This window comes from Vicia villosa, linkage group LG4 (assembly GCF_029867415.1).
Source record: "Vicia villosa cultivar HV-30 ecotype Madison, WI linkage group LG4, Vvil1.0, whole genome shotgun sequence".
Classification (NCBI taxonomy): domain Eukaryota; kingdom Viridiplantae; phylum Streptophyta; class Magnoliopsida; order Fabales; family Fabaceae; genus Vicia; species Vicia villosa.
Genome location: NC_081183.1, coordinates 193,031,531 through 193,103,619, shown reverse-complemented (window position 1 = coordinate 193,103,619; position 72,089 = coordinate 193,031,531). Strand labels below are relative to the sequence as shown.

General features: G+C 33.9%; 7 protein-coding genes across 8 annotated transcripts; 2 read left to right on the top strand and 5 right to left on the bottom strand.

The window, feature by feature from the left end:
- Nucleotides 1-2,975: 2,975 nt before the first annotated feature.
- LOC131596546 (inactive protein kinase SELMODRAFT_444075-like) lies at nt 2,976-8,673 on the top strand. Its single transcript, XM_058869224.1, has 8 exons — nt 2,976-3,233; nt 3,353-3,486; nt 5,368-5,462; nt 5,821-6,887; nt 7,061-7,221; nt 7,326-7,402; nt 7,495-7,816; nt 7,910-8,673. The coding sequence occupies exons 1-8, from the start codon at nt 2,987-2,989 to the stop codon at nt 8,057-8,059; spliced, it is 2,253 nt and encodes a 750-aa protein (XP_058725207.1). The 5' UTR covers nt 2,976-2,986; the 3' UTR covers nt 8,060-8,673.
- Nucleotides 8,674-17,783: 9,110 nt separating this feature from the next.
- LOC131596545 (protein JINGUBANG-like) lies at nt 17,784-19,855 on the bottom strand. The gene is made up of 2 exons (XM_058869223.1): nt 19,626-19,855; nt 17,784-19,217 (listed from the first exon to the last, which is right to left on the bottom strand). The coding sequence occupies exons 1-2, from the start codon at nt 19,853-19,855 to the stop codon at nt 18,005-18,007; spliced, it is 1,443 nt and encodes a 480-aa protein (XP_058725206.1). The 3' UTR covers nt 17,784-18,004.
- An 11,322-nt stretch (nt 19,856-31,177) lies between these two features.
- LOC131596539 (cysteine-rich receptor-like protein kinase 44) lies at nt 31,178-35,747 on the bottom strand. Of its 2 annotated transcripts, XM_058869214.1 has the most exons (7): nt 34,799-35,745; nt 34,594-34,716; nt 32,765-32,904; nt 32,456-32,666; nt 32,097-32,334; nt 31,838-31,988; nt 31,179-31,696 (listed from the first exon to the last, which is right to left on the bottom strand). In XM_058869214.1, exons 1-7 carry the CDS (start codon nt 35,634-35,636, stop codon nt 31,403-31,405), a joined length of 1,995 nt encoding a protein of 664 aa, XP_058725197.1. In that variant the 5' UTR covers nt 35,637-35,745; the 3' UTR covers nt 31,179-31,402. The 2 variants fall into 2 exon arrangements, with proteins under 2 accessions (XP_058725198.1, XP_058725197.1); XM_058869215.1 differs by lacking the exons at nt 32,456-32,666; nt 32,765-32,904 and having other exon boundaries at nt 31,178-31,696; nt 34,799-35,747.
- A 323-nt stretch (nt 35,748-36,070) lies between these two features.
- On the bottom strand, nt 36,071-36,691 carry LOC131598612 (uncharacterized). Its single transcript, XM_058871194.1, has one exon. It carries the CDS (start codon nt 36,689-36,691, stop codon nt 36,071-36,073), a length of 621 nt encoding a protein of 206 aa, XP_058727177.1.
- A 6,430-nt stretch (nt 36,692-43,121) lies between these two features.
- LOC131598611 (uncharacterized) lies at nt 43,122-43,475 on the top strand. Its single transcript, XM_058871193.1, has one exon. The coding sequence runs from the start codon at nt 43,122-43,124 to the stop codon at nt 43,473-43,475; it is 354 nt and encodes a 117-aa protein (XP_058727176.1).
- Nucleotides 43,476-48,755: 5,280 nt separating this feature from the next.
- LOC131596543 (cysteine-rich receptor-like protein kinase 29) lies at nt 48,756-50,205 on the bottom strand. Its single transcript, XM_058869221.1, has 2 exons — nt 49,281-50,205; nt 48,756-49,195 (listed from the first exon to the last, which is right to left on the bottom strand). The coding sequence occupies exons 1-2, from the start codon at nt 50,104-50,106 to the stop codon at nt 49,107-49,109; spliced, it is 915 nt and encodes a 304-aa protein (XP_058725204.1). The 5' UTR covers nt 50,107-50,205; the 3' UTR covers nt 48,756-49,106.
- Nucleotides 50,206-57,134: 6,929 nt separating this feature from the next.
- Nucleotides 57,135-70,601, bottom strand: LOC131596542 (cysteine-rich receptor-like protein kinase 29). Its single transcript, XM_058869220.1, has 7 exons — nt 69,526-70,601; nt 69,333-69,443; nt 59,753-59,892; nt 59,444-59,654; nt 59,085-59,322; nt 58,796-58,946; nt 57,135-58,654 (listed from the first exon to the last, which is right to left on the bottom strand). Exons 1-7 carry the CDS (start codon nt 70,346-70,348, stop codon nt 58,388-58,390), a joined length of 1,941 nt encoding a protein of 646 aa, XP_058725203.1. The 5' UTR covers nt 70,349-70,601; the 3' UTR covers nt 57,135-58,387.
- Between the last annotated feature and the right edge of the window lie 1,488 nt (nt 70,602-72,089).

Sequence of the window (72,089 nt, the reverse complement as noted above, 5' to 3'; positions counted from 1 at the left end):
GCCTAGATTATTGAATCATTCTGAATGCAGTCGTTGCTTCCGAGCATGAGAGTGATGACTTAAGAGTAGCTCGTGATCTTGAAAGAAGTGTGCACGGTTGGTGCCCGTTACTGGAGATGGGAAAGTTTTGTGGTGCCTGGGGAGAGAAGTGTCTGAGGGGTCCAAACATTGCTTTGCGTGTCCGACACACTGTCATACCCCCAAATTTGTCCATCCCATTTCACTTTCAAACTCATACAATGACTCAAGGCTCAAATAGTTAACTCAAGGCACTCTCTCCTAACTAAAGACCTCCTGAACCAGGGTTTTGCATTCTCTTAAGAAAATTGGTGAATAAAGGTCTCCAATGGATTTCATATGGATTATTGGGTTTCAAATTATCTCCATACCAAAATTCAAGCTTCAATTCCAAAGATTGCTCATTCAATTGCTCAAATAGTCAACAGTCGACTAGTTTGACCTAAAAGTCAACTATGGTCAAATCACAATCAAAACTCCTGATTTTTTGTCAACATCCTTATTTTGAAGTATAATTCATCATTTGATCAAAGGTTGATCATGATTTATCAAGAAAAGCTTCAAAATCAACAATATTCAAAGTTGCTAAATTAGGGTTTTTGGTCTAAAAAGTCAACTGTACTTTGACTGGCCATAACTTTCACATAGAATATCAAAAATTTCCCAATGAAATCCTATTCTGAAGGAAATTGGATTCTCTACAACTTTGTCTCTCACATGCCAAGGCCAGAAATGCTTCATTTGAGAGATATGGTACAAAAAATTATAGGTCCTTTTCAAAAGTCAACGAAAAGCAGTTTTTTGTCAAAGGCCATATCATCAAGATAAAATCTTCAAATAGAAAAAAGATTCCAAAGTGGCTTATGGAAGACATCTTGAAGTTTCCAAAAAGTCCTATAAGTCTTCCATATCTTAAAAATCTTCAACGCTTGTCAACTTTTGCACTTCTTTATCAATAACTGCCCTCTTATCTTTGCCTACCTTGAGTTTCCTTTGAGATATTGGTTTCACAGTGGGATCAATGTCGAACCGATGGCATACCACACTTATATCTGTGCCTGGAAAATCCAAGGGCGCCCAGGCGAACAAATTGATGTTCCTCCTCATGAGGGAGATAAACTCTTCCTCTTCATATTCAAATAAAGAGGTGCTTAGCTTGGTGAATTGCTGGTCAAAGGGCCTAATCTAGACTTCTTTCAAGTATTATGTTAGAGTGAACCTTTTATTTTCAGTCCCCATTCTAGGGTCCCACTTTGCTACATCTAAGTCACGTGCTTCTAGATAGGGGCAGTACCCTGGGAAACAAGCTCCCTTATCATTTCTAGATCGTTTTGATAGAGTTCTTGGACGGTCTTCTGGTCCCCTCGAATTGATCTTACTCATCCATTAGATATACCAATAGAAAATGCGAGAACCACTACTTACTACAAGATGAAAAAGTTTTGTTACACACATGCAAAAGTAAAAACTTCATTGAAAAATCACGTTCTTAAGTGTTATAGCTCGTTCAAGGTTTGTTGCACAAGAAAATGATTTTTTCTAGAAAAATTGGTATATTTCTTTTTGTCACGCAAGAGCCAGCTAAAAGAAATAGTATTAATAGAGTCGCAGGAAAACTAGAAACCAAACTAATTACTTTATTTAATAAACATGTGATAAGGACATACTTGATTGAGAAAATCTTACTCGCCATTAAAACAAAATGACCGAGAGATGAGAAAGGATTTTTAATATTTATTCAACAAGACAATTTAAGAACAAACATTGATTGCCACGATGAAGAATTTTGTTGAGTAACTTCACAAACTGGATTTGACTTGTGAATAATGTGTAAACCAACAAATTCACCAAATTTAAATATTTATATCTTTGATATTTCTATGCTATTCAGTTCTTACAACATATTTTTTACCATTGAAATCAAATCATATTTTTTTAACTTTGCATTCGTGTACGATCGAAATCATGAAGACTAAAGGTTCCCAAAAATATGAAATTCCACATTAAAAAATAAAAAATGTTGGAGCATGAAGGACAACTACCTACAAAATTGAAGTGTGGTCCTACATCAATGCAAGATATTCTTAGATATTTAAGTTAATTTCTTAAATTATTTTTAATTTTATTCATAATTTCTTGAACATTATTGGAATTATTTTATATGATATTAATTCCTTTTATTTTCCAATCTCTAATACAATGTAAAACATCAAACTTTTTTTCAATCTCTATTAAATAAGTATAATTATTCTACAATTATTTTTCGATCTTTAATGCTCGACTTTGAATCTTCTCCTTTTATTTTTTTCTCTATTTCTCTCTTTTTTTTTTCTCTATCTCTCTTAATCTCTCACTCTTTTTAAAGTAAAAAAATAACTTTTTAATAAAGAGAAATAAAAAAGAAGAAGAATAGAAAGAAAAATGAAAGAAGAAAATGCAAATCTATTAAATATATTTTACATAAATTTATATTTATAAATTAGTTCAACTGTTATATAGTTATTAAACACTACTAACTTATTCGTCTACTATAAATAAATTTATAATGAATAAATTATAATTAGTTATAAATTCATCTACTATAAATAAGTTTATTTGAGAGTTCAAATATGCTAATCCAATTTGTTAAAATAAAATTTAATCCAAAGTAGCTAGTCTAATCTAAAGATAAAAATCAATAATTGAGCAACAAATCACACTTTTCAACCAATACTTGTTAAAGAATCTGTTTCCTCTAATATCCAAATTACAAATTCAGGTTTCAATTTCTTACACCTAGTGAGACAAATAAAGCAATTAGACAGTACCCGCAGTCCCGCACCATATAATTAACTACCAACAACTAACAACACTACTAACTTAACCATGGTTAACTTATCTAACCATGATTCCAAAACTGCCAGTTGGAAACATAGAGCGTTAAATCAAAAAGAAATAATTTAACGATCAACCTCACAAAACTAAATGCATGCGAAATCAATATTCACACACACGATCCAAACCCAAACCTGAAAACTCAATGCTAAGAGGCGAAATCGTCGGTTCCAAAAGCGCGAGGCACACCGCCACCACCGCCACCGTATCTAACAAAGTTCTCGTGGCGGTTAAAGCGGACAAGGTGATCTCCAACACCGCGTTAGCATGGGCACTCACTCACATCGTTCATTCCAGTGACTCTATCACACTTCTCGCCGTTTATTCTACCGAAAAAACCGGTAAATCGAAAACGATAATTGGATTCGGTTTTAATCATTCATCGAATTTTCTAAACTGTTTTCATTTTGATTACAACTGATTAGGATTTAGCTGATTACGCTTGATTTGGATTTTTTAGGTAGAAGATTCTGGAATTTCTCGAGACTTGCCGGAGATTGTTCGAATGGACGCGCGGGAAAGTCGCCGGAGCAGATTTCTGATATCTCTGAGTCTTGTGCTCAGATGGTTTTTCAGTTGCACAATCACATTGAGGTAATTTTGAAATTTACCGCGTTTTTTTACTGTTTACCGCGATAAATAATTACGGTTATATATGAAACCGTTATCGTACCTGAAGAAATTCTCTGTGAGTTCCGTTTAGGATTTGTGCTGTCGTTTTCGAAACTGGTTTCTTTGAGGAATTAGATTTTGTACTGTTACAATATGCACAGTTTGATATCAAATCAACGGTTGATAATATTTTAATATGTAAAATTGAGGTTAAATTTTAATCTGTTCAGCAAGGTAAAAACCGGTCGCGTAAAAGTTCTGGCAAATTCGGTCGGTACAGGTGTTACAACACTGATTGCGGTCGTTATTGTGTGATCACAATTTTTTCTTTCACATAAAACCAGGAAATAGTGATTTTAGTATTGATATGTACCTATCAGTATTGTATTGTCGTGGTCGTTTTCCTAATTGCTGACGGTTTTTTAAAGTCAATTTCAAATAAATAGATAAGATTTGTTACAACATAAAATCTTGAACTCAAATGGTTTAAATTTGAATACTGATTTTGTTTTTTAAAATAAAAAATTTCAAACAAAAAATTGGGATAAAAAAAATGTGACTATCTCCTGATGATTGAGTGCGCCAAAATTTTAGTGTAGGCCATGTATTATTAATCAAATTCAACTCAATAATTTGATTAGCAACTTTTGGTCTTTTTAATATTATGCAATTTCATTGATCCAAAAAATATACTAGTATATATATTCTAGCGTGACTGAGTTTAGGAAGTTTCTGATCTGTACTGCCTTAACTCTAGTTTATTCGATTCCCATGTGCTTCATGATTCTAGTCTTTCTTTTTGCAAAATTATTATTAATTTTTGTCTTGATTATGATGCATCAATAACTACACATGCACGAAGCTTCTACACTAAAATAAGTTACAAGGAGTGAGTGTCTTTGTATGTATTCTGTAATTGATTTTTTGAACAATTTTAGGTACTAGTCCCCACCTTGTAACAAAATAAAATAAAATAAAATAAAATAAGACTAACTTATTTTTTCATTCCCTAGTACTCTCTTCTCTTATCTATTTTAGCCATTTCTCTTTAAGTTTCTATTTTTTATTATATAACTTTCACATCACTCTCAATTTCTTTCTCTACCTTATATTGTGAGAGTGAGGCAATAGTAGATAAATCTGTTACAATGATTAAGCGCATTCTATTGGAGCAAGTTGGATTTTTTGTCCTTGTGCTGCCTCCTGTTCTACGTAAAGACATACCAGTATTCCCCCCACCGGGCCTTATATTTGTACATTTACAAACCATTTCACAAGTCATGTCAATACAGCGAACAATGCTGTGTTTGTAAGTTGGAACTAGTGGAAGAAAACTTGCTTCAACAGTACGCAATTGAATCTAATGGCAAAAGAACAAATATTAATATTATACGGGGATGGATTAGTCTTCTTTGTAATGTCTTACCTTAAGAATACTTTGGCCGTATCAAGATGACCTCTTGATTTATGATGCACTTTTTTTTAAAAGATCTTTCATATGACTTATCTAGATTGAATTATATAGTTAAATATGTTTGAAGTTATTTCTAAAATCTTATGATTATGAATGAGAATGCCAATGACCAGCAGTAAGCAGACAAATCATATATTTATCTCATAAAGTGAAACAAGTTAAGAAAATCTCAATGGCTTTCAACTATTAAATATTTATGTGTCCTATCTTTTCATGTAATAAGTCATAAATTCTTCTCAACTTAACCAATTAATCGTCCAAATTCCCTACCAATTCCTCCATTCAAATTCTTAACCATTTTCTCCATTCAAATTCTTACACTATCCTATTTTGGTATGGCATTGTATATTTGTTGAAATTGGCTTATGTTATAGTTTTTATAACTGCAGGTTAGGGTGAAGATTAAGGTTGTCACGGGATCTCCCAGTGGTGCTGTGGCGGCTGAAGCTAGATGGAGTGGTTCCCATTGGGTCATACTGGACAAGTAATTAAACATCAAAAAGTATTTCTTTTTTCTGAGCTACATTAGTTTGTGTCAAAAGTTAAATGCAAATATGTTATTTTGCAGCACGTTTGCATTATGAATTTTATTAGAGGATTCAACAACATATTAGCTATACTTAAGCGACTAATATTAGCTTGTTTGAATAACTGCTGTTCGTTAAGGGTAATCATTTAATTGATATAGCCATATAGGCAATTATTTGTTAGTTAATAGGGTTTGTTTGAATAATTGCATAACATAACTTTCAATCAGAATTAATGTGTACAACGTTTTGGTGCTGCTGCATGCCCTATCAGTGAAATATTTGTTAGTGAACTCCTTAACTTTACTGAAACAGGAAACTAAAGCAAGAGGTAAAACATTGCATGGATGAACTTAACTGTAGCATTGTGGTGATGAATGGATCACAGCCTAAAGTCCTCAGACTTAATTTAGGAGGACCCTCCGATGAACTCCAAACACCATTTTTCTCTACTTCCTCTTCACCAGGTATAGAAATCAAAAAGCTAAATGGACGCAGATTGAAGCATTCCACCCCAGTGGGTAGCCCTGAAGTAGCAGGCTCATCTGTTATAACCAATACTGGATTAGATTCAGTGTCAAGCTCAGACTCAATGACTTCTCCGTTTCTGGTCTATAAAGAAAACCCACTGTATAATGGCCAGGGACCTCGCAAAAGAACAAACAAACCAATCAACAAGCCAAAAGATTTCAACTTCCAGCCACCATCATACTTTAATTTGGAAAGGGATAGCCCACCCCCTTCAAGGAAACTCCTAACATCATCTGTGGCTAGTGATAACAACACTGAAATTTGGATCTCTCAGAACCACATTAATAACGATAAGCTTCAAAGAGCTGAAAACAGAATGATTCAAAGAACTAAATCTCCAAATTCTAAAACTTTACTTGAGACTTTTTTACACTCTGATCAAGAGAAGAGAACAGATGAACTTGAGTTTAACAAAACTCAAAGTGTAAGTTATGACACCAGCTCAAGCATCAGAGATAGCCCTATTCCTTTGGGTAGAAATTCCTCTATACCTCCTCCCTTGTGCTCACTGTGTCAGAATATAGCACCTGTATTTGGAAACCCTCCTAGACGGTTTTCTTACAGAGAGATAGAAGAAGCTACAGACATGTTCTCAGATTTAAATTTTTTGGCTGAAGGTGGATTTGGTGTGGTTCACAAAGGAATACTGAAAGATGGCCAGGTTGTCGCAGTCAAACAAATTAAATTTAGTGGCTCTCAAGCAGATCTTGATTTCAGCAGGGAAGTTCGGGTTTTGAGTTGTGCCCAACACAGGAATGTTGTATTACTGATAGGATTTTGCACAGAAATCAATGCGAGGATATTAGTCTATGAGTACATATGTAATGGATCCTTAGACCTCTGCTTACATGGTATGATATTTACTAACTTTCTACATTTGTTTCCGGTTTCTTTTTTATATATAACAATTGTTAGGACTTTTATATCTCTCTATTAATAGTAATACTTTGATGTTTGTATTTGAATGTTCTTTGCAAAAATCCTGATCACATCGAGACTCTATCATCTGTTGTATATTTAACAGGCAACAAGAGTATACCTTTGGACTGGAACTCGCGCTTAAAGATCGCAATCGGAGTTGCACGAGGCTTGCGCTATCTCCATGAAGATTGTAGAGTTGGTTGCATTGTGCACAGAGACATTCGCCCTAAAAATATTCTCTTAACGCATGACTTTGAACCCCTGGTAACTTACTGAGCCTCAGCCAAAAGCTTACTTCAAATTTATGATGTATAACCGATCAAATAAAAAGAATAAGCGTTAAATTGAATGATGTACCATTCATTTAGGTGGCTGATTTTGGGCTTGCTAGATGGCAATCAGAATGGAACATAAATACAGAAGATCGTGTTATGGGAACTTCAGGGTAATTTTTTATGCAGGTTAATGAGTCAAAATACAATATACAAATAAATTGTTTGATTCTAATCAAGCTTGCCTTGCATGAACCTTACCTAGGTACATTGCTCCGGAGTATCTTGATGCTGGAATTCTTACATGTAAAGTAGATGTATATGCATTTGGAATTGTTTTATTAGAGTTAATAACTGGTCAAAGAATTCGTGAGTTGGAACAATTCAACGAACACCCGTATCTTTCTGAATTGTTTCACCCCCTACACATGTTGGACCCCAATCATATCTTACAAAATGTTGGATCTCTCAACCCATGGTTGGATTCTGACGGGTCACTAGAATTTAATCTTCAATTTCAAGCCATGGCACGAGCTGTGTCACTTTGTCTACGTCTGGATCCTGATTCCAGACCCGCAATATCAAAGGTGTGAATTATTTAGTTTCTTTTATGTATCTTAGTTTGTTTTACTAATTTATTTTATGATTAAATACAACATATTTTTGTAACATGATTGTAGATCCTCAGAGTACTTGAAGGGGGCAATGCAGTTAGTTCTTTGGGTTTAGACATCAATTCAGTTGGTAGCATAAGTGGTCATTTAAGTGGTTTGAGTTCTCATACTCCTCCTAAAGGTAAAATAAGCCATTCTCGTAAGTTATCACATTGATATCTACAATGGTTTTTGAACTAGAGGATTCTGTTTTTGTTAATATGGTTCTGTTTGGATTCTGTTTTTGTTAATATGGTTCTGTTTGTCAGCTCCGTGGTAAATGCATGTCTCTAATAAACATATAGAAACATTCACACAAAACAAACACCGTATTTCGTGTTGAAAAGTCAATATCTCAAACTGCTCAAAGAAATAAAGGTTTGTAAGTGATACAATGGGAGGTTGAGACATCATTGCAAAAAATTTAAGAACTCATTTAAAGCTGTGTTACCATTTGCCATTATCATGTGATTTTTTACAAAGACTGATTATACTTAAATAGTTCATCCATATTTTTCTTCGAATGGTTAGATTTTAAGTAACCTTTAAACAATCCATTTTTATGATATTTTATTTTCATCACGCCTGTCTGGATTCAGTACTAAGTGGCCACACTATACTCCAACAAATTGTTCGTTTATAAGTTCCATCTGATACGTTATTTAAGGTATCTGTTAAAGAAATTATGGATTGCAATTTTCAACCTGAGATTGCTACATTAGAAAAAAATGTTAAATATTTCTTCAAGATTATGGAACTCATTGTGTAATTCATTAGAGATTTTGTTATATAAAAATTAACCTAGATAAGCTGAATTTTTACATTAAACAAATCAAATCACAAATTCAGCTTTGACAAAAATGAATAGAGTTTAGTCACCTTAATTTCTTCATTTTCATACTATTAATTTTTGCATAGCATAAAAGAAAAAAGAAAAAAGAAACCATGTTCTTAGACCGAGAATGACTAGTTTTCACGGAGGATGAAACTTTTTCTTGTTGTTTTGAGTTGAGGTGCACACTAGGTCGTTCTCTTTAAAATGTCACGCAGTGTTGGTCAAAATTGTGGAAGAAAGACGATCAACTACGACGCCTCTAAGGTAAAACAACTTAGTTTTATATTTTAGAATTACTACTTTAACAGTATATAATCAATCTTGAAATAAACCATCTGATAGTGCACATACCAGTTAAATATAGTATAAATATATGATATAGAGACTAGTCGTAATTTCAAAAACGAGGAGAAATTCAAATAATTCTCCAAAGAGAATTCAATATTGATTGTTTGATCACATAAAATAATTTTTCAAACAAGGAGAAATTCAAATAATTCTCCAAAAAGAGAGTAAAAAAATACTTGATAATTTCTCAAACAAGGAGAAATTCAAATAATTTTTTAAAAAGAATTCAATAAAATACTCGAAAAATTTAACGAGTAAAAAGAAAGAGGGAAAAGTTGGTACTTCGACAATTCAAAAATGCAGAGTAAAGAGAGTGAGAAAATTCAAAAACGCAGAGTAAAGAGAGGGAGAAAAGGAAAAACTCAAGAAGTTTTTTTGGCTTGTTTTGAAATAAACATTTGCAATCTTTATATAATGAATATATAAAATGTATTTAATTTGAGACTTAGAGTTTTCTCAATTAACACACAAACCACATAATTTTCTAATAATATGGGATTTAAGAAAAACAATTCAAATTCATCTCCATATTAGAATATTAACATGTTCCAGTAATCCCCTACTTGAACTTAAAATAGTGTTTCAGAAGTAACGTCAAACATTTTTATGATTGTGCATAATTAGAGGTGTCTACAACTTGAACTTTTGTGTAGCAAGTAGGATTTCAATTCAACAAGAATGACACAATTATCTTGAACTCACAATCTTTTTTTAAGTTGTATTTTAAAAGTTTGTGCTTTAATGGTCATGAACATCTATCTCAATTAGAGGGATGTATTGATAGAGGCCTTTTGGGCCTAGAGTTTCTTGGGAAGGGTCCACTTAGTCAATAGTGAATCGTTGAATCTATATTTTCTAGGGAAACATGGATCAACTACTAAGACTCACTTCTCTCTACCCAAGAAACGTCTTATCTCCTCTTTTCCAATGATTGTGCCAGAGGAAAGTGCTAGGGCGAGGCGGTATCTCTCTAAAGGCGACATAAGGGTTGTCTCCCTTCCTGGGGGTGTAACATCTCCCACCATTGCAAAGTCTTTTACAAATATACCTCTACAGAAACAAAAACTCAATTCGCATTTCTCATGAAACTACTCACATGTACTTCCTTTGTTTGCCCACTCATGACACGATAAGTTCTTTTCACACTTGCTTTAGTATATTTCTGATTGGTAATACTTAAGATCATCAAGTCAAATAGAAATCACTAAATCTCTCTTATATAATTAGTAATGTTGACGGAAGCTGCAATCGACCGCCTACCCGCTCTGGCTTTGATGGGACCATCTGTAATATATTAGAGGTTTCGTAACATGGCTTCCCTGATTTTATTCAAGGCTCTTTAGATATTCTCAAGGTCGAACTATCATCTACCATGGTCTCTCATTACCGAAAGATATGAGTTTTATATACGCAATATGGTATACTGACTTATCCCATGGTATTAGCCTAATTGAGTCCACCACTCATAAGTTTCATAAATTTGTCTAGTAATGTAGGACATCAAATATATTTAACTTGAACACAAACATCTCAGATTTACGCATATTCGTTATGAAGGAAACCAAGACGCAGATTACATAACCAAGTTTTGAGTTACTTAGAATTATGAAAATATATGTTACATGTCACTCCCTCTCTCAGTTGAGTTAAATTCTTATAGTCGATGTAGCATGAACTTTCTTTTTATAATTATTAATATCTTTCTATCTTCATTCTCGTAACAAAAAATAAAACTAAAAAATAATAGTAAACAAATAAATATGTTATGACATGCATTATAATTGTCACAAGAAATAAAATATTTATTTTCACATTTAGAGTTTCTTTGAATAATTTAACACTAATAGAGTGGCGTGATAGAATTGAATAAAATGAAACGCAATGAAAAGAACATAACATAAACTTCATTATATTATTTTGATATTTTACGAGTGAAACTAATATTTCATTTTATTGTTTGGAGTCTGAAAAAATTATTATAATTTATTCCATTTTTACATTTTCCTTCAAAAATATTAGTATAACTAATGAAAGTAAAAATTTGGAGGACAAAATATTAATTATGTTACTAACTTATTTTATTCCATTAAATACACTCAACTTGCATCTCTCGTGAATATACTCACATGTAGTGCCTTTGTTTGCCTACTCATGACATGACAAGCTCTTTTCATACTTGAATTAGTAAATTTTTGATTGGTAATATTGAAGATCACCTGGAACTCACTAAATCTCTCTTATATAATTAGTAATGTTGACGGAAGCTGCAATGGAACCACCTACCCGCTCTGGCTTTGGTGGGACCATATGTAATTCACTAGAGGTTTGGTAACATGATTTTTTTATTTTATTCAAGCTCTTTAGATATCCTCAAGGTCGAACTATTATCTACCATGGTCTCTCATTATTGAAAGATATGAGTTTTATATACGCAATCTGATATACAGACTTGTCAAATGGTATTAGCCTGATCGAGTTCCCCACTCATAAATTTCATAAATTTGTAAAGTATTCTAGGACATCAAACATATTTTATTTGAAGACAAACATCTCATAGTTACCCATACTTAATTTTAAGGCAACTGATATTTAATTTTCTAATTAAATTTGGAGTTACTTCAAATTATGACAATATGTTACATGTCACTTTCTATCTCAGGTTGAGCTAGATTCTTATAGTCAAGGTAGCATGAACTTTCTTTTTATAATTATAATTTCTTTTTTTATTTTTATTCTCGTAACAAAAAATAAAACTTAAAAATAATAGTAAATAAATATCATATGACCTGCATTATGGTTGTCACAAGAAAGAGAATATTTATTTTCACTTTTAGAATCTCTTTGGATAATTTAACACTAATAGAGTGGTAGGACATAGTTGAATAGAATCAAACAGAATGAAAATGAACATAACATAAATTTTATTCTATTGTTTTGATATTTTACGACAGAGCGAAACTAATATTTTATTTCACTATTAGAAATAAAAAAAAATGATAATCTTTATTCCATTCTTACTCTTTAAATTTGGAGAAAAAAAATCATAATTTTGTTATGAATTTATTTGACTCCATTAAATACACTATAATTTAAATGAAATAAAAAGAATGAACTAATATAATGGAATTAGATCAAACATATTCCATCGTGATAGAGTTTGAGAAGCTCAGCATTCTCATTGATTAGATGAAGAAGAAGATAAACTTAATTCAGTTACAAACTGTTACAACTGTTATTGAATGCATAAAACCGAAATCTATCTTAGCTTATCCATATATATTCTATCCTATTCAACAATGGGCCAAGGCTGAAATAATGTACAAAGCCCATATTACAAAAAGTGAATCAGCCCAATATATTCTATATACACTAATACTCCCCCTCAAGATCAAGGAGGTGACATTGACACAACCTTGAGCTTGTTTCGAATGTCTGTAAATGCTGCACTTGGTAATGGCTTTGTCATGATGTCTGCAAGCTGCGCAGAAGCTGGAACGTGCTGAACTTTAAGTTTGTTGGCAGCTACCTTCTCCCTCACAAAGTGTATATCGAGTTCTATATGTTTTGTTCTAGCATGCAGCACTGGATTATGACTGAGTAGAACAGCACTTAGGTTGTCACAAAGAAGAGAAGGGGAGAAACATTTGACTTGTAATTCTGCAAGGAGTGATTGTAGCCATAGTAGTTCAGAAGTTGTATGTGCCAATGCTCTGTATTCAGCTTCTGCACTAGATCTAGCTACTAGAGATTGTTTCTTGGAGCTCCATGAGATCAGATTAGGGCCTACAAAGATACATGAACCAGAAGTAGATCTTCTATCATCAATATCATTGGCCCAGTCAGAGTCACTGTAGGCTCTAATAGAGAAGGCTTGATTTTGTTTGGCTGGAGACAACATAAGTCCAAGGGTGGCAGTGCCACTGATATATCTGAGGATACGTTTCACCATGCTCCAATGAGTATCCAATGGATTGGCCATGAATTGGCAAGCCTTATTCACACAGAATGTTATATCTGGTCTAGTTAGGGTAATGTATTGCAAAGCACCTACGATGGACCTGTAGAGTAAGGGATCTTCCATAACATCAGTCCCAAATTTGCTGGGTTTGCAGTGACTAAACATAGGAGCTGCCACACCCTTGGCTTCTTCCATGTTGACTTTGCTAAGGAGGTCTCTGATATACTTGGTCTGAGTGAGGATGAGTGAGCCATTAGATTGGTATTTCACTTCAAGACCTAAAAAATACTCAGGTTTCCCCAGCTGTTTCAGAGCAAACTCATGGTGTAGCTTAGATATCACTTTGTGAATCAGAATAGAGGAAGAGCCAGTGATAAGTATATCATCAACATAGACTAATGCATAAAGAGTTGTACCTTGGTGGCTGTAAATGAATAAGGAGTGATCACATTTGCTTGCTATAAATCCAAACTGAAATAGTGTCTTGTGGAGCTTCTCATACCATGACCTTGGGGCCTGCTTCAAACCATAAAGAGCCCTGTTGAGTTTGCAAACAAGTGTTTTGTTTTCAGTCACAAAACCTGGTGGTTGAGTCATGTACACCTCTTCCTTAAGAGATCCATTCAAAAAAGCATTGTTGATGTCAACTTGTTCTATTTCCCACCTGTAAGTTAGTGCAAGAGTGAAAAGTATCTTGATGGTGGCAGGTTTGATCACAGGTGCAAATGTTTCATGATAATCAAAGCCAAATTGTTGATTGAAGCCTTTGGCTACTAATCTGGCTTTGTATTTGTTGATAGATCCATCAGAGTTTTCCTTCACCCTAAATACCCACTTACAACCTATTGCCTTTCTATGAGCTGGAAGAGAAGTTAAAGTCCAAGTGCCTTTGGCAATAAGAGCATTATATTCCTGTTTCATAGCTTCATACCATTGAGGATGAGCTAATGCCTGCTTGACAGAAGTAGGCTCAGTGTGAGCTAAAAACACCTTGGGCTTTAGACTGCCTGTTTTGCCTCTGGTGACCATTGCATGCCTATTGGTGGCTGAAACTGATGGTGGTATATGTTCAGAAATGGTATTGGGTACAGGGGTGTTTGAAGGTGCAGTGTTTCCCAGCTGATCTTGAGACTCAAGTGAACCAGAGTGAAGACTAGGCTCATTAGTATGCATTGTAGTAGTGGGAATGAGGGTAGTGTCCAACAGGGGATTGGAAGTACTGTCAGGCAATGACTGTAGGGTGTTAGTAGGGGTGCCAGCCTGTGTGAAAGGGACATGACCTGAATTTGGACTCTCTTGGAGGGAGGACACAGATTGTGGTACAGAAGTAGTTTGAGCACTGTGTGTACTAGCAGAAAGTACATTAGTGGAATTACCTGCTGGGTAAAGCAACAATCTAGAGGAAAACACAGGATTGACAGTACTATTAGGGACACTTTGGGATGAGCTATCTATGATAGATGAAAAAGGGAATTGAGTCTCGTTAAAGATAACATCTTTTGAGATGTATATTTTTCCCTCACTGCTAAGGCACTTATGACCTTTGTGTTGAGGAGAAATTCCCAAATATATGCATTCAGAACTTCTGAGTTGCAATTTGTGTTTGTTGAAAGGTCTAAGGTGAGGAAAGCAGGAACAACCAAATGTCTTGAGCATGCTATAATTTGGTAAAGTCTTAAAAAGTGCATGAAAAGGAGAAGTAAAGTCTGGTGCATTAGAGGTTGGTACTCTATTCAAAAGATAAACTGCATGTGTAAAGCTATGATCCCAAAATTCCATGGGCATTTTAGCATGAGCTAGGAGTGTTAGGCCCATTTCTACTATACTTCTATGCTTTCTCTCTACTGTACCGTTCTGATGTGAAGTGTGTGGGCATGTTAACCTATGAACAATGCCTAGTTCATTTAAATATTTTGTAAATGGTCTAAACTCACCCCCAAAATCAGACTGGACAGCTTTCACTCTAACATGAAATTGTGTTTGCACATATGTAAGAAACTGTTTAAAAACACCCAATGTTTCAGACTTTTGTTTTACAAAGTAAATCCAAGTGTATTTTGTAAAGGTGTCAACTATGGCTATGTAATATGAATAGCCTTGACTGGATAGATTTGGTGAGGGACCCCATAGATCAATGTGAACAAGATCAAAAGCATTTGTGTAAACAGTGTTAGACAATGGGGCATGTAATCTATGAGACTTACCAATGCTGCAAGAGCTACAAAATGTAGTACATTCTTTATTAGGTAATGAAATGTTACAAAGTTTTAGAATAGACTTAAGAGCTACAGAGTTAATATGCCCTAGTCTATTATGCCAAAGGGAAAGTTGATTAAAGCAATTACTTGAAAAAGCTGAAACTGGACCTTTTGTAGACATGCCACCATTGCTGGTAACGAGAGAATCCACAGGCTGGGAGGAGAAACGATATAAGCCACTAGTATCCAGGAAACCTTCTAAAAGTATCTCCTTAGATACCTGAGATTTTACAAAACAATGATCAGCATGAAATTCAAAAAATACATTGTTGTCTTTGGCAAACTTTGAAACTGACAAGAGATTTCTAGTTATACTAGGAACATAAAGTAAGTGTCTCAAGGTTAAATTGGTGTGAGGGTGCAAAGGAGATGATATAGCAGCTACTCCTACAGACCTAATTTTGAGACCTTGACCATTACCTACCAAGACTTGGTTAGACCCTTTGTAATCATGTACACTAGACAAGCAATGTATAAAAGGTGTTAAGTGGTGGGAAGCACCTGAGTCAGCAAACCAAGCTTGAGATTCCAAGTTGGTTGGTACTTCAAGATCTTCTTGATGAGCTAAAAATGCAGAGGCCTGGACTTTGTTGGCTTCTTGTTCCCTCTTCTCTCCTTTGGAGCTATCACTTGCTATAGTTGATGCTTGATTCTTTTGTGGAGTTGGTTCATAGTTCTCATCATATATGTGCCAACATTCCATAACTGCATGACCATACTTACCACATAATTGGCAAGTTGGTCTGTTTCCAGTGGAGTAGCTTGATCTGGCTCTACCACGACCACGCCCCCTAAAATTTCCTCTTCCTCTCTGGTATGCAGTACCACCTCTGGTGGGTTTGTGGCTGAAGTTTTCTTCAGTATGGGCTATGTTAGCCGTTGCATTGGTCACTGCTAGCTCTTGACGATACTTGTCAAGTTGTGCCTCTTGCACATAGAGCAACGCTTCAATCTCGTATAATGTTGGTGGCTCAATTTTCCCATACACCATCATGATGAAGGGATTGTATTCTTCAGGTAGACCTTGAAGAATGGCATCAATTTGATCACGCTCAGAGATAGGTTCTCCTACAGCTAGTAAGGCATCTGAAATGGCTCGAATCCGGAGAACAAATTCAGAGATAGAGCGACTAGCCTTCTTTGTAACCTTCAGCTCAGCCCTGAGTTGGTGAACTCTTGCCTTCATAACCGCAGTGAAGTACTTGTGGATCTGCTCCCAAATTTGATAAGAGTGTTTGCACGATAGCACGCGAGGAAGCACTGACTCTGAAATTGTTGAAAGTAGCCATGTGAATAGGGCTTGATCTTGGACAATCCAAGATTCATATTCTTCAGATCTGACATTAGCGCGACAATCATCTTCATTCTTGAACATCGGAGGGATTTGAGGATTGACGACAAAGCGATGGAGCTTGTGTGCGATTATGATCCCTTCCACTTGCTGATTCCAGAGCAGAAAATTCTTTTTTTGAAGCTTGATTGAGAGCTTAGGTCCAAACACTGTGTGGTTGGACGCGGTTGCGAACGGCGAGGACTTTGCTGTTGTACGCGGTGAGTGTTGATCGGTGTTTGTTGGTGATGCATCCATGGTGTGGAGAAAATTCTTCTTGTAACAGTTAGGTTGAAACGATTAAGAGGAGACGATGAGCTTCAAGATGAAGCTCAAGAACGTGAAAGATACAGGTTTATGTTGATAGCGGAAGGTTGGAAGGATCAACGGCGATTGATACCATGATAGAGTTTGAGAAGCTCAGCATTCTCATTGATTAGATGAAGAAGAAGATAAACTGAATTCAGTTACAAACTGTTACAACTGTTATTGAATGCATAAAACCGAAATCTATCTTAGCTTATCCATATGTATTCTATCCTATTCAACAATGGGCCAAGGCTGTACAAAGCCCATATTACAAAAAGTGAATCAGCCCAATATATTCTATATACACTAATACATCGCATTCCATTTCATTATTTTTTTTAAGTCAATCAATAAAACATGATATACACTTCATTTCATAAATCCCAATAGAATCTAAATTTTTTCTCCTATGATTTTCTTTCTTATATTACTACATTTTGATATTGCGATTCTCATAACAATCATGATTAAGTTCTATGATCTCTTCATATTTAACTAATTGTCCCTTTTCCTACAAATCCAAATAAAAACTAAAACCCATTATTGCTGTATCCGATACACTAGTATTAAAAATTGTCTTACTTATCATCATAATCAAACCAAGAAGAGACAATGGAATGTGAATGTCTTCAATAGAAAAAGGAACCACCTAAGCTGTAACAACCATATATACATCGTATCTCTAACAACTTTGATGGAAGAAAAGTCTAAGAAAGTCGAGTTATTTTTATAGATCCAGATTCATATTTAATATGAAAATACCCATCAATGAGTTCAATTTCATAATGTATCATATAATATATTTTCTATATCTCACTCACACACGATCCAACATAAACTATACAACCACATTAAAACAAATCTTTACACAAATTATATTACATTACATTAATAAATATCATACATATACATCTTCCAGCCTTACAAAAACAAAATCAATCAAAGTCAATTAACAAAAAAATAAAATAGAGAAACAACAACACAATCATCCCAGAAGAGACGTGGCAGTAGAATCACACCGGCCCATAAAAAGCCCAAATAATAAACTACATTGGGCCAAAAAGCCCAACAAAAGCCCGTTCAATCAATGCCGTTTATTATGCCCGGCCCGACTCGACGAATAACTACCGTCCGATTCAGAAGGCACCGAATCAGAATCAGAAGCAATCCTATGATGCTGCAAACTCTCAGAAACACTCCAAACTTTAACAGATTTATCCAAACTCCCACTATACAACACCCACCGTTGATCTCTCCCACCAGCATTATCACGATCTTGCTCCACCGCTAAACATTTAACGGGACCGTCATGCCCCGTTAAAACAGAAACACACGTGTGAATAACGCCGTCTCTTTTCCACACGCATATGGTTTTATCAGCTGAACCGCTAAAAACCAAATTACCGGCCGAAGCTAAACACAAAACCGCTAACTTATGACCCTTAAGAACCCCACCGTGCGCAAATTGCTTATCACGTTCCCAAAAATTAACCAACCCATCCGAAGCACCACAATAAACCATTGAACCGGACGAGTCGACCGCTAGAGCCGTAACCGCACATTCCTGTTTCAAAAGCGTTTTAACCGCCACGTGCTTCGTTCCTTTCCCACGTGCTTCTCTTCGCCACACCTTAACCGTTCCGTCAGCGGAACCGGAGAAAACTACACCGTCATTGCCGCAAACGACGGAGTTCACCGCGTCTTCGTGTGAGGTTATGGATTCCAAGCACTTCGAATCGCTGATTCTCCATACTTTGATAGTTCGATCCCATGAAGCGGAGTAGAGGTAGGTTTTGTCCGGTGAAAGGCTGAGGCATGAAACGGCGTCGGAGTGTTTGATCCATAGCGCGGTTCGGTGTTTACGAACCTCGACGTAGTTGCTTGGTTTAATGGAGCTTTTGAAAATGTCTTTGAGCGTTGGTAATGTTCCGGCGCGTTTGTGGATGCTAGGGTTCTTGACGGAGACTTTCCAGACTCGAATTTTTCCGTCTTGGTGACCGGTGAAGATTTTTTGACCGGAGATTATTATTGCTTTTACTAGTCCACTGTTGGATTTGAATCCGCAATATTCTTGAAGATTCTTCCACACGCGGATGTTCTTGCTGTCGGAGCCGGTGTATAATAAGTCGCCGGAAGCTGCCAATGAGTAAATGTGACCTTCTTCGCGAACGAGGGAGCCGATTAGGGAATTCTGTGGTGGTGCTTCTTCGCATTGTGACCATTGTGGCTTTGCGAATGGTGAATTTGTTGTTTGATTCCATGGTGACATCATCATTGGTGAGCCCTCACCACTTAACCTGAATTTCATATTTCTAATTTCTAATTAATTATAGATTAGGAACCATTAATCATTGTGCTAGAGTATATTAATCATTGTGCGTGAGTGATTATATTGTACAGAGTCATATCAAATGGCTCCATAAATAAATTTAAATCATCTGCATGAGTGATTATATTGTACATAGTCATTTGATTTTAAAATCAAATGACTCTGCAACAAATTGATTAACTATTGTAATATATTACAGAGTCATTTGATTTTAATAAAATCAAATGACTCTGCAACAAATTGATTATAATTCACGCAGATGAATATATTACTATTATGATTATGTTAGTAGTTTATAATTCAAAGGTGTTTATCTTTTTAAAAACTAACAAATGAAGAGAAACAAATGAAGAGAAGCAGATGGAAGAGGAGAGACCTGACAGGGTCATAGTAGTAAGGGCTCATGGGAGAGGCGGCGCTGCTGCTACGCTTTGCATAGTCGTCGTCTGAATAGGCATCGGTAGTGGAAAGCCGAGGTTCGGATTGCATGAATTGAGGACGAGGAACATTGTTATTGTTATTGTTATTGTTGTTACCATTGTTGCTGTTGTTTTTTCTGTTGTCGCCAAACATGATGTCCTCTTTTCTCTCTTTTCTCACTATCATTCAAGATATGTGTTTTTTTTTTTTATTTCATTCACCGATTCAGACACCAGGATCAGCTCAACCACCGGAAAATGAAAACCAGAGATTAAAGAAAAGAAAGAAAGAAAAGAAGAAAAAATGAAATGAAGACTTTGATTGATTAGTTGGCCAAAAGAAAAGGGAGAAGAAGATGTTAAGTTGTGAGAGAGGAAAGAGAGGTTATAAAATTGTGTAAATATGGTGTGGAAATGAATGGTGAACAAATTATGTGTGAACACGTACGAGAAATACATTTCGTAAAGAGGTTCTGACAAAATATAATTTTGGGTCCGGGATATTCGGGTTTCTTTGGTAAAATATAGGATTGCTTCTATGGGTAGAAGAACATGTTAAGAATTTATGGGTTGTTGTTGACACTTTGTGGTCTGAATTTGTTGTTTTGAGTGCTATTTTAAGGTAGAGATGATAAGTTTTTTTAGCCATACGGCAAATAATTTATCCCACAATTGCAATGCAAGTGGAAAATAATGTTGAATGTATGGTTGATTATATAACATAGTACATATGTATATATATTTGAACTGTTTTGTCTAGAAATAATTTGGACAAAAAATAAATTGTAAGACTTGGTTCAATTAACAAGTGTAGATATAGTTAATCTTGACAATCTATTTTATGTTAAAATATTTATTTTTCAAGTAACCAAAAATATATATATATATATATATATATATATATATATATATATATATATATATATATATATATATATATATATAAGGAAATATATAAAAGGTTATACTCCTCTGCATTATTTATGAATAGTGATATCAATTTGTATATGTTTACAGGAATCTCGGTGAGAATTATCTGTTCGAAGTTTTGAAGTCGGAGAATTTTTCTTCTGCAAGGATGGGGATGAAATGAAAAGTTCTTCATGAATAGGGATATCAATTTGTATATGTTTACAGGAATCTCGGTGAGAATTATTTGTTCAAGTTTTGAAGTCAGAGATTTTTTCTTCTGCAAGGATGGGGACGAAATGAAAAGTTCTTCTGATGACACTTTAAAGCATGATTGAGGAAGTAATTCTGCTCCGCATATTCCATGACCCCGACCATATTTTTAACTTCATGTCTTTTAGATATTATATAATATATATTTATATAATTTTACGTATTTATTTATAAAAAAATCAATATATTAAAAACTGAAGAGTTATTAGTGGATCGTTTTATTTTAAAAAATATATAATATATTGAAAATAAAGAGTCATTAGTGGGAAAATGAAGAGTCACTAGTGGATTATATATATATATATATATATATATATATATATATATATATATATATATATATATATATATATTATGTTTCACTATCAAATATACAACTCTAAAAAAGTGCACCAAATACATTGTAAAATTTTGATTGAAAAATATATACATTTTCTTAAGATTCAATGTCTGTGGGGATGTGGACGGAAAAAATATTTCCCTGTGACGAGGATCATGAATGAGGACGGAAAAAGAATTAGGGGGCAGAGCGGGGAGCGAAAAAACATCCTCCAGATATTCTCTGCCCAATTGACATCCCTAATTATGATATGTTTGAATTACTCTATCCTCCCTTACAAATTAAATATGTATTACATTTAAGTCTATGTTAACATTAATACTTAACTTAAGATCAGCATTAACTTCACAGATTTTCCCGTTCTCTCTTAACATATCTAATGGTGAAAAAAAGCAAGAAGGCAATGACTACCATAACGGCCAAAAAATGAGAATTTGTCTCCAATGAAATTTTGTGGTTCACTCAAGATAATATATCTAGTGGTGGATGCTTCTCTCTTGGGAACAACATAATATCTTGGTTCAATAAGAAAAAAAATCGTGTCTCATTATCAATAACTAAGGTTTTACATATTGCTACACGGAGTAGTTGTACACAACTATTATGGATGAAACAAATGTTGAAGAAGTACAATATGGGACAAATTGTCATGACATTATTCTGTGACAAATTGAATTCCATCAATATTTCAAAGAATTCTGTTCAACATAGAAAAACCAAACACATTGACATTCCTCATCATTTTATTAGGGTGCTTTTTGAAGATAAAGTCGTCGCTCTTGACCATATGGCAAATGACCAACAGTTGGATAACATTTTCATTAAAGCGTTGGAAGTAAATTAATTTGATAAGCTGAGAGGTGCCCTTGTATTTGCATATGTGAGGTTCAATAGCACCCAAAGCTAGGGAGGTGTGAAGGGAGTGGTTCTCCTTTTTGGTTTGTGCTGCACATGAAACGAAGTAGACTTTAATTGTTTAAAACCTCTTTTTAGTTGGACCTTTGCTACAACAAATAATATTTTTCTCCTACCTCTATATTTTTCTCTCTATTTTCATCAAGTACCAAATCTTCTCAATATGAGCCAAAAGTATGGAAATCAAAGGAAGAGTTCCTCTACCAAAGGAATCTCAATCATGAAAGCTATCGAATGATTTCATGAGGTTGAGAAAAACAAGAACACTAGAGTTAGGTCTACCTCTTCTATAAATGGAGGGGTCACTCTACATGGATCATCGAGTGGTGCATCTATAATTAGGAAGAAATATGTGACCAAGAGGAAGTCCTTGAAGAAGTGACTTGGTCAAACTCATGAAGTTGACTTAGAGGATGATGAAGATTGGGCTACCTTCATGAATTCAAGAAGATGGAATGAAGATGAAGACTGAAGGGTGTTGATTTCAAGTGATTTTTTTACTCAGCCCCCTGTATCTGGGCAAAATTTGTTATGGTTTTGTAGTGGCTTGCTAACCTCTATCACTTTGTACCAATATTTGACATGATGCTCTAGTGTTTTGTTCAACATATATACTATTGGTTGTGGTTTACCTAATATTGTTCTAATATTTGTATGTTCTAACATACTAACCTCTGTGATGTCTGGCCAAAATTACTAAGGAATACCTTTGCAAAGTTGTGGCAAAAGGGGGAGTAACAGTGTGCGTATGAGGTAATTTTTCTGACTACTAACTACTGACTCTGAGGGAGCTGATATATGATAATTTTTGACGTGTTTAGTACTAACTGCTGCTATTGGTATTAACTATTCTAATTTTATGGGTTTTTATGGAAAACACACATGCTGGAACATTTGATTTGACATCTAGCCCAGATCTGTGTAGGTTAATATTGTTCTGTGTTAGTAGTAGCTTATAATCTTTGACTATTGACTACTAATTATTATGTGTTCTTGCATGACTAACTCTTCTTGAATTATTGCATGACTGACTATTTTGTAACATTCTAATTTATGATAGTGTAGCATTTTCATATGTGTGTAACTACCTCATGACCTCTAACATGCAAACTCACGTGTGTGTAACTACCTCATGATTTCTGTTTATACTACAAATGTGATGCTGCTACTTTAACTTCTGCTGCTGCTGGTATATGCTCTAATGGATTGACTTCTATTGTTGGAGATGGTTTTTTAAGAATGGGATCTCTGATACTCAACTGTTTTTCTTCTTGAAGAGTTGTTTTGCCAAAATTTTTCTAAGGAGGAGATTAATGTTACTTTTGGATTGGCTGTATGATGCAAAACAATATGGATTTTGTTCAAGCTTCGTCTGGTGCAGAGGGGCACATGTGGAATCTGATGTTCCAACATGTGAGCTGCAACATTTAGTATCTTACAACAAACATATGTTATTGCAGTTTTGATTCTAACTTATTCTATCCAAGACTCACTCTACAAAGAAGATCTACAAATTCATGTTTAAGAGTTAATTTTGATGTATTGGTGCAACAAGTTGAACACGATGCTTCAACACATGTGTAATGCAACATCTGGCATTGACATCAGCGCACATGGATGTTGTTTAGTGTACAATTTCTAATTGGGATTTAATCAGATTTTTTGCAGTTATTTTAACAATGTTTGTTTGATTTATTTAACGACTGGAGATATTCAAATCAGATTTAAATGGATATTTAAATTTGAAATATAAAAAACCATATCTTATTGTTGGAGACAATTATGGAGAAGATCATATCCAACAGAATCAACTATTTTCTAAACTAAACCAAATTAAATATCCAAAGGAGAAAAACCTAGAAAACATAGTTATATAAGGAGGCTCAAGTCACACGATTGAGACATGAATTTTGTGCGCACGATTTAGTATCTTTGTGATAGGGTTTTGAGCCATTGTAACTTGTACTCCACGTTAATGCCATCATAAGGGTTAATGCTGAATTTGTATGTACATCACTCTATATTTCAGTAATTCGGCATAGTTATTGGTTTGTCTTAGTTGAGTTGTAAACTCAACATTCAATAGGATTGTTTTTGAAGTTGATCACTTGGGATTAGTAATTGAGAGAAAGTGAGAGGGGTTCTCATATTTTGGGGGATACCAAAATAAAAAGTCACTAGGATTAGGAAGAGGCATTGAGCATCATGAGATGTTGTTCATAGAAGACTAAGTGTATTAATTTGAAGTAGTGAATTTTCTTTCTTGGATAGAGTTTCCTCCAAACGTAGGTGTTGTTTGCACTGAACTGGCTTACTAATATTTGACGTTATTTATTTCTTTTACATTGTCTTTGTGTTGCTATCCATATGTGTGTTAAGTCTGATTTAACTTGTTAGATCCGTTGTTCCAACATCGTGTCCAACATCTGTCTCCTCAAAAATAGAATTTTAATTATGGTATTCCACGATCTACAAACAAATATCTCCTAGAAGTACCACTACTACAAATAACACATTTGACCTCAGCCGGAAAATGCATTTAACCTCAGCTGCATAAGCCAGATAACAAAGAGCGTCATGAAAATTTGCAACTTTACCTTCGGTTAATAAAAATGAGGAGTTAAGTTATCTACACATGGGTTCGAACCCCAAAATCTTCACTTTCATTATTTTCAAAACCATTGCATCATACCTCTCGGTATATCAATAAAATCGAGGGGTAAGATAGATTTTTTTTAACTCGTTACATTGTTTACACATAATATTAATAATTAGATACATAAATGATTTTCTGCTAAAATAAGTATATATGAACACAAACCTCAAACCCAAATAATTTTCTGCTCTTGCAATTCATCATTGAAATCTTTTCATGCCAAATGCTCTTGTAAACCTTAAAGTGGTGGATGTAGATAGTTTCAAGTGCTTTCTGATGTTTCACTTACTTTTTGATATTCAGAATGCTTTTATAATGGAAGTTTTTTATGTTTCACGCGGATCACTAATTGTAGTGCCTTGAGCGTTGATACACATGAAATGGACGACACTGATTTGTTTAAGGACACTGATTAATATCCTCAATAATCACGCCAAAATTATCCCCTTAAATTTGATAAAAACTTAGGTAAAATATGTTTACCCCTCGGTTTTAGAAGAAATCGAGGTAAATAATCTTTTTTTAGACATTATATCGTTTACACAGAATATTAAAGAAATACAGATACATCATCATCATCATTGTAATTCCATATTTTGTTGCATATCTTGTATGCATCCAACTTCTAATCTTTTCAAATGTTGAACTCCCTTCTTTGTTTAATCTGAAGCAAGAATGATTTTATGCACTTGCAATCTATCATAGAGAACTTTTCCAGCCTTCTTTAATTAAGCGTCGTTCCAAAAATATAACAACACCATTATGTGAGATTTATTGTAAGGGAAGAAAAATGTTTTGTTCAAGAATAAAAGAACATTGAATATTTTTCCCATCTTGCAATCCATCTCAAAGACTGATGCGTACAAATTTGGGGCAGTTACATATAAGTTAGGATTATGACAAAATCTGTTCAACGAGTGTTTTTATATAGTAAAATCTAATTATTTTATCCATCGATTATTATGAAAACTGAAGAAACAGATCATTTAGTATACACTTATAAACAAATAAAAGCATAAACTACAATAACCGGGATTCAAAGCATGTCCTGAATTATTTTTCCCCTCAGTTATATTAAAAACCGAAAAAATATATAGTTTTCTATATAAAAAATAACATGGCACACCTTGACGTTATAATTCTGTTTTATTTTAATTGAAGTGAAAATTTTATTATAAAATATATTATTTATAGTAATATATACATGATCAGCATTAGCAAGACCCTGAGGTCTATTAGAAAGATCATAAAGTATCACATTGGTTGGAGATAGAGCATTGAAAGAGTATATATAGAGGGACACTCCTCACCTTACCAACCGATTTTGTAAAGATGAGTTAGGTCAAACTCTAATATGGTATCAGAGTCTATCGATCGGATCATGGGCCGCCCACCGTTAATATCCACGCACCAAGCCCAAAAAGAGTGTTGGACGTGAGAGGGTGTATTAGAAAGATCTTAAAGTCCTACATTGGTTAAAGATAGAGCATTGACTCCTCATCTTACCAACTAATTTTGTAAGGATGAGTTAAGTCAAACTCTAATAAAAACAAATAGATGGTATTTTCAAAGATCGTCCAACACCTATCATTTAGACAATTGTAGTAGACATAAGGTTTAAGGTAGAGCTGTCAATATGGGCTACCCGGCCCTAAACGGGCCGGCCTTAGCGGGCCATGGGCTTTTCAGGGCTGGGCCAAAAAGGCCCTGTATAATATGGGCTCGAGATTTACTACCCGAGTCCGGTCCTAGATGGGCTTCGGGCTACCCGGCCCTAAATTGGCTTTTTTATTTAAAAAAATTAAAATAAAAACTCCATAATATTTATTACAAATAAAATTAAAAATTATGTTATTTTAAACATAATACATTTTTAAGTACTATATTATCTCTTATAAATACTATAATGTGTTTCTAAATACAATATATGTCTAAATTGTATAAAATAATACTTGAATATTTATTATAAGAGAAAAACTAATATAATATGATGAAAAAATGTTGATTATATTAATGTATAATGTTTAAAAGAGAAAGATTGAATAAAATAGAGATAAAATTTAGTGAAGTGAGAAAAATCAATATGCTATTTTGAAGTAAGATAATATAAATATTAATTTTTTTTTTAAAATTTATAATTATGCGGGCCTGATGGGCTACCCAAGACTCATATGGGCTAACCCTAATAGGTAGCGGGCTTTTCAAGGCTTGGCTAAAAAGGCGGTGAAAAAATAAGAGGTACTTATTAAAGGTAGTTTAAGGTACTTATAAAACTCTACAACCTTTCTATTAAAGGTAGACTTTGAATCAGATTTAGATACAAAAAATTCTAACCTAAAAAATCTTACACTAACACGTGTCACGTTTGCAGGTACATTTCAAGTGAAGTTGAAAATGGTATCAAAATACACGGTTGAATATTTATTCATTTCCTGAACGTGAATCAGAAATGTCCATCAAATAGTAAAAGTGAAAACATCCATATATTATAAAACTATATAAAAATTTATTTACTAATATATTTACTTTTTAAAAGAGGTAAATTTTTATCTACCCAACTTAAAAAGTTAGGTAATGTTATTTTCAATGTAAATTTTTTTAGAAACAACAAAAATTTATATAATCTTATGATTAATTAAATGTGTTAAAATTAAATGGAACACTGTGATTGGTTAAAGACACACTACTCAACTTTTTATGATGGGTAGAGAAATTGTCCCCGTTTATAGATGATCGGTCATTTCAGAATATAGAAAAAGTAACATTGGATTTCAGTGGTGTACAGTAACATTAGATTTGTGTGGTGTTGAAATCAATGAGAGAGAAAAAAATCGCAACTACACATCTTAAATTTTGTTTTCTCAAATTTTTAGTTAATGCTTGAATGAGGCACATAAAGTGGGCTAACAATATGATAACCATAAGCTTGTCTCTTAAGGGAATGGTTAGATGTTAATGGAAATGCGTTTCAAGAAAAATATGTTATTGGAAATGGCCATAAGTGCAAAGAAATTTCAGAATATGTAACTAGTTAAATCGAGAAATGTACAGCTAGCTAGTAAGGTAAACGTCTTCACTTTCTAATATTACTATAAGAATAAGATAACCTTCTTCTACTCCATTCTGGTCTGTCCCAAAATATATAGTTTCAAAATTCAAGTAAAAGATAGTATAATTTCCTACTCCTTTGCTTGAGAGCTAACCATCAATGGGCAGGTGTTCTAATAACACCTTACGTCTCTTTTGTTATTTTTTTTATATCTCCTTTATGCTCTTTATATTTCTCTTTTTATTTCTTTGGGAAATTTTTATTCAAAATCTATTTTTAAAAAGTCCAAAATACACCATATTAATTAAATGAAATGAAGTGAATTTTCACTAGGTATAAGTTTATTGCGAATTTTGTAAAGTTTTATTCGATGATTATCTTTATATTTTTTTGCGTTCTGAATAGAACAAGAATTGTGATTGAGTTGAGGTGGCGATTTTATGAAGTGGGAGACAGACGAATTAAATGTCAAACTCATCAATGCATCGTTGCACAGGATTTTCGTACACGTGGCCCTAGCTTCGTAGATTAGGGCATGACGCTTTTGTTTAGGATGCTCGAGTGTACTCAAGTATAGTTGTGTTTCTAAGGTAAGATTTGACTGTTACTTTTTATACGCCCATTTTCCTATAACTTGGATCATCTATTGAATTGGCATGCTCCACTTTATAAAGATGGTCTGGCTTTCAAACGAAATCATCGTTCCCATTGCCCCCTAGAGTTCACTGCCTTTTCGCGATCTTGTATTTCTCTCACGAACTTCGGTGATCGTTGACCTCTTTGTTATCTCGCTTGATTTGGGCCCGTGTCTCTTGAGACACTGTGTTCTTCGAGCTTGCTCGCTATTCCTATTCTTTTGACTCATTTTTCTTTCTCTCAGGTACCTTTCCTATCCCCCTCATTCGCATTATATATCTCTCACTCCTCTTGTAATGGCCAACTTAGGGGATGTACCCATGAATGTAGCAAAGCCTAGTGGTGGTGAATCCTCGTCATCACCTGGGGTTGAAAACCCAAATATGTAAGACATTTTTCATGTTGATCTTTTAGAGGTTAATTAGCCCATCCACGACCCAAACATGCTTAGTGATGGTTCTAGGTTTGGTTTAGATTTAATGGAGGATGGCAGCAATCCTGACACATGGGCGGTGAATAGAAGGGGCCCATCCAATACATAAATTAGGGTTTACATTAATTTTCAAAGTCCTCTTGCTAAACATATGACATGATTTTTTTATGAAAACTCATTTGTACCATGTAGAATATTTTCTAAATCATTTCTAAAATGGTTTTATTCTTCTTAATGTTAAGATGCACATCATGACTCAGATGATACCTACCAATATACAGAAACGCTAAAGTATCCTAAGTATCTTAGTTTTGACATCATGCAAAACATCTAACGGAAAAGTGCACTCACACAAATGCATTCCATACAAACATAAATTTAACATACATTTCATCTGCATTTCATGCTAAGTTCATCCTAACTCCTAATCAACGACCAAGAAATAATGTTCACTTGGATCACCAAAATGAGCACACTGATTGCATCTTCAAATTTCCCTCCAAACTCAACAAACTTGTTCCTCTTTGCTCTCTATTTCCCTTTCTTTCCCACACTCTAATTTTCATTCTCTACACATATATAAAGCCCTCAATAATGTTGCACGGGAGGGGGGGGGGGGGGGGGGGGGGGGGGGGGGGGGGGGGGGGGGGGGGAGAAAATCACAAACAAACTCTGCAGAAAAATGGCGTATACTTCCTTCAAAACCCCACTTTAAAGCTCTATTCAATGACCATTAGAGTTTCACCTTAAAGCTCTATGAGCTAAGCTTCATCATAACTTGGAAGCTGTGAAGCACGGATACTCCATTTTTGTTAAAGTACCAGTACCGGGTGCCGGTACGCGTACATTACTCACCCGGTACACCGAAGCTGTACCAATTTTTTTAATTTTATTTTTAAGTTGATACACCAACCGGTACATATTTGGTACCACGTACCCAAGTTTTTTTTTTTAATTTTTTCAGATGATATAATTTGAATTTTTTTTGCTAGATAAAAATTAGATTATTTATTCTATTTATAAATAAAAAAAATTTAGGGGTAAAAATTTAGATTATTTATTCCTCACATATTTAACAAACAAAAATTACTGATGATCTATTTGTATTCCTATATAATGTAAATAGTTACCTTAATATTTTTAAATAAATTTCTGTCATTAGATTTATATCAGTCAATTTAGGGGTCGTAGTCTAACTTTTAAGGCCCCAAATTATAGGAGGCTTAAAATTTTAAAAGAAATGAACCTCAAAATAAATAGGTCTCTTAAGCTAAAGACTCCTAAAATTCAAGTACCTTGAGGCCCCCAACTTTTCTACATGTTTTTTTTTAATTTTTAAAAGTATTTTTATAAAATTATATTATTCGGAAAAAAAGAATTTTTATTTTCTAAATAAATCAATTTTTTAAATTTATTTTAGGAACAATTGACTTTTTTATTTTGGGTAAAATTGTTTTTTTAATTTTGGAAAAAAATTGATTTATTTTTATTTTTGGCAAAAATCGACATTTTTTTTTATTTTCAGAAAAAATAATTTTTATATATTTTTGGAAAAATACTATTTGTTATTTTTGAAAAAAATCAATTTTTCTTATTTTCGGAAAATATTGCCTTTTTTTTTAATTTTGCACAAAAATCAATATTTTTTATTTTTAAAAACAATTAATTTTATTTATTTTCATAAAAATTGACTTTTTTAAAAAACAAATCAGTTTTTCCAAAAAAAATTATGTCAATTTTTATTTCGTAAAAAAAAATTAAATCAATTATAAAACATTTTTTTATTTTTGAAAAAATATTATTTTAGTACAGAATTAAAATAAAACTTAAATATTATGTTCTAAACAAGTTAGATTTTGAGCAGTTAGGCCCCATAAAAAACAAAGATAAAGGGGTTTAAAAATTTGATGGAAAAAAGATATTCATTTAGTAGGGGCAAAAAAAAGGAGGCTAAGTAGGATACCTAATTGTTATGGCTTTATCTTTAATGACTTTTTAAATCACTTTGGATTATTTCCCTAATTTTTTACTTCTTCCCTCTCCATTCTCTCTATCTCTCAATTTCATTCTCTCTTTTGATTATTTTTTAATGATGAATGAGAGTAGTTTAAGAGAGAGATAAAGAGGATGAAGAGAGAAGGACAGAAAAATGAAGGAGATGATCAAAATCCTTTTTTAAAGTCTCTAATTAAATTTATCACAAAAAATAAAAAACCAGTTTAATATTTGATTGTATGTTGAAAGCAAACTACTGGATTTTAAGCCACATTAGACAACATAATAAACACATGTCAGACAAATTATACTATGAAAATTTTAATTAATACAAAATGAAGTTGGTTTCTATCACAATTCAAAATATACATTTGGTTTAATTAAACAAAATTACCAACATTTAGATATATTCCCAACTCTTTTATAAAAAAAAAAAATACTACATTGTTTTAAAGACCTAAATCTGTTAATTATACTATACTACACATTGTGACAATCATTGTCACTGTGCTATGATTAAATTTCCAGCTAACGGGGATATAACTCTGTATTTGACATTTCATTGATTGATTCTTGAGCTGAACTAATATCTTGAAAGTTTTGAACATCCATATGAAATGCAGGTTCTGAAGGAATAGGGAGAGTGACAGAAGGACTGTTTAGCATTACTACAACAGAATTCATTGTTGGTCTGCTTGCTACATTCTCTTGAACACAAAGTAATCCAATATGGATGCATCTCATTATTTCATTTTGTGAATCATTATTTAATGTGGGATCTATAGTATTTGATATCGTCCCGTCCCTCCAATTTCTCCATGCCTACACAAATTTTCCCAAATACAAATTTCATACTAAGTTAGACATAATTTTGTTCCAAACAAATTTAAACTAGCACAAAATATTCTAATTCTATGCTTATAATGACTTCGGAGATATGATCAGATAAAAAGTATGACTTACAAAGCTTGAGAGGTACTCTATACTTTCCCCATCACGAACACCACTATTTTTCATACCGCTTACAATTTCAAGAATCAATATACCAAAACTGAAGACATCCGACTTCACTGAAAATTCTCCATGCATTGCATATTCAGGTGCCATATATCCACTGCATAACAATATAGATATATACACGTGTTCAATTTTATACCAATTTTCATTTATAAGCTTAATAAAATACTATTAATAATAACTTATATTCATTTTGAATACTTACTAGGTTCCCACAATTCTTCTTGTGTTTTCTTGAGTTTGGTCTACACCAAAAAGTCTTGCCATGCCAAAATCAGCTATCTTAGGATTCATATCTTCATCTAAGAGAATGTTACTTGCTTTGAGATCACGGTGAATAATACGTAGTCGAGAATCTTCATGGAGATAAAGAATTCCTCGAGCAATACCTAAGATGATTTTGTAACGCATTCCCCAATACAATTCTTCTCTCTTAGCTTGATCTGCAAATAACATACCCAACCATTTTAAATCTTGTTCAAATGTAATTACTAATTATAGTATTCACCCACAACTAAAGTAAGAGATATTATCCACTTCGATGAACATTAAATCAAAACCTACCAAAAATGAAGTAATCGAGACTTTTGTTATGAACAAACTCATATACAAGTAATCTCTCCACTCCTTCTAGACAAAAGCCGAGTAGTCTAACTAAATTACGGTGTTGAAGTCTAGCCACTAAAAGCACCTCATTTTTAAACTCCAAATCACCCTGTCCAGAATCTCTTGATAACCTTTTGACAGCTATCTCTTGTCCATTGGAAAGCTGACCCTAAAAATTTAAATTATTTCATAATGATAAGTTTTCAAATCAATTTTTATAATATATTATTTTAATTAATGACTTGTTACTTAATTGTGTTATTTTACCTTGTAAACAACCCCAAATCCTCCTTCTCCGAGTTTATTAGAAACAATGAAGTCATTTGTAGCATTACATATGGTGTTGAAGTTGAATTGCAGTGACTCAAATATTTCAATTTTGTCGTCTTGATCTTCTTCTTGAATTTCTATAAAAAATGGTTTAAAAGAAATTATCATATGTGATAGAAAATTAATACATTTTCTATAGGAATTTTCGTTACTGCAGAGATAATTAAGTACTTCAACCCTATATGCTTTTTTTAATGAGAAAATAATATATCACATAATAAGTGAAATACAAGGGGAAATTCTACTAATTATAACATAAAACATGGCCAATAAGGAAAATCCAAACAAAAAACACAAAGAAAAACAAAACAAATAAAAAGACAAAGAGCAACACAAATAACAATACTAAAACAATATAAAGAAAAAGTTTTGAGAACAATACTAAAGTAATACGAAAAAAAATCACCTTACACCAAACTAATAGACCAAATACTAAAATAAGTCTCTTAAAAATAATAAGAAGCTGAGACTAGGCTGTCTAAGATCCTAGACTGAGAAAGTTAGAGTTTCTTTGAGCGAGTACAAAATAAAGAAATCTCGTCTAAGAGGTGCGGTTGAAGTCTAGTATAAGAGATTTAATTCTAAATCTTTTTTGAGGGCTTGATAGAAGTCTCGTCAGAGAGGTCTAACGCTTTACCTGAGGGACTTACGGTCTCATCAGTCAAGATTCATATAACTTGGCATTTTCTCAGGCGCGACCAAACATATAAATCTCTCCCAAGAGGCACACTTGAAATCTAGCATATATAAGAGACTGGATTCTAAGTCTTGTTTGAGGGCTTGATAGAAATCCCGCCTGAGAGGTCCAACACCCTTCTTGAGCGACTTATAGTCTCATCAGTCAGGCTCCATATAACTTCGTCTGAGGGACTTGTAGATCTCATCAGTTAAAAAATATAATCTCTCATAAAAATTCCAAAGCCTAATCGACATGGATCATCATAAAACTTAGGGTCTTATGATACTCCCTAGTTTCATGGTCTAAAAACACTTTGTCTTCTATCAAAGTCCTCGTGCTTGAGAGATTGTGTAGTGTTATATTTGCAAAAGATCCAGCAAGGGCGGGAACTATATATGTCGCCCCCTCAAAGGCAAACTACCATAAGTCGCATTCAGGTCTCTCCCTAGTGCTTTCCTTACGCCCAGTCATGGAAAACATAGGATAATATGTTGCTTGGGCAAAGAGAATTCTTAATCTGTAGTTGGTCCACTCTTGATTACCACTTCATCCACCTCTAATTACAAATCTAAATCTAACTACCACTATAACCACCACCATTCACCACTCTAACCATCGTTCTCACCACTATTACGACCCCACTTTCATTCTAATCATAAATCTGACCACAGTAAACTACCATAAAAAATCACCACTCTAATTATTATCAATGGTAACTACTCTAACTACCAATGATATCACTCTAACTACCACAAACTATCACTTTAACCAAAATCATCTACCACTACTTTCACACATATTTGTCAACATCATCATTTTTAATCTCTATTATTATTAAATAAATGCAATTTATATTTACAATATTTTAATTATTTTGTAAGTCTAATGTTAATTTTTTAGATTAAAATTAATCTATGATGAATATTTAAGTTTGATTTTAATTTAAAAATATCTCATTACACAAAATTAAAACTACCTTTAAGTTTCAAACTAAAAAAGTCCAAGTTTCACATATAAGAAAGTCCAAGTTTCACACTCATAGCCAAAATTGAAGATATAAGGTATATCCGTGTTTCAAGTAACTCACCTTCAAACTTTTTCTTTGACTTCCTTCTTTTAAAATAGATGCATACAAAAATGAAGACCAAAGCAACAATAGCAACTGGGACCGCCACAGCAATGCCAATTGTACTACTCTTATTACTTTTTCCTGCACAAACCAAATCTCTCAGTTTGAAATAATAATATATTAATAAGTTCATAATTCTTGTAACAAGGTTTAGTGTAATTACCTGTGGTGTTGGGTGGAGGAGACAGTGCTGACGGTGGCGGCGGCGATGATGATGATGCTGTAGGACTAGTATCATAAAATTCATAAGATGTTTCAAATCTCATATTACAACTAGGCCTAACAACTCTTCCACCAATCTTACCCTTACAACAACTTGGAATTTGTTGAAGACTCTCAACCAAACATGAATTGCACTTTTTTTCAGACAAATCAGGTGTACACTGAACCAAACCATATATAATCTCGACCGTAGGACCAGGTAAACTTCCAGCAGCATATTTCAACCTAGAATCACCTTTCACAGCTTTACTTGTTAAATTATTCAACAAAGTTGTAACAACTTCATTAGACAAATTAACATCAGCTGAATCATTTTCGTTATTTGAATGAAACGTAGGAACATCTTCCATGATACCAAATATTAATCGGTCGGAGTAACGCAACATACATCTTTCGTTTTGAGACCAAAAAATTGCTTCTCTTTGATTTGGACAAACGCTTGTGAGATTGTCTCTTGAGCCGCTGAGGCAACTGCGACAGTCATTCGTCAAAAGATCCCCTCGACAGAGTCCAATTGAATAGACTTTATCGTTGTTTTCGCCGAATGAAAAATTGTAGAAACCGTAGTTGATATCTGTGTTGGAAGTGAGAGTGGTTAAAACTGTGTTGAGGTTCTTGTGATAGGTGCTATTGGCTGTGTAGTTAGCTTTGTTGTTGCTTTGATCACAAAAGTAGTGGTAATTGTTTATTTCGTCGTATACAGCTTTGGTTTGATATGTGAAAGTTATGATTAGGAGGATTTGGAGAGAGAAAAGTAAGGAAGGAATAGGCATAACCATATTGGTTGTGTTTGTGTTCTATTAGGACAAGAATTGAAGTTGTTATTTATTATGATGAGGGTAATGAAAATTGAAAACTTAGCAATATGAATCGGGATTTATGTGGTAGATGTATGAAAAGTCATCTTTGAAATTATTAAATTTTGAACAACTACTCCTCTTACTTTTCAGCTCTTACTATTCAACTCTTATTAGTGGCTTTTATTGAACCATGCAAATCATGCCAATCTAAAACATGATGATAATCAATCCACATATTACCAACTAACTTGAAAATTAGTTTTTTTTTTTTTTGATAATCAATATTATAAATAGCTGGGAATAAAACATTCACAGCTTCTCAGCAACTCAGTACAAAACAATCTGTTACACCTTTCTTATCTTGCAATTCTAAACAACCTATCTACAACAAACAACAATAACCATCTACACAATTACATATACTGCAGAGGCGAGTGATTCCACTCATAGAAATTACATGAAACTTTCTGTTTGTTGCCAATGGCTAGCCACCACCAAGAGAACATCTTGACTTTATGTACAATTTCATCAATATCGGACACCCCGTTGTTAAATATTTTATCATTCCGGTGTTTCCAAATGCTCCAGCATGTTGCAGCCCATACCACTCCCACTCTCCTTGTTGAACACTTTCTCTTTAATATCTCCACCATTTGTAAGAAATGATTACAGCACTGATGCTCTCCCGACTGCGTAATCCCCAGCCATGCACATATTTTTAACCACACGCCTTTAGCAATGATACAATTGAGGAACAAATGATTAGTATCCTCTTGTATCAGACACCCGAATGCGCAGTGTGATGTGTTGTTATCCTCCAGAATGTTCCTTTTAACAAGTTGAACTCTTGTAGCAAGTCTGTCCTTTAAAAGTCTCCACGCAAATATTTTCACCTTCGACGGCATCCATGAATTCCACACTACATGCAAAGCTTCTTTAATGATACATGAGTCTTCATCCACTAAGGATTCCTTGATTAGCTTTCTGTAATATGCCCGAACCGTGAACTCTCCCGAACCATCCAACGGCCACATAAAAGCATCCCTTGCATCTCTATTTGGAACCACTTATGCCAGGATTTGTTGCAGCTCCGTCAATTCATCTCGAGCTTCTTGGTTCAAAGCTGCCTCCTCCAATTCCAAATTCCACCGCGAGTTGTCTCCTTCCCAAATAATACATTCTTGAATGCTGCAATTTTCATTCGCACCAGCCTGAAAAAGAACCGAAAAAATTCTGCACAGAGGCAAATTGCCTAACCACCTACTTTTCCAAAAAGATATCTTACTTCCATTTCCTAGTTTTGAAGTTATAATTTGCATAAAACCACCCTCCTGCATATCATCTCCTATTTTCATTAAGTCTCTCCACCAAAGAGACTTCATCGCCTGCCTCCCTTCCTTCCTTTTGAATACAATCCTATTGTAAGGTAATCCATATCTTGCCTCCACCACACCTTTCCAAGTTGACTCCTCTTCACTTAGTAATCTCCACAGCCACTTTGTTAGAAGTGCTTTGTTAAACACCTCCATATCTTTAACTCCTAACCCTCCCTCTTCCTGTTGTTTACATATGGTTCTCCAACTAATCCACTCCACTCCATTTCTTTCAGCTGCATTATGCCATAGAAAGTTTCGCTGGATTCTTACCATATCCTCCACCACTTTTTTAGGTAGTTTGTAAAATGACATATAGTAAATTGGCAGATTAGTTAGCACAGAATTTATAAGAGCAACTCTTCCTCCTATAGATAACATACTCCCTATCCACGGTGACAGTTTGGCTCTCATATTGACAAGCACCGGTTCCCAGAATGTTATGCTTCTCGGATTTCCACCAACTATTACCCCCAAAAACTTAAAAGGAATCTGGTCTAGCTTGCAACACAAGAACTGACTTGCTGCTTGCATAAAATGTTGATCCATTTCTATCCCATACAGCTTGCTTTTCCACATGTTCACTCTTAAACCTGAGACCATCTCAAATCCACGAAGGATGACTTTTATTGCCCACAAATTCCTCCAAGAGCACCCCCCCACCATTATGGTATCATCTGCAAATTGTAGTAGGTCATATTCTACTTCTTCGTTAATATGAAATCCTTTGAATTCTCCTCTCAATCTTGATTGACGCACCAATCCTGCTAGTCCTTCTGCCACAATTGTATACAAAAATGGAGACAAAGGGTCACCTTGTCTTAACCCTCTATGAACTTTGAATTCGTCCGTAGGACTCCCATTTACCAGAATCGACATATTACTATTAAAAACTCCAGCTTCCATCCATCGCATCCATCTAGGTCCAAACCCCATTTTTAACAGCATTTCCTTTAAAAACCTCCAGTCAACACAATCATAGGCCTTGGCAAAATCAACTTTAAACAGTAGGCAGCTCCTCTTATTTCTCTTTGCGAAATCCACAATCTCATTTGTAACTAACACACCATCTAATATTTGTCTTCCCGGAACGAATGCCGTTTGAGACTTAGATATTAAAAATGCCTATCACCCTCCCTAGTCTTACTGCTAGCATTTTGGAAATAATTTTGTAGACACTCCCAATCAAGCATATTGGTCTGTACTCCTCCAGCCCTTGGGGATGTTCAACCTTTGGAATAAGTGCTAAAAATGATGCAGTCATAGCTCTCGGCAGCAAGGCTCTAGCATGAAAGTCTTGAACACATTGTACCACCTCATTTCCCACCACGTCCCAACATTTTTTAATGAATTCTAGGTTGAATCCATCCGACCCCGGACTCCTATCTCCTTCACAGCTAAACACTACCTCTTTTATTTCCTCTGCTGAAAATTCCTCCTCCAAAGATAACCTATTTTCATCAGAAAGTTTGTTAAATTCAATCCCCCCCAACATTGGTCTTGCCCTTTCATTACTTTTGAATCTTTCCTCAAAGTGCCTCTTGACTTCCTTCTTGATTTCTTCTACTCCTTCCACAGCCCCCTGAGCCCCCTGCACCGATACTAATGTATTTCTTCTTGATCTCGACTTTAGCATAGCATGGAAATACTTCGAATTATTATCACCTTCCTTGATCCATTTCACTCTTGCCTTTTGTTTGATCATACTTTCTTTGAGACGTAGATTCTTCCAAATATTTTGTTGCAAATGTCTCCTTCTTTCTTCCACCTCCAGACTTACAAAATCTGCATTATTCAAGTCTCCGTCTTCTAGCCCATTCATCTCGTTCACCTCTTCCTCAATCTTCAAGTCCAGCCAACCAAACACACTTTTGTTCCACCACCTCAATCTTTCCCTAAGACTTTTAAATATGGTGTGTAGGAGTCTAGCTTTCTTATGGTGCAAGTTACCGTGTTTGTATATAAGAACCCTAACTTGTAACTATTCTTCTTCAATGAGAATCCACCATATCATGTTCTTTTTATTTCTTAATATGGTATCAAGTCCTAATCAAGCAAAATAAAAATAAAAAATACACATTATAAATGATTGTTATTATTATATTTTTTTAATATGCGTTATTATTTAATTGACATATAAAATAATTTAAAATATTATTTTTTGTAAATAAAATCAATTAATTAAAATTATATAAATAAAAAATTAAATCCTTAGACGGTAATTTTAGTGTCCTACCTCTAGGGCTAAGCCCTGATTGTAATTACCATCGATTATCACTCTAATCAATATAAACTACCATTCTAGCCACCACGAACCACTGAATTGACAACTAATGATAACCACTCTAAAAATTTGTAAAAATGACTATTCTAAAATATAGCTGTCAAAATGGGCTACCTGATCCTAAACAGGTCGATCCTGACGGGCCTTAATCTTTTTAGGGTCGGGCAAAAAATGTCCTGTTGTAATATGGACATGAAAATTACTACCCGAACTCGGCCCTAGATGGACTCTGGGCTACCCGACTCTAAATGAGCTTTTCTTAATAACATAATTAAAATAAAAAACCTATGATATTTATTATAAATAAAATAAAAAATTATATTATTTTAAGCATAATATATTTTCAAGTACTATGTCATATTTAATAAATGCCATAATGTATGAGAAGTTCAGATGCTGATGAAAGTGACATGGATGGCAAACCTTCCAAGTCAAAGTATGAGAAGTTCAGATCTTAGCTGCTTAACAAAGACTTTCAATTCAATTAGGTATGGAGTTCAAATCTCTTTCTGAATTTAAAGATGTTATTAGGGAGTGGTCAGTATTAAATGGTATAGAGATAAGTTTTGTTAAGAATGAGAGCTATAGAGTTAGGGTTTAGTGCAAAGGTAAATGTGGCTTTTTGACATTGTGTAGCAAAGTGGGAGACAACCACACTTACTAGATAAAGACTTGGGTGGGGACCCACACATGTGCAAGGGTATTAAATAACAAGTCTGCCAATTCCAAGTGGGTCTCTAAGTTAGTGGTTGAAAAGAGGAAGTCACAAGGAAAAGTAAAATTGTCTGAAATTATGTCTGAACTTAGACAGAAATATTCAGTAGGCATAAGCAAAGGGAAAGCTTGGAGAGCAAAATCTATGGCTGAGGAAATAATTGAAGGTGATGCAAAGGAACAGTATAATATGTTATGGAGTTATGCAGCTGAGTTGAGAAAACATTGTGTTGGGAATATTGTCAAGATAAACACATCCAACACTACCACCAAGATTTGGTAGATTTTACTTCTGTTTTGATGGATGCAAGAAAGAGTTTACCAAGGGTTGTAGACCATTTATAGGGGTAGATGAGTGTCATCTTGAAACACAATATAGAGGTCTGTTGTTAATTGATGTAGCAAGGGATCCAAATGGCCAATATTATCCTTTGGCATTTGGTGTGGTGGAGACTGAGATAAAGGAAAGCTGGTGATGGTTTACGTAATTGCTAATGGAAGACATTGGAGAAGGGAGAAAGTATGTTTTTATTTTAGATCAACAAAAGGTACAAAGTGTCTTTGTTATTCATTTTTATGAAGTTAATCTGTTTATAGAATGGTGCTAATGTTATATGCTTCTTCTGTTGTGTGTGTTATTGGTTTTAGGGGCTTGTTAGTGTCTTTGAGGAATGTTTGAGAAAATTGAACACATGGTTTGTGTAACGATCATTTTTATTTCCGTATTTTATTTAATTGTGTGATATGTGAATTAATTGCGAGTTATTTAATTAATTGTGAATAATGTGTTTAATATGTGTTTAAGTGATTTTGTGTTATTTATTGAGTATTATTAGTAAATAAAATAAGTTAGTAAGTGTTATGAGTTATTGGGCCTAAGTCGGTATTAGTAATTGAGAGGTGTTAAATAGAGCCCATTAGTAATTTGAGGTTTAGTGAGGGTTTAATAAAACAAGAGAATTGAGGGGAATTGAGAATTAGATCTCATTTGACAAAATTATGAAAGAAGAGAGGAGAGAAGAGAAGAGAAGAAGATAAGCTAGGTCTTAAAGATAGAGTTGACTTCACTCCAAAACCCAAGGTAAGAGTGAGGTTCTTTCATGCTAAAGGGATGTATGATGATGTTTAGGGTGGGTTAGATTCTATGTAGGATCCATGGATTGAATGTTGTAGAATATTAGGGTTTTATGATGAAATTGCATGATTTTTTGGTGGAAAACATGTTTTTATTAATGATTGATGATGAATGATGTTAGATGCTGTGATTATGTGTTTAATTGTTGATTGGGACGAGTTTTGGGTGGTGGAAGTGTGGTTACGCAGTGCTCTAGGGTTTTATTATTTTTCTGCATAATCGCACGTCCGCTAAGCGGCCCTGGCTTGCTAAGCGGGTGCTGAGTGAAAATTTGAAAATGCACGAGCTCGCTAAGCGGAGCTGGTCCGCTAAGCGGATCTGCGATTTTGGTTCGCCTCTGGATTTAGTTGTGGGAAGCGCACTTTAAGTTGGGTTATTGAAAATTGAACTTCATTAAGCGCGCTAGAGGGTCGCTGAGCGGACCCTGCTGTGCAAAACTTGTTCAAACTTTGAAATGATCTATCTTTTGATCTGTAACTCCTTTTTAAGTGCCGTTTGAATCTCTGTGAAGCTTTAATTGACGTCTTTCTAACGGGTATGATTTTAAAACCTTTGGAAACTTTTTTGAAGCTTTATTTAAATGAAATTGTTTGATGTTGTGATTATTGTTGTGAAGTGATGTATTATTGTATGATGTTACAACATAGTGACGTGATTGTGAAGTGATGAATTACTATAAAAGTAATGATGTTTAGTCGATGTTTGGGATGTGTTGTAAATGTTGTGTTCATGTGGATGTTGCATTTATTAAGTCACATATATTGCATAAAGCGACGGTGGCCTTAATGGCAAAAGCGACGGTGGCCTTAATGGCAAAAGCGACGGTGGCCTTAATGGACAATAGCGACAGTGAGCCCAATGACAATTTTGAGATGGTGGGAGTTTTACTCCAAATGGTACCACATGCATTTGCATAAGTCGATTCGCATTTGAATTGCATTTAAATTGCATTGATTTGTGTTTGAGATGTTTGTTGTGACGTGATGAAGAAATGTTATTGTAATGCATTCATATTATAATTGTGAATTATGTATGTTGTCATAATTGGTTATTGACATTGTTGCTGTTTTGTAATTTGTTTAGTGATGATAGTTGTTGTAAGATGTTATGTGATGAGAAGTGGTGATATATGTATGACCTTTACCATGCTTATTATCATACGTTTCTTTATAATGAATGATATCTCACCCCTTCTGTTTAGATGTTACCCTTTGTTGGTAACGTGCAGGTAACGACGTGGAGTAGCCGTTTACCTTATAGCTCGAGTCGGTGTGTCTATATCGTTATGCCTTGATGGATTTTGTTATCGTTCTCTTTATTTTGAGACATGTTGGATATTGTTTCCATGTTGGCAAAGATGTTATGATTTGGATTATGTCGGTTACGCTACGATGTTATAAAGTTATTTGAATTTAAATGACTAATGATGTGTGATTTTCCTCCGTTATACATGTTATGTATCTTTATATATGAGCTTGCATGAGATTTTTTTAAGTTGATATATGTGACGCCTCCAATCATGATGTTTGTTTTGAGATTTTATACTCTGATTTTCCTCTTAAACTGCGGGGTAGATTTGGGGTGTTACAGTTTTCCTCAAACACTTTTATGCAAATTTCAAGAAGAAATTTGGTGGTGGAGCTACCATTAGGGACCTTTTAATGGGGGCTGCAAAGGCGACATACTTCCAGGCTTGGGAGAAGAAGATGAATGAACTAAACAACTTGATAAGAAGGCATGTGATTGGTTGATAGGAGTGCCAACAAAACTATGGTGTAAGCATTCGTTTTCATTTTACCCTAAGTGTGATGTTTTGATTAATAACTTGAGTGAATCTTTCAATAGTACCATATTACAAGCTAGGGATAAACCAATACTCACTATGATAGAATGGATTAGGAACTATATGATGAATAGGATTACGAATAGTATTGTGAAGCTTGATAAGTGGAAGCATAATGTCAGGCCCAATCCTAGGAAAAAGGCTTGATAAGGAAACTCATTTAAGTGGAGAATGGCTGCGTACATGGAGCAGCGGTGATTTGTGGCAAGTCCATCACCCATATAATGGGTTGGAGTTTGTTGTTGATCTTGGGAAAAAAACTTGCACTTGCTGCTTTTGGGATCTTGTGGGCATACCTTGTAGGCATGATGTTTCTGCATTGCAATATCAGAATTTAGATCCTGAGAAGTATGTTGACCCTTGTTACATGAGAGAAGCTTACAAAGCATGTTATGAAAACAATGTTAGTCCAATAAATGGAATGGACATGTGGCTTACTGTGGATGCTGAAAACTTGTTGCCACCATAATACAAGAAGGGACCTGAAAGGCCTAAGAAACTGAGGTTTAGAGAGTTAGATGAGAGTGGTTCAAGGATGAGAAGGGTAGGTGTAGCATATAGATGCACAAAGTGTGACAAATTTGGCCACAATTCTAGGAAGTGTCAAGCTAAGGAGCAAGATCCTAATGCACTAAAGAGAAAGGTATTGTGTTCATGTAATGTCTTTATTTACTGTGTTGTTGATACAAAAATGTGTTCTTATATTTTTTACTGAATAATGTAGAGAAATACACCCAGGACCAAAGTCTCTATAAAACCTGATGCATCTCAAACATCTACTGCACAAGCACAAGCTGATGGAAATGTATATGGAGGTGGGAGTGTGGCTGATGGAAATGTTGATACTACTCCAAATGTGGTTGAAGACCCAGAGTTGGATGCATTGTTGAATGATATGATGGCTCTTTATGAAGAACAAAAAACACAAGTTGATAATCCCACACAACCTGCTGCATCACATGAAACACAGCCTGGTGCAATGAATGAAACACACCCTGCTGCTATGAATGAAACACACCCTGCTGCTACAAATGTCAAAAAACCTTCTACTAAGAAAAAGGTCATGACTAGGAAGTCATCAAGAAAGAGGGTCAGTGAAATATTGAAAGAAGTGAAGAATGCTAAAAGACATAGTGGGCCTGGATCAACACCTAATGCACCTTTGACCATTGATGATGAAAGTGGTGGTAGTACATCAAAGAAGATCTCAAAGAAGAAGTGGAAGGGCATTGAAAGTCGCATGACTCGGTAGTTGTGCACATAGTGTGCCGTTTTGTAATTTCAATTTGAAACTTTTCAGTGTTATTGTCATTATGGTAAGCACATAATGTGCCATTTTGTAACTCTGACTTATTCCTGTTTGCTTATCAGAACATATTGACTTAAGTTCACTTTGGTATCAATCCAAGTTGTTAATTATGTACTTGTTATTTTGTCCTAGCTTAAGTTATTTTTTATCATCATTGGTATCAATCCAAGTTATTTTATGTTTTCTTATTAGAACAAATTGACTTAAGTTACAATAAAACCAAAACTCATAAGAGTAATATCCAATCAAAGCCCATTTAAGAGTAATATATTCCAATACAAAGCTCATATAACATAAACCATTACAACAAAGACAAATTATTTGTCACATGAACATAAGAAGGAAATGAAAACAAAAGTTACAATCACATAATGTTACAATAACATAAGTTATAACTTCTCCATGAACTTATTTGTTACATGAACTAAGAAAGAAATGAACCTATAGACAAATTAATGCAACTAAAACATAATTCATCTTCTTTGTTAACCCATCAATCTTTTTCTCCATGGCTTCCATCTTGATTGTGATATCTCTCTCAATTTTGCTCACCAGTTCTATTGAACCTACATCCGAATAGCCAAAATCTCTTTCACCAGAAAATTCATCATCCCAATGAAATGTGTTGCAGTCGTCTCCTTTACCCCAAAAATTACACTTCTAGTATTCACTACAAAAAAAATAGTGTTTTGCCAGGTGAAATCCACCTCGCAAACGAAAAAATTACCCTGCAACATAATTATTGAGGGGTGGACCAATTACCCCGCAAAAACGTTAGTCGCAACTTTTTGCCAGGTGGAAAAAACCCCGCAACGTTGCTAGGTGAAAATCACTTCGCAACGTTGCCAGATGAATTTCACCCTGCAACACACTTTCCAAACATAAAACAGAATATGACGCAATGAGAGCAGTGTTAGAGGAGGTGGAGCTGTGCAGATTTGACAGAAACTTGCGGGGTGAAATTCACCTGGAAAATTTAAATATCGAGAAACTTGCTGAGTGAATTTCACCTGACAAATATTCTGTTTTATAAAAAAAAATATTTTGGAAAATATTTTATTCTGTTTTTTTATATACAATGCTAATAATAAAATTCTTTTTTGGGTTAATGAACTTTTTCGTCCCTTTAAATATTTCAAATTTCGTTTTTAGTCCCTCCAAAATTTTCCTTCAAGAAATCGTCCCTTTAAAAATTTTCTTCCGAACTATTGGTCCCTAACGTCAAATTTCGTAGCTAATTAGTGGCTAAAGTCGTAGCTAATCTCTAGAAAATTTGAGGTTAGGGACCAATAGTTTAGTCGAAAAGTTTTGAGGGACGATTTCTTAAAGGAAAATTTTGGAGGGACTAAAAACGAAATCTGCAATATTTAGAGGGACCAAAAAGTTCATTAACCCTTCTTTTTTAAAATATAATATTAATAATACTATTTTTTTTCATAAAACATTTATTTATATATAAAAAACAAAAGCAAAATAATTTTTTAACATAATATTAAAATTTTCTGTTTAAAAACGTAAATTATCTTGTCTTTTAAATATATTATTTATTTATATATAAAAAAACAGAAAAAAAAAACAAACTATTAACATAAACTTAAAATATTAATTCAGTATAGTATAAACTAATTTAACATTGATGCAATATAATATAATACAATCAAATCATAGAAATTTCATACACAAAATCATACTTCAGCCAAATCATAAACTCTAGCATAAACCCTAAAAACATAAACTGTAACATAAAATCCTAAAAACATAAACTCTAACATTTCAACCAAATCACAAAAATTTCATACACAAAATCATATAAATTTTTTCATGATATTTCAAAACTAACAACTAATTTCGTTTAGATGTGTACCTTAAAAATGGGTTTGATGACAAAACGTTGAACCAGCTATAAAATTGGGGCTTGGATGTTTTGATTTGTGATAAAAATGAAAATTTTAAGAGATTTTGGGTGTATATAATGATGAACCCGTAGCTAGTAAGTGGGAAAAAGAGAATGGGTATTTGGAAAACTGAGATATAAAATGGAGTGTGGAGAATGAAAGAGAAAAACTGGTATTTATAACAATGTTGCGAAGTGAAATTCACTCCGCAATATTTATTATCGTTGAGAGTTGTGAAGTGACTCCCACCCTACAACTTTTGTGTCAGTTAAAACCTGCCTTGTGCTCAGTGCCATCAGTAAAGCTCAGACATTGTCCTATCAACTTTTTGAAAAAACACTTGCGAAGTGTTTTGCACCCTGCAACGTAAAGAGACTTTGGGACTTGCGGCGTGACTTTCACCCTGCAATGTCTGCCTTTGAAAAAGTGTCAAAGGTCACCTACCACATCTGACACACAATATATTCCAACCTTTAATTTTCCCCCATTTTTTTTGAAACTTAGTTGTGGGGATGAATAATACTTCGCAACGTTATTTTCAAAAAAATTCAAAATTCACCCATCAGTTACGAGAGGGAAAAGATTTTCTTTTCTTTTATAAAAAAAATTGTGTTGCGAGGTGAAAATCACCCTGCAAGTACATTATTTTACTAGGTGCTTTTCACCTGGCAAACTCACATGGCAAAATCAATGTTTTCTTGTAGTGATTTTCTCCCAGGATTTGCAACTGATTTTGAAACAAACAACTTCATGGAGACATTGCAGCCACATTTGGGAGTTACTCTACCATTTGAAGATAAGCTTGAGTTAGAAGAAATTGGTTAACTCATGTTACTGGAATTGATAGACGAAGCGTAATGCAGAAAATTTGCTAAGAAAAGTTGAAGAGGAATCAAAACGTAGAAATTTAGAAAGAAGAAGATACAAGAAGCAGCTAGGGTCAGGTTGATGTGCATAAGGTATATCCTTATGGACGGTGCATAAGTCTCGTATGAGAAATATTTAAATTGTTCCGAGTAACATTTTAGTTAGAAACGAGTAATAATGTCATAATTCATGAATAATATATGCATTATTCGTACACATCTATTAATTATGAGTAATTATTAATTGTGAGTAATGAGTACACTATTCTGAGTAATATCGAATTTTAACTATTTTAAGTAATATATTCATTATTCTGAGTAATATTCATACTATTTTGAATAATCTGTATATTATTTTGAGTAATAAATATAATAATTTGAGTAATATAAACAATATTTGAGTATTTATGCACCGTGCATAAGGATATACCTTATGCACATCAGCACATCCCCAAGAAGCATATGGATTAGAGCACAAGAACATATGGGTTTTTGTTGATATAATAACTAAGGATATTAATGTCATTGCACTGGCTGAATATATGATGTGGAAATTCCATTCATTAAAAAAACAAAAACAAAACACTGTCACATCCAGTGGCGGATCTTGGCTAAAATGTTAGGGGGAGCCGCAAGTGTTAATTAAAATATTTTTAATTATAATTTTTTAAAATTTTATATATATATATATATATATATATATATATATATATATATATATATATATATATATATATATATATATATATATATATATATATATAAGAAAGATAACAATTTTATACAATCTTAAAATTTTATAATTTTATCATAAAAGTTTGTTTTTTTTCAACAAAACAACATTGTTTTGATAATTAAAAAAATTAATTTAAAATATGAATTTAATGGAAATACACCGACGGTGTAAAGTAGTCTTACACTGTCAGATTTTAAGTTATGTTTGACTTTTATTTTAATTATATATAAAATAATAATTATGAATGGTTGTGATGAAATGACAGTGTAAAACTTTTTACACTGACAGTGCATAACCATTAATCCCTTAAAATATAAGTAAAATTTATTTAGAACAACTTTTTCTCCTTAGAATTAAATTTATTATTGTATGTGATGATTATGTTAAGAATTTTAATTTAAGGAATACACTTGTGAAATTATGATATTTTGAAATTTTGAAATTTAGGTATGGTGATTTTTTCAGAAATCGAGTCATTTGGTTCAATTAGTTTAATAAGTAATATAATTTTGTTATATAGACCGGTTTATTCAATCGAGTTATTCGATTTAATCTAATTTTTTATGTGGTTTAACATGTAACCAAGTGGTTCGGTCAATAAATCAATAATCCATTATCCTTACCGTTTTGAAGATTGGTTCAGTTTTTGAAATACTAAATTGATTTAAATTAATACATAATACTTTAATATTATTTGAACAATTATAATTATAGGTTGTTAGTTCACCGTAAACTAAAAAATAGAAAAGTAAAAGCTCATTAATCTTTTATATCATATAAATTATGTATAATATTCTTGAAAAAAATATGTATAATATTATTGAAATTAACTATAAATTATATTTAATATTTTATGCAAATACTATTTTTAAGATTCATTACTAGTGATAGTACTATAATAACATATATGCTAAATGGAAATGATAAAGTTGCAGATACTAAAAATCTAATAGAAATCTAATAATTAATAATGATCAACCAGTATTATATTAGAAAAATTGCTTTTTTTTTAGGGGTGCAGTACTACGGCCCCTTTCAGCTCCCAACAAGAACGTCACTGATCACATTAGACTTTTTGATAATGTGATCTAATAAAAGACTAAAATGAAACTTTTAAAATTAATTGAGGTCATTTTTACAACTTCTTTTTCGATAGGGGAATTTTTCAATCCAAACCAATATAACAGAGGTGAAAATAGATATTAACCTTTTGCATTATCTAACTGCAATTTGATAAATTCAAAGTCATGCATTATACACAAACTTATCTATAACAATATTTAATAGAATTAATTTAGATGCATAGAAAAATGAAGATCAAAGCAACAATAGCAACTGGGACCGCCACAGCAATGCCAATTGTACTACTCTTATTGCTTTTTCCTGCACAAACCAAATCTCTCTGTATGAGATCATAAAATAATACAAATAAGTTCATAATTAATATAACAAGGTTTAGTGTTATTACCGGTGGTGTTAGGCGGAGGAGACGGCGGCGGGGATGGCGGGGATGCTTGAGGTTCATAAAAAAGATAAGATGTTTCAAATCTCATGTTACAACTTGGCCTAACAACCCTTCCACCTATCTTACCTTTACAACAACCTGAAATTTGTTGAAGATTCTCAACCAAACATGAATTGCAATCATTCTCAGACAAATCAGGTGTACACTGAACCAAACCATATATAACCTCGTACTGCGAACCAGGTAAACTTCCAGCAGCATATTTAGTCCTAGAATCACCTTTCACAGCTTTACTTGTTAAATTATCCATCAAAGTTGTAACCGCTTCATTAGACAAATTAACATCAACTGAATCATCCAAGTTATTTGAATAAAACATAGGAACATCTTCCATGACACCTAGTATTAACCGGTCGGAGTAACGCAACATACATCTTTCGTCTTCGGACCAAAAAATTGCTTCTCTTTGATTTGGACAGATACTTGTGAGATTTGATCTTGAGCCGCTGAGGCAACGGCGACAGTCAGTCGGCAAAAGATCACCACGACAGAGTCCAATTGAATAGACTCTGTCGTTGTTTTCGCCGAATGAAAAATTGTAGAAACCGTAGTTGATATCTGTGTTGGAAGTGAGAGTGGTTAAGAGTGTGTTGAGGTTTTTGTGATAGGTGCTATTGGCTGTGTAGTTAGCTTTGTTGTTGCTTTGATCACAAATATAGTGGGAATTGTTTATATTGTCATATACAAGTATAGCTATTGTTTGAGATATTAAAGTTATGATTAAGAGAATTTGAAGAGAGCAAAGTAAGAAAGGAATAGGCATAACCATATTGGTTGAGTTTGTGTTCTATTAGGACAGGAATTGAAATTGTTGTTTATTTATGATGAAGGTAATGAAGATTGAAAACTTAGCAATATGAATCGGGCTTTATGTGGTAGATGTATGAAAAGTCATCTTTGAAATTATTAAATTTTGAACAACTACTCCTTATACTTTTCAGCTCTTACTTTTCAACTCTTATTAGTGGTTTTTATTGAACCATGCAAATCATGCCAAACTAAATCATGATGATAATCAATTCACACATCACCAACTAACTTGAAAATCAGTTATAATGCTGTTAGTTGGTTGTTAGAATTAGTTACACACTAAAAGTTCCAATGTGGTGTGTTAGGGTCTAGCTTTCTTATGGTGCAAGTTACCATGTTTGTATATAAGAACCCTAACTTGTAACTATTCTTCTTCAATGAGAATCCACCATTATCATGTTTTTTATTTTATATTAATATGGTATCAAGCCATAATCAATGAACAAACTTCACCATCTCATTCGATCCTCACTTCACCTTCTCATTCGATCCTCACCTTGCAATTGAAGTTTTCTTCAAATTTTTCTCCAAGTGTTTTCTCCTCCATCATCTTTCCTTGATGATTTATGTTATTTGATGTATCTGCACCCACATTACACCATTACTCCAAAGCTCGATGGTTCTTACTACCTCACCTCGAATAGATCCATCCAACGTGCATTAGGAGCTAACAACAAGTTGAAGTTTTCATTGATGGATCCATTGAAATTATGGATGAAGATCCCCTTAATTTTGATCAATGGCAACGATGCAATCATCTCATCCTTTCATGGATCATCAATTCAGTTAGTGAACAAATTGCATCAACTATTTTTTTTCCATGAAAATGTTGTTGATGCTTGGAACGACTTGTATGAACGTTTTTCCAAAGCTGATCGTGTTCGAATCTTGACTCTGTGTTCTAACATCAACAATATGAAACAACATTCAAGATCTATTATGGAATACTTTCTTGAGATTAAAGGACTCAAGTCTTGATCATGGATACTTTGCCACGCATGCAGTACTACAAAATGCACAGGTCACTACAGTTCTTCCAAACACCATGGGATATCTTTAATCTCAGGCGCTAATTTTTATTTTAAATTAAAAATTTTTAGGATATAAAAACGGTTGTTAAGCTCACCGTAGTGATACAATCAAGCTTTCATGGATTCGAACCTCTGCGTCATAAAATATTTTATTCCTTTAATGTTAAGGCGCGCTTTTTCTTTTTTGTTTATTTTTAAAAAAAATTAAAAGGGATATCACTACGTTTGTTTTGTTCAACCGTTGTGAAAAAAATTATATATAAGCGAATTAACTCTCGCTTATTGACAGTATCGTTGTATCTTTCACAGCAAAATCCTAGCACCCATTTTTTCTCTTCTTCTTCATCATTCCCTTTCCTATTCTACATAATAGCTGTCTGTATGCGCGAAAAAAGAACTTAAGACTTTGGGTCCAGGTGTTGCCACCTTTCTTTAAATGGTTTACAATAGAACTTTTAATTTATCCTAACGAGGAGGATGGGGAAAAAATCTAAATCTACCCTAAGTGCTTAGGTGTGGTGATTTCACCTAATATAGAGATTTAGGGTCCGAGAGGTTGATTATACAGAGGGAAGATATTAGCACCCTAAGTATTTGTAGTATCTACGGGAACCTTCTGCTGTTTGTGTTTGAATTTGGTTTGTTTGTTGCTTGATTATTGGGAAAGTTTCTCCTTTGTGATAGGAGAGAGAGTGAATTGAAGAATGACAGATGAACTGACTATTTTTGGTGTTTTGTTTGCTCGCAAAGATTCCTTGTGAACCTCATGCCTACATATCCCTAATGGAAGTCAGAGCATTTGTAGTTCGGGGAACTAATAGAGAGATGGATCGAATTTGCGTGCCTTGTACAAAGCTCAAGATTGAAGCTCGAATTGATATGTGTTTACAAAAAAGAGACAAGTCGTCATCTTTACGGAGAGATACCTCTGATATTCTACCACAAACATTTTGAAGTGACATAAATGAGGTTCTTTCATAAGAGAAGGACCAAGAATCTGATATCAGAAAGAAGGATTGGGGCTTACACTCAAGGAGAAGCCCATAAAATTTGAATTGAAAACAGATGAGAAGTTAATTTGAAAACAGTTTGAAGGTTGAGTTTGAAAATAATGTTGAAGAGATTGATTGAAAATAAAATTGAAGTTTGAATTGAAAATAGTTTAAGAGTTTGAAAATAGAAGAATTAAAGTTTCGGGTTTATACCTCAAAAGAGGGGCTCAAAGGTCTAAGAGCAGTTTCACCGAGAATAATGTCCCTCTTAGTATCAGAGTTTTGTTTTGAAAAACATATGAAAATAGAAGAAGAGAAATCTTGGGCGTTTGTACCTCAGAAGAGGGGCCCAAATGGTCTAGGAGCAGTTTCACCGAGAATAATGCTGCCCCTCATAGTACCAGAGATTTAAAACAGATTGGGAGTTTGTACAGAAAACAGAGTTTTAAAACAGACAAGTAAGTACAAAAACAAAGGGGGTTGGGTCTTACACTCTTTAAAAATTAAGAGGCCCAAATGCTTTTGTGAGGAAAGATCTTTTGTGAGTGAGGTGTCTTTGTAATTCTAAATGAGTCCCAAAATAAGTATCTCCTTAAAGTTAAAGACTCCTAAAATTCAAGTAGAGCCTGGAGGCCCCCAACTTTTCTACATAGTTTTTAATTTTCGTAAAAATCGACTTTTAAAAAAAAAAAAAGTTAATTTTCATTTCGTACAAAAAAATAGTTATAAATTTTTTATTTTTCAAGAAAATATTATTTTTAAAAACATAATTAAAAAACTAAAATATTTTGATCGAAACAAGTTAGATTTTGAGCTCCTTAGGCACCATAAAAAATGAAATAAAAGGACTTAAAAATAAGGAACCAAGAAAATATTCATTTAATAGGGGCCTACAAAAAGAGGCTTAATTGATAGGACTTTGTCATTTAGGGCTTTTTTTTGTTATCTCTAATTAGGTTTATAAAAAATAAACCAATTTAATATTTGATTGTATGTTGAAAACAAACTAGACAACATAATAAACACAAGTTAGACCAGTTGTACTATGAAAATTTTAATTAACACAAAGTGAAGTTGGTTTCTATCACAATATTCAAAATATATATTTGGTTTACTTAAACAAAATTACCAATATTTAGATATTCTCAACTCTTATATAGAAAAAAAATACTACATTGTTTGAAAGATCTAAATTTATTAATTATAAATGGGAAATGCTAACAAGTGCCCCAGGGGCACTCTTTAATAGCTTTAAGAAGTAAGTTTTTCTTGGAAATATGCGTAATTAATGCATCGAAAATTGAAATGGTGAACTTTTGAAAGAATATTTTCTTTATTTAGAATGCTTAAAGAGTGCCCTTGGGGCACTCGTTAGCATGACCCATTATAAATTACTAAACATTGTGACAATCATTGGTGTTGTGCTATGATTAAATTTCTAGCTAACGGGGATATAACTCTGTATTTGAAGTTTCGTTGATTGATTCTTGAGCTGAACGAATATCTTGAAAGTTTTGAAGATCCATATGAAATGCAGGTTCTAAAGGAATAGGTAGAGTGCTAGAAGGACTCTTAAGCATTACTGTTAAGTGCCAAAATGTAGTTATTTTGTGTTTGTAAATAGTGGCACTTATCGATACTTTTTGTAATACCGTTTGAATAATTCCCCGTTTTGTGTATAAATACGTATACTTTGTGAATAGTTGTATTTTCATATACTTTTATACTTTTTGATAGTTTTCTATTCATTTTGTAGGTATTGAGGCGTATTTGGAGCATGAGCAATAACGTGGCGAAGACACGGCTTCAAACGCGCGATTTTGAGCGGCGGAATCAATTCATTCGGCGAATAAAGCTCAAAACCAAATAATAATAAATCACCAATTTGGTTGATATTTTGTCATTGTTAGATAGAGCATGAAATAAGCTTTCCAACGCTTCGAACCGGGCACAAATCGGAGTTACGGTTCTCAAGATATGGCCAAAACAAGATTTCAATTTTCTGTTGAGCGGGCTAAGCGGGCTTGACCGCGCTAAGCGCGGTCTGGGCGGTTTGGAAAGTCATTATATAGGGAAAAATCACATTTTTTAGGGTTATGCTTTGGGGTATTTGTTCCCAAAGTCATCATAACCATTTTTGAGTAGGGAGAGCTTAGAAAACAATATTTGTGGCTTGTAATCGGAAGATTCTTGGTCGGGAGCTCGATTGATCGTGATTGACACCGCGAAAGATTTGGTTTTCTTCTCCTCCTCTTCTCTTTGTAACCACTTTTGTTGGGTTTGTTTGTAAGTTTACTCTAAACACATGGATGTTTGTTACTCTTTGTACTAGTTGTATAATATATTTGCTTTACAAATCTTAATCGGTGTTTCCTTGATCTTTTTGCTTAAATGCTCTAGATTTATGTTGTTGTAGACATAGACATCACAAATCTTGATTAGGGGGATATCTGTTAGCTTTTGATTCTAGACATAGGATTGGGGTTAACATCCACATAATATCTGAGTTTAATGTCTCTGTGTTGTTTGATCGGTTGAGACATCGTCGAAAGAGCAATATAGTTGAATTTCCGTCGATGTTGCAGAAATGGACATTGATGTGAGGGATATGTGGTGATTCTGACGAGTATTGTAGATTGAGTACGGCGGAGTGATAAATCTAAGTTTGTGAGGAGTAGTTTAGATTCAAACCAGATAAGCTATTCTCTATCAAGAATGAATTTATTTTATGTTCATATGTTATATTTTCCTTGTTTACTTTCAACCCATTTAACTCGAACTCAAGAACTAAGAATCCGTCGAACGGCGGTTCGGTATCACCAATCTCTGTGGACACGATAATTCCCGGATAAATATTTCCAAATCTTTTGTTGCTTGCCGCTTTACCGCTTCAACAAAATGGCGCCGTTGCCGGGGATTGGTGTTTTTATTGAATTCGCATTGCGATAGTTTCTTTGTTTTTGAGTTTTGTGAATATCGTATATTTTGTGCATATTCTCATACTTATATATTTTCTTATATTGATACATGTTTATATTTTCATACTTATACATGTTTGTGTGTTTGATTTTGTTCCTCTTTACTTTTGCTATTTAGCAAGGTGAAGTTGGCTAAACATATTGAACTCGGATAGTTCGTAAACTCTAAATCTTCACTTTACAATTTGTTTAGCAAATTAAGGATTTTGTAAATTTTGCATTTTATGTATATTATGTTTTTACACATACTTGTATATACTTTTGCTTTTGATTCATTTGTTAAGTGTTTGGGCAAGTCGCTTTCTTTATGTTGCGTTTGAGGCGAAAGCATTGACGTGTTGCGAGGAAGTTTCTTACCATTCGCGAGACAATAAAAGGTGTCGAGCTAACGACGTAAAACAAGCGCTTGTTGGGAGGCACCCCAACGCGTTTATTTTTCTGTTTTTATGTAAATGAGTAGTGTAGGTGGTAAGTGGAGGCTGCATTGGAAATTCTGGTTTTCTGGTTTTTTTGGTATAGCGCGCTTAGCGTGCTCACCGCGCTTAGCGCGGCCTGGGAGTTTTGTCCAGTGAACTCTTTTTAATGGTTCACTCGGCTCGCCTTTTTCCACTTCCACCAAGGCCTTATAGAGTAGTAATTATTAGTAATATATTTTAATTCTTTTGTTGTTGTTTAGACTCAAATTTTGGCCCGATTACTTGGAATCGTATTTGGTAATTCTCCAATTTTGATTGATTCAACATGCCAATTGTGCGGTAATGATTGTTCAAATTTGTACATAGCAAGGTACTCGTTTATCGCTTTCTATAGTATAACATGTTTAGGAGACTTTTCATTTGTACAATTTTCATATTATTCATTCTTTTTGCATAACTTGTTCATGACTTGAATCACATTAGTTTCCCCTTTTTACCATAAATGTGAGGTGGCTTTCCATTGTATACATATGCGAGTGACCGGCATTTCTTGTTTTAACTGGATATTATTATGTTTAATCTATCGTTTGTATTGATTTTGTGAATGCACGAAAGTGATCAAGGCACTTGTTTAATTTTGAGCACAACTACCATAGCCAAATATCAATTCACCTTGTGAGAGTGTGAGCATTAGTAACCCCCTTTGAATCTTTTTGTCAATATCCATATTGTTTTTTCTTAATGCTTGTCTATGAGCGTTTGGTTTTCAATTGTGTTTAGATGTTGATTCTTTGTTTCTTGAACCCTCAACTATGATTTATAGTTTGAATTTTTACCTTGCCTTAGGAAGTAGGGAGTATTCAATGTATATTGTGGTTAAATTCAAGTTGGGGAGAGGATGTTTTCCTCTTTATGATGTGGTTGGTATATGGTTATGAAAATAAAAGAAAAGGAAAAAAATTTGTGAAAAAGAAAGAAAAGAAAAAGAAAAAAAAAGAGAAAAAAAATTGGAAAAAGAAAAGAACAAAAAGAGTTTGGAATAAGATTTGTGTTAATAAGTATTGTGTTTGGTGTGAAACATGTGAGGAAGAAGAAGTTTGATTAAAATTCCTTTGTTTGAAACTTTGTGGAAGTAATTACTCCCTTAGGTTTAGGCAAGTTTTTGTTTCGTTTAGCTTTAGGAATTATCACTTGTTTGTTAACCGAGCCACATTACAACCTTTAAAGCCCTTGTGATTCGTGCCGTTGCGTTTTCGATACTATTTTTAGATGAACGCATAATTTTGTCTATTGTTTGCAAGTTTGTCGGGTGTGTGTCAAAGTCCTCACCTTTTGGTGTTTTTCATCTACCGATGAATTTTTGCTAGGCGTGATTTGTGATTGAGCTTGTTTTGTTTTAGAATGTTTTGTATGATTTTTGTACTTAGGATTCGTTTCGTTTTCATGTTGTCGTTGTAGGATTGTGGTAAGTATTTACTTTGTTTGTACTTTTTTGTTTGAACCGTACAATTGTTTCGTTTTTCCAAATCTTGTTGATTCTTGATTCTTTGGATTTTTACTTTTGCGATGTGAGTGTTTGGCCTTGTTTGAGGACAAACAAATTCAAGTTGGGGAGAGTTTGTTAAGTGCCAAAATGTAGTTATTTTGTGTTTGTAAATAGTGGCACTTATCGATACTTTTTGTAATACCATTTGAATAATTCCCCGTTTTGTGTATAAATACGTATACTTTGTGAATAGTTGTATTTTCATATACTTTTATACTTTTTGATAGTTTTCTATTCATTTTGTAGGTATTGAGGCGTATTTGGAGCATGAGCAATAACGTGGCGAAGACACGGCTTCAAACGCGCGATTTTGAGCGGCGGAATCAATTCATTCGGCGAATAAAGCTCAAAACCAAATAATAATAAATCACCAATTTGGTTGATATTTTGTCATTGTTAGATAGAGCATGAAATAAGCTTTCCAACGCTTCGAACCGGGCACAAATCGGAGTTACGGTTCTCAAGATATGGCCAAAACAAGATTTCAATTTTCTGTTGAGCGGGCTAAGCGGGCTTGACCGCGCTAAGCGCGGTCTGGGCGGTTTGGAAAGTCATTATATAGGGAAAAATCACATTTTTTAGGGTTATGCTTTGGGGTATTTGTTCCCAAAGTCATCATAACCATTTTTGAGTAGGGAGAGCTTAGAAAACAATATTTGTGGCTTGTAATCGGAAGATTCTTGGTCGGGAGCTCGATTGATCGTGATTGACACCGCGAAAGATTTGGTTTTCTTCTCCTCCTCTTCTCTTTGTAACCACTTTTGTTGGGTTTGTTTGTAAGTTTACTCTAAACACATGGATGTTTGTTACTCTTTGTACTAGTTGTATAATATATTTGCTTTACAAATCTTAATCGGTGTTTCCTTGATCTTTTTGCTTAAATGCTCTAGATTTATGTTGTTGTAGACATAGACATCACAAATCTTGATTAGGGGGATATCTGTTAGCTTTTGATTCTAGACATAGGATTGGGGTTAACATCCACATAATATCTGAGTTTAATGTCTCTGTGTTGTTTGATCGGTTGAGACATCGTCGAAAGAGCAATATAGTTGAATTTCCGTCGATGTTGCAGAAATGGACATTGATGTGAGGGATATGTGGTGATTCTGACGAGTATTGTAGATTGAGTACGGCGGAGTGATTAATCTAAGTTTGTGAGGAGTAGTTTAGATTCAAACCAGATAAGCTATTCTCTATCAAGAATGAATTTATTTTATGTTCATATGTTATATTTTCCTTGTTTACTTTCAACCCATTTAACTCGAACTCAAGAACTAAGAATCCGTCGAACGGCGGTTCGGTATCACCAATCTCTGTGGACACGATAATTCCCGGATAAATATTTCCAAATCTTTTGTTGCTTGCCGCTTTACCGCTTCAACAATTACTAAAACAAAATTCATTGTTGGTCTGCTTACTACATTCTCTTGAACACAAAGTAAACCAATATGAATGCATCTCATTATTTCATTATGTGAATCATTATTTAATGTGGGATCTATAGTATTTGTTGACGTCCCGTCCTTCCAATTTCTCCATGCCTACACAAATTTTCCCAAATAAAAATATCATACTAAGTTAGATATAACTTAGTTTTAAACAACTTAAACTAACAAAAAAATATTTTAATTCCATTCTTACAATGACTTCAAAGATATGATGAGACAAAAAGTATGACTTACAAAGCTAGAGAGATACTCTATATTTTCTCCGTCACGAACACCATTATTTTTCATACTACTTACAATTTCAAGAACCAATATACCAAAACTGAAGACATCTGACTTCACTGAAAATTCTCCATGCATTGCATATTCAGGTGCCATATATCCACTATAAAACAATATAGATATATTAAGTCAACTAAATTAATTTTTTCACAATCACATGTGTTCAATTTTCTACCAATTTTCATTTATAAGCTTGATGAAATACTATCTATAACAATTTATACTACTTTTGAATACTTACTAGGTTCCCACAATTCTATTTGTGTTTTTCTGAGTTTGGCCCACACTAAAAAGTCTTGCCATACCAAAATCGACTATCTTAGGATTCATCTCTGCATCTATCAGAATGTTACTTGCTTTGAGATCACGGTGAATAATCCGTAGTCGAGAATCTTCATGAAGATAAAGAATTCCTCGAGCAATACCTAAAATAATTTTGTAACGCATTTCCCAATACAATTGTCCTCTCTTAGCGTGATCTGCAAATAACATACACAACCATTTTAAATCTTATTCCAATGTAATTAATAATTTTAGTATTCACCCACACCAAAGTAAGATATATTATCCACTTCAATAAATATTATAATTTAAACCTACCAAAAATGAAATAATCGAGACTTTTGTTATGAACAAACTCATATACAAGTAATCTCTCTCTTCCTTCTAGACAAAAGCCGAGTAGTCTAACTAAATTACGGTGTTGAAGTCTAGCCACTAAAAGCACCTCATTTTTAAACTCCAAATCGCCTTGTCCAGAATCTCTTGATAACCTTTTGATAGCAATCTCTTGTCCATTGAAAAGTTGACCCTAAAAATTTAAATTATTTAAGAATGATAAGTTTTTAAATCAAGTTTTATAATATATTATTTCTATTAATGACTTGGTATTTAATTATGTTATTTTACCTTGTAAACAATTCCGAATCCTCCTTCTCCGAGTTTATTAGAAACAAGGAAGTCATTTGTAGCATTGCTTATGGTGTTGAAGTTGAATTGTAGTGAATCAGATATTTCAATTTTGTCGTCTTGATCTTCTTCTTGAATTTCTATAAAATGGGTAAAAAAAATTACCCTATGTGATAGGAAACTAATAAATTTTTTTAGAGAACAATACTAAAATAATACCGAGAAATACCACCTTACACCAAACTACTAGATCAAATACCAAAGTCCGCAAAATAAGGCTCTTAAGAAAAATAAAGACGCTGAAAACACTTAAAAACAACAAGAGCCAATTGGATCTTATTTAACAAAAAAAAGATGAGAATTCCATAGCCCACATTCATACAGAAAAGTATTGGTGAAACATACCAAAAAAACCACTTCTAGCAAGAGAATTGAGTTTTATCCCCCCCAATTTCACAATACAAGCATAAAGGTGAATTCTATACCCCAAGTATTCTTTCAAAATTTTAGTGAGAACAAATTCCTCAGCTTGTTTTACCACATATCTAGAGAACCAATCAAATTATAATCATCTAAGGCACCCAATTTCAAGGCAAGAATCTACCAGAATAATCTGGACCACTGTACCTAGTCACCACCATCATAATAATCTCACATTTCAATAACATATGTATCCACTTATCCAGAAGCCCCGAGTTAAAAAGGAACACATTTCTAAATCCAAACCACCAACAAACTTTGGTATTAGTGTCATGGTTTGGCTTGGTGGAGAAGCGAGAGTTGGATCTGGTGTTGGATCCTACTATAGAATGTGAGGGAATCACACTTTTGGTGGAGAATGTTGGATGCAAGTGTGAGTGATTAAAGTCTCACATTATTTATGAATGGGTAAAATTTTGGATTGATAAGAGAGAGAATCCATTCATCTATCACCTTAAAGTTTTAAGTAGAGATGATATGTGTCCCTTTCTTGTGATCTAGGAGCATTGGTCCCGTTGTTGCCTCGGACTTTCTCGGAACTCCCCAACATAAGAGACTTCACCAAGGTACCCCCAAGTGATATATTTATTAGTACTAACCCTTATAAGAAGCTTGTGATATGCAAGAGGAACTAAACCCGCCTTTCAATTCTTAGAAAATTGTCTTCTACATTAAGACCTATAACATTATTCTTAGAGAAGTTGGCACATCGAATAATCACTTTAAGGAACTAATAAAGATCTTGCATGAACATAGAATTATATAAATATTGTATATAAGAAAACACCAAACACACACCTCACTAGGAAACCTTTGCCTCCAAATCAACATACTTAAGACATCTACCTCCAAAAGAAAGATAAACGACACTAAAAGGACCCTAATTGGTAATCCATTGGACATTAAGCTCATCTATAAGGAACCAATTAACTAAAAAAGAGAGATTTCCTTAGAAGAGGAACACTCAACATATAGTCCCAAAAGGTCTAAGTGAATGAAAAAAAGATTTTCCCACATAAATCAACCATGAAATTCTCATTAACTACCACCACATTGTTAACCAATTGTATACCTTTAACTATCCAAGACTTATTGGGATAGGTTAGACTCCAAAATAAACATAACAATACATCCGGAAAAAATCTTAATCACCAACTTGTATAAACAACCTAGGAGAGACATGTGTTTAAAACCGCCTAAATAATTAGGAAACTCATCTGTCAGGATAAGATCAACAAACTGCGCCAAAAAAAGAAAAAAACTACAAGGAGACCAAAATGTGAAACAAATTCAATTGTACAAGTAGCTTCCATGATTGTCACTGATAAATCTTTAATATATAAATCCAAGGTTATCATGATGGCAATCCTAGCCACATATCACTTTGGTAGAAACTCTAAACAAATCCTAGTCACATGTCATATTAGTAGCATCTCTAAACACAAGCCCTAATTATATTGCCTTTTACACAAAAAAAAACAAACCCTAATTATATTTTTATTAAAATAAAAAACAATAATAATAAAAATAATATAATAATAATATTAAATCCCCACCATTATTGATAATAATAATATAATATTTAGCTAATAATAATAGTAAAATAATATGATTTTAAAAAATAAAAAAAATGTCTACCATCATTATTAATAATAATAATATAATATTTAGCTAATAATAATAGTAAAATATTATAATTTTAAAAAATAAAAAAAATGTCTAGAGAATATATATTTAAATTTATATATATATATATATATATATATATATATATATATATATATATATATATATATATATATTTAAAAAATTGGTATTACAGTATAAAATCTTTATTTATATATGTTTTGTCAAAAAATTTCTTTCCATATATTTTCTTACTTTTTGTTTAATAATTTTAAAAATAGAACAAAATATTTATAAAAACTATCTATAGAAAATCATATATATGTTCTTAAATTATTTTTTAATTATTAATTATTAAGTAATTACGAGTCACTCTATTGTAACTCTTTTAGTTGTAATGAATAATTTAATTGCAAGACTCTATAAATTCTAATTACTTTTTATTTATTAATTGATTGTGAGTCACTTTATTGTAACTCTTTTAGTGGTAATGAGTAATTTAATTGTAACATTATATGAATTTTAATACTCTGAATTCTAACGCATAGAACTCATACCAGCAAAGGTTTTTACATTTATTTTGACATAATGATTCAAAGGTATATATCATACCTTTTGCATGCAAGAGGGTTAATAATTAACAACGTGTTGTTTAAATGTAGTTTTTCTGTATAAGATTTAGAAGAACAACAAGGTATAGAAATTTTGATATTTTCTTTAAATTCTCTCTTTTTTCACTCTATTCAGTGATTAAAAATATTTAATTTTGTTTATTTTTATATATTGTTTATATTTATTTTCTCCAGACTACATCAGAAGAATAAAAATTTGTATATTTTTGGGAAAAAAATTATATCTCTTTTAACCTTATTTTTGAATCTATAATAACTTATATTGTTTTTTTTATTTTATTTTTAAGCCTAGATCTTATTTTTGAATCTCAACGTCTTACAGTTCAATAGTGTATGGATTACAAGGACATCAAGGTATGCAAATTGTAGTATTTATTTTAACTCTCCCTTTTTAAATCTATACATTGATTTAAAATATTTAATTTTATTTGTATAAATTGTTTATGTCTTTTTCTATTCTAGGTAAGAAGAATAAAAGGTATGTATTTTTTAAAATTTCATTTTGTATTCTTTTTAGATCTGAATCTTATTTTTGAATTTTTAATGTCTTATAATATTTTTTTTCAAGCTTTTCAGGTTTAAATTTTATTTTTGAATCTACAATACCCCAACATCTCATGGTGGGTTAGTTTGTGGGATCAAAAGAACAACAAGATATATAAATTTAAAATCTTCTTTTCTACTTTTTTTTACTCCTTAAATTTATTTAATATATTTATTTTTGTTTATATATATCTTTATGTTTATTTTTTTATGTTAGGTTAGAAGAATAAATTGCATTAAATTTAGTGGGTTAGGTCTTGCCCTCTCATTATTGTTATTGTTATTTTATTTTTCGTTAATTTAGATTGAATTTATAATTAAAAAATATTATATATTTTATTAATAAGATAAGATGTGATTCTGTTTATTATTAATCTAAATCTGATTGGGGAGATGACAACGACTCATGAAAATATTGATATGGTGTAAATCAATTTAATAAATAAATTGTATTGAATGGTTTATATAATATAAATTAAAATGTTTTAATTCACATTTTAAGTTGATATATTAATATTAAAAAGAATTATATTAATAATAGTATTTTTTTTTCAATATTATGAACTAATAGATAATGTGGGAGATTGAGACTTCTTCTAAAAAAAGATGAGTGGTATAATAATAAAACTTTATTTAAAAAAATGTCCAATATTACTATAATACATTCTTAGTATTGAATATATATTTATAAATTGTAATCTATTAAATTATTTTTAATTTTTTATATAAAAAACAAACTCAATATAAAATATCAATAAAAATATATTTATATCTATCTAAATAATAATTATTTATTAATAATAATTTAATAAAATTTCCGCGCATCGCGCGGGTTCTAGTATCATATCAAATAGAGAGAGTGCGAGCGCGCTCATAAGTAACTAAAAGGCGAGTCACTAATTCTTACTATAAACAACAAAAAATACAAAATCAACCCTAAGGCATTAAATTTAAAGTTAATCTAAAATTTTTAAAACAACTAGTCTATAATACACAAACATTACACCATAGACCAAAATAATTAGCCCGATTTATACATCCTCACAAGATAGAGATTTAAGTATGAGAGAGACATTAGAAACTAAAAATTTAAAGCCTCCTTTGGAGTGGTTGTGAGTTTATATATTTTGGTTTTGAAAATGAATTTCTAAACCAAAATATATTCGACAAGGGGTTAAATTGATTTCATAATTAATTTAAAAATACTTTTTCATAAAATTCTTAACTGTCAAAAAGTTTTATAATTTTTGTTTTATTTTAAATATAAGATGTTGTAGTGTTATATTTGCAAAAGACTTAGCAAATGCGTGAACTGTGTCGTCTTTGGAAGGGTGTCGACCATATGTTGTCTTCAGGGAGACATCTCTTAGCCCTAATGCTTTGCTCTTGCTTACTCATAGGAAACGTGGGAGAATATGTTTTTTGGGAGGAGACAATTAAGGACAAGTAGTTTAAAATAGGGATTTAACAGTCTGTCATTGACTAAGCGGGTGGTAGCCCTTCCTAAAAAAACTAGGCCCAAGATCTCTATAAATACTTCTCCTCTAACAGAAGAAAAGAGCGAGATGGATCATAACTTACACACACATACCCAAAATCACCACACTAATATATATATATATATATATATATATATATATATATATATATATATATATATATATATATATATATATATATAGCCTTTCACCTCACGTAAGCAGATCCTCTAAAACTACCATAACATCATCATACAAGGCTTCTCTCCATTGTGGGAAAGTACTAACCACCACCAATTATTATAAACCTACTAAGACCTATGAGTATCCCTTACCCATGTAAGGTTACCATGCACCTTTGTACTTTTTGACTAGTATAGTGGTGCCCACTATGGGGCTTTGGTAAAACTAAAATGGGTCACACCTCTTTCATACTCATTCATTTCATATTACCTTCGAAGATGGCCAACAAAACTCTACACTACAATACAAACACCATAGCTGAAGATTTTGCTGGTAGAGGTAATACCATTTTCTCCCAAAGAAAATACATAAGGTGCTTGTTGCAAATGTGATATCTCCTAGTTTCCCCAAGGATGTGTGATGGGAAAAGGGGTTAACATCACCTTCTTCGACAAAGATGTCTCTGGAGTCAACCCTCACAATAATGATCCACTAGTCATTATGATGTAGCACGGAAACTTGGATATCAAGCGAGTCTTAATAGATCCTAGGAGCTCTACTAACGTCTTGTCTAGGACACTTTCCATAAACTACAAATCAATCCTAACAATGTCAAAGTGTTCAATGTCTCATTAATAAGGTTTTCAAGAGAACGAGTACAAGTAAGGAGATACGTGACCCTAGAGACAACGTGTAGCGAGGGTACCTATGCTAAAGTGATTGACATCAGCTATCTTATGGACGAAGTGTCTCCCTTTAATGTCATCCTATGTCGACCCATAATCAATGTACAAGGGACAATTATTTCGACCCACTACTAAGTCCTGAAGTACCCGCTGTCTGGAAAGCAAGTTGGTACAATTTGAGAAGACCAACATATCAACCAAGAATGCTACCAAAATTGCGACAGAAAGGGAAGAGACTCCCCTTGGGGGCACCCCACTTTTTGAAGTTCTAAATGCATAACTCAATTGTTGGAATCCCATATTAAGCATAGAATTTGAAAGACTCATGCCCACGGAGGAGTTGAAAGAGGCCCAAATAGGCCTTTTAACCCATCAGAGGAAAAAGATAGGCATTTGCTTATTGAGGAAGAAAAACACGAGCTAGTCAACCAAGTCATTAAAAAAGTTGACTTGTTCGCCTGGGCCTCCTCCGATATGTCAGAGATTGAAACTAAATTGTTGAGCCATTTCCTCGCCATCCTCCCTCTTTCAAACCAGTGGTGCAGAGGAAGCATAAAGTTGGAGAAGAGAAAAGATGTGCCATTGACAAGGAAGTAGACATGATATCTGATGCCAAGTTCATTAAAAAACCCGAATATTGTACCTGGTTAACCAACATGGTTTTGGTAAGGAAAGAAAATAAAATATGGTGCATGTGTGTGGGCTTCACCAAATTGAATGTTGATTGTCCTCAGGACACGTATCACTATTGGACATCGATCGTCTTATTGATGGATCCTCAAGAAACAACACATTGAACTACATGGATGTATACTCGATGTGTAGCCATATTAGGATGGATCTCCTAGAAGCCCCTAAAACAGCCTTCATGTCGAATCATGGAAACTAATACTACAATAAAATGGAATTCGACCTAAAGAATGACGACGCCACCTACCAGTAACTTATGGACCCTATGTTCTTCCATCAATAAGGCGAAATAAAGAGGTCTATGTTGACAACATGATAATGAAAACTAAGGAAGGGCGTAACCATGCTGAAGATTTGAAGGATGTCCTATAGTCACTCAAGAAACATGATATGCGTTTGAATCACGTTAAATGCTCCTTCTGAGTTCAGGCTAAAAAATTCCTAGGGTTCATGCTGAAGAAAAGAGGCGTTGAAGCCAATCCGGATAATTGTCATGTATTCATTTCCATGAGAAGCCTCACCAACTTCTAGGAAGTGTTGTAGCTTACACGTCACCTCTCCGCCCTATCTCGCATTCTTTCATGTGCGAGCGACAAAGCCTTCCTTTTTCTTTTTTGCCCCTAAGAAGAAACGGATATTGAATGGAACACATAATGTGAGGAATATTTCTTGAAGGTTAAGGCCTTCCTCGCATCACCTCCAATTCTCACTCGCCTGAGGGAGGAGTTTCTATTGTTCCTTTATCTCTCTGTCACAAATAAGGTGATGGGCTCAATCCTTTTCTCGGAGACATATAAAGCAGAAAGGCCCGGGTATTTCATTAGCAAGGTGGTCAGGGGTTCAAAAACGCGTTACTAGAAGATTGAAAAGCTAGAACTAGTCGTCGCCATTGTGGCGAGGAAGCTGGGACTTTACTTTCAGGGTCTCAAAATCTTTGTTAAAACCAACTATCCTACTCGACAGGTCTTAAAGAAGACAAGTTTGGTAGAAAGGATGGTATCTTGGGTGGTTGAGCTATCAAAATACGATATCTAGTATAGTGCGAGGGGAAATATCAAATCCCAAGCTTTGGAAGATTTGCTTGCCTATAAGCAAAGAGATGCCCCTAGAGTGGGTAATGTCAGTTGATGACTCCTCTAATGTGAAATGGAGCGGTGTTGGGATAGTCCTAGAAGAACCTAGCGACATACTCATCGAGCAACCATTGAAGTTCAAATTCCTGACCAACAACAATTAGGCAAATTACGAGGCCCTTATTATTGGCATGGTTCTCTTCTTAAATATGGGAGTCTTAAGACTGAAAGCAAAGAGCGACTCCTAATTAGTGGGATACCAAGTCTATGAGCAGTACCAGACAAAATAACCTCAGGTAATAAAATATCTGCAAATGGTACGAAGTCTATCCTTTCGCTTTACTTTCTTTGAAATAAAACATGTTCCCCGCAAATAGAACTACAAAGCATACCTTCTGTCTAAGCTTTCCAGCTCAAAGACAACAGGGTTTAGTAGAACAATAGTTCAGGAGACTCTCGCCTCTCACAACATCAAGGTGAGCGATGCGTACTCCCTAGAAGTTATCTCTAAGTCTAGTTGGATGTCAAGGGGGGAGAAAGGAGAATTCAAAAGCAGGTTGCTAAGTACACTTTTCTATCGATTAATATTTATAAAATAGGGAGAGCTTTTCCCATTCTACGTTGCTTGGGAAAAAATTAAAGCACTATAGTACTTGCAAAAGTACACAAAGAAGAATGCAACAGTCACATTGGCGAAAAATACCTTGCCCATAAACTGTTACAGGCGGGATGCTATTGGCCCACTTTCATGAATGATAGCATCATCTTTGTGAAGATGTTCAACCAGTGTCAAAGACATGCTAACCTTCACCATGCCCCAACTGAACTTCTTTAGTCAGTGACAACACCCTAGCCTTTTTACCAGTGAGGGTGGATATTTTAGGTCAATTTCCCTTGGGTCCAGGTTAAATTAAATTCTTGATAGTGGGAATGGATTACTTCATCAAGTGGATAGAGGCTGAAGTTATCGTCAAAAAAACAGCGGAAAGAGTTTGTCGCTTCTCTTGACAGAAAATTATGTATAGGTTTAGACTTCCCGTAACAATTTTCTTCAACAACGCGACTCAGTTTTTCAGCATTATGGTTATTAACTATTGCCGAGATTTAGGAGTACAAATAAATTTTGTATCCGTAGTACACCCCCAAGCCAATTGACAAGTTGAATCGATAAACAAGGTAATCCTGAAAGGACTCAAGAAGAAGTTGGATGATGCCAAAGGCTTATAGGTAGTACTGCTCCATGAGATATTGTGGTCGTGTCACACCAATCAACACTCCACCGCCAAGGAAATTTCATTTGCATGGTATATGGAGCGGACACCATGTTGTCTGCAGAGATTGATACGCCCTCGTGGGGATGATCCCAGTTTGGTCAAAAGGGGAAACGAGACCATTTTGGAATGTGCAACGGGCTTGAACGGTGTATTTGGAGAAGTCTCCCTTGTACGAGAATTTTCCGCGGAGCATAAAGCCTCAAGAAGATATAACTCCAAAGTCATGATAAGAGAAATGCGCTAGGGTAATTTGGTCTTAAAGCAAGTGGCTCCTCCCGTACATCAGGAAAACTACAACTCAACTAAGAGGGTCATATCATATATTCCAAAAGCTCCCTCATGGGTTGCACAAGTTGCAGGATTTGAAAGAACATGTCCTACCTAAAACCTGTAACTTCATGGCAAAGCTCCTTGCCTCCCCTTAAAAAAATATTTTTTACGTGTGACTTCATGGGGGAGATCATCCTCGCTACTATTACCACCCACTTTCACTCTAACCACAAATCCGACTACCGTAAATCTCTATAAAAAATCATCACTCTAATCATCAATATCACTCCAACTACCACAAACTATACTTTAACCACCGTCACCTAGCACGCTGGCCACTGCACATCACTACTTCGACACATATTTGTCAACATCATCACTTTTAATCCCTATTATTAAAATTATTATTAAATAAATACAATTTATATTAGATTTAAAATTAAAATTAATATCTGATGAATATTTGATTTAAATTTTAAAAATCTCATGAAACAAAATTAAAACTACCTTTACGTTTCAAGTTTAAAAAGTCCAAGTTTCATAAGTCAAAGAAGTCCAAGTTTCACACTCATAGCCAAAATTGAAGATAGGACATTATTGAGTAGAATTAATTATAAGATATATCAAGTGTTTCAAGTAACTCACCTTCAAACTTTTTCTTTGACTTCCTTTTTTTCAAATAGATGAAGAGAAAAATGAAGACCAAAACAACAATAGCAACTGGCACAGCTATAGCGATGCTAATGGTAGTACTTCCTGCACAAACCAAATCTTTATAGTGTGAGATAATATTTATTAATTATGTTCATAATCATGTAACAAGGTTTAGTGTTATTACCGGTAGTGTTGGGCGGATGAGACAGTGGTGATGGCGGTGATGCTCCAGGTTCATAAAATTGAAAAGATGTTTCAAATCTCATATTACAACTAGGCCTAACAACTCTTCCACCAATCTTACCCTTACAACAACTTTGAATTTGTTGAAGACTCTCAACTAAACATGAATTGCACTTAGTTTCAGACAAATCAGGTGTACACTGAACCAAACCATATATAATCTCGCCCTTAGGACCAGGTAAATTTCCAGCAGCATATTTCATCCTAGAATCACCTTCCGCAGCTATACTTGTTAAATCATTCAACAAATATGTAACAACTATATTTGACGAATAACCAACAACTGAATCTTCGAAGTTATCTGAAACGAACCTAGGAACATCTTCCATGATACCAAATATTAAACGGTCGGAGTAACGCAACATGCATCTTTCATTTTCAGACCAAAAAATTGCTTCTCTTTGATTTGGACAAACGCTTGTGAGATTGTCTCTTGAGCCGTTGAGACAACTGCGACAATCATTTGGCAAAAGATCGCCTCGACAGAGTCCAATTGAATAGACTCTGTCTTTGTTTTTGCCGAATGAAAAATTGTAGAAACCGTAGTTGATATCTGTGTTGGAAGTTAGAGTGGTTAAAACTGTGTTGAGGTTTTTGTGGTAGGTGCTATTGGCTGTGTAGTTAGCTTTGTTGTTGGTTTGATCACACATATAGTGGGAATTGTTTATTTTGTCATATACAACTATAGCTATTGTTTGCGATATCAAAGTTATGATTAAGAGAATTTGAAGAGAGCAAAGTAATGAAGAAATAGGCATAACCATGTTGGTTGTGTTTGTGTTCTATTAGGACAGGAATTGAAGCTGTTGTTTATTATGATGAAAGTAATGAAAATTGAAAACTTAGCAATATGAATCGGGCTTTATGTGGTAGATGTATGAAAAGTCATATCTGCAATTATTAAATTTTGAACAACTACTCCTCTTACTTTTCAGCTCTTACCTTTCAACTCTTATTAGTGGTTTTTATTGAACCATGCAAATCATGTATATCTAGAGCACGATGATAACATTAGCATCTAACTTGAAAATCAGTTAGAATGCTATTAATTGGTTGTTAGAATTATTTATACACTAATATTAGGATAAGGTTATCTAGCTAGTGTGGCTGTAGTGAGTTTAGTTAATAGTTAGTTACAACCGATTACATTGTGGTGTAACTAACCTTGTAATCAGCTCTAGCATATATACTGAGCTGTGTACTAAGTTCAATTTCAATGAAATAAATCACAGTGCTAATTCTCTTGCTTTTACTCTTCCACTTCACTGAGTGAAGAATGGTTTGTGAAACTCTCTCCTCTAACATGGTATCAGCGGTTCCGATCGCCTTCGCTTCCGTCACTTTCACATTGTGATTCCGTCTCATTCACCTTGCGCCTTCAATCTCTCTAACCCTTGCTGAATCAACTTCACTGCGCTCCCATGGCATCTGAACACCCTGAATCGGTGACGCAAAGTCAAGATTTCTCATCAACGTTCACTGCGACGAAATCAAATACCTTTGGTCCCAAACTCTCTGTCAAGCTGCAAGAAAACAACTATCTCCTATGGAATCAACAAGTAGAAGGTGTGATTCTTGCACAGAAGATGCACAAACTCGTCGTCAATCCGCAGATTCCTTAGAAGTACAAGACAGCGCAAGATCGTCTCTCAGGTGAGATCTCTGATGAATATGAATCTTGGTTAGCTCAGGATCAAGCGGTGTTTATCTGGCTTCTTTCTACAATTTCTGAGTCTGTGCTACCTCGTGTTCTTGCGTGCAAGCATGCGTTTGAGGTTTGGGATAAGATTCACCAACTCTTTAACGCTCAAAGGAAAGCAAGGGTTCGCCAGCTACGTGTGGAACTAAAATCCACAAAGAAAGGCAATAGGTCAATCACCGAATTCGTTCTCCGAATCAAAGCTATTGCAAATTCTCTCCTAGCTGTTGGAGACTCTATTACTGAACAAGATCAAATTGATGCCATTCTCGAAGGACTTCCAGAGGAATTCAATCCCTTCGTGATGCAAATGTATGGTTGTCCTGTGCCACCCACACTGTGCGATGTTGAGGCTCTTCTCTATGTACAGGAGGCCCAATTAGACAAATTTCGCCAAGAACTCGCAGCTTCAACAATTGCAGCAAATGTTGCTCACACCAGTCTTGAAGAATCTGGCTCCAGAGGAGCATACTCAGGGGGTCGTGGCCGTGGTAACAGGTTCACTCGAGGACGAGGTCGTGGCCGTGGAAGATCCACATCTGCTAATCGACCAACTTGCCAACTTTGTGGCAAATATGGACATTCTGTAGCCACCTGCTGGCACAGATTTGATGAGAACTACATGCCTCCAGAAAATAACAACAATCAGTCCAACAATGCTTCTAAACAGGCTACCACTCAGGAGTACTCTCTTCCTTCAGAGCTTGAATCACAAACCTGATTTGCTGACTCAGGTGCCTCTCATCACTTGAATCCTTTTGCACATCTTTTACACACAAAGCACAAGTATAGTGGCCCTAACAAAG

Coding starts and splice junctions, on each gene's coding strand:
- LOC131596542 (XM_058869220.1), bottom strand. CDS start 70,348: ATGGTTATGCCTATTTCTTCATTACTTTGCTCTCTTCAAATTCTCTTA. Junction 59,323..59,443: donor TCTCGATTATTTCATTTTTG/GTAGGTTTAAAT, acceptor TGTTATTTGCAG/ATCACGCTAAGAGAGGACAA. Junction 58,655..58,795: donor TAGAGTATCTCTCTAGCTTT/GTAAGTCATACT, acceptor AAATTTGTGTAG/GCATGGAGAAATTGGAAGGA.
- LOC131598611 (XM_058871193.1), top strand. CDS start 43,122: ATGTCAGGCCCAATCCTAGGAAAAAGGCTTGATAAGGAAACTCATTTA.
- LOC131596539 (XM_058869214.1), bottom strand. CDS start 35,636: ATGGTTATGCCTATTCCTTCCTTACTTTTCTCTCTCCAAATCCTCCTA. Junction 32,905..34,593: donor GTCAAAGAAAAAGTTTGAAG/GTGAGTTACTTG, acceptor CATTTTTTATAG/AAATTCAAGAAGAAGATCAA. Junction 32,335..32,455: donor TCTCGATTACTTCATTTTTG/GTAGGTTTTGAT, acceptor TGTTATTTGCAG/ATCAAGCTAAGAGAGAAGAA.
- LOC131596546 (XM_058869224.1), top strand. CDS start 2,987: ATGCGAAATCAATATTCACACACACGATCCAAACCCAAACCTGAAAAC. Junction 7,403..7,494: donor CGTGTTATGGGAACTTCAGG/GTAATTTTTTAT, acceptor AACCTTACCTAG/GTACATTGCTCCGGAGTATC. Junction 7,817..7,909: donor CCAGACCCGCAATATCAAAG/GTGTGAATTATT, acceptor ACATGATTGTAG/ATCCTCAGAGTACTTGAAGG.
- LOC131596543 (XM_058869221.1), bottom strand. CDS start 50,106: ATGGTTATGCCTATTCCTTTCTTACTTTGCTCTCTTCAAATTCTCTTA. Junction 49,196..49,280: donor TCCTCCGCCTAACACCACCG/GTAATAACACTA, acceptor TGGTTTGTGCAG/GAAAAAGCAATAAGAGTAGT.
- LOC131598612 (XM_058871194.1), bottom strand. CDS start 36,691: ATGTGGCCGTTGGATGGTTCGGGAGAGTTCACGGTTCGGGCATATTAC.
- LOC131596545 (XM_058869223.1), bottom strand. CDS start 19,855: ATGATAGTGAGAAAAGAGAGAAAAGAGGACATCATGTTTGGCGACAAC. Junction 19,218..19,625: donor TACTACTATGACCCTGTCAG/GTCTCTCCTCTT, acceptor TATGAAATTCAG/GTTAAGTGGTGAGGGCTCAC.